The sequence below is a fragment of the Triticum urartu genome, chromosome 6 (genome assembly GCF_003073215.2).
Source record: "Triticum urartu cultivar G1812 chromosome 6, Tu2.1, whole genome shotgun sequence".
NCBI classification, from domain to species: domain Eukaryota; kingdom Viridiplantae; phylum Streptophyta; class Magnoliopsida; order Poales; family Poaceae; genus Triticum; species Triticum urartu.
The window spans coordinates 74463099-74534138 of record NC_053027.1 but is presented as its reverse complement, the minus strand read 5'-3'; the positions used below and the strand labels follow the sequence as shown (position 1 = coordinate 74534138).

Below are 71040 nucleotides of genomic sequence, written 5' to 3'. Positions count from 1 at the left end.
GCTTTGATAAGTTGATCAAAGCATATAGTTTTATACAGACTTGCGGTGAAGCCTGTATTTACAAGAAAGTGAGTGGGAGCACTACAGCATTTCTGATAAGTATATGTATGACATATTGTTGATCGGAGATGATGTAGAATTGTTCTGCAAAGCATAAAGGAATGTTTGAAAGGATTTTTTTCAAAGAAATACCTCGGTGAAGCTGCTTACATATTGAGCATCAAGATCTATAGAGATAGATCAAGACGCTTGATAAGTTTCTCAATGAGTACATACCTTGACAAGATTTTGAAGTAGTTCAAACTGGAACAGTCAAACAAGGAGTTCTTTCCTGTATTACAAGGTGTGAAGTTGAGTAAGACTCAAAACCCGACCACGGCAGAAGATAGAGAGAGAATGAAAGTCATTCCCTATGCCTCGGCCATAGGTTCTATAAAGTATGCCATGCTGTGTACCAGACCTATTGTATACCCTGCCCTGAGTTTGGCAAAGGAGTACAATAGTGATCTAGGAGTAGATCACTAGACATTGGTCAAAATTATCCTTAGTGGAATAAGGATATGTTTCTCGATTATGGAAGTGATAAAAGGTTCGTCGTAAAGGGTTACGTCGATGCAAATTTTGACACTGATCCAGATGACTCTAAATCTCAATCTGGATACATATTGAAAGTGGGAGCAATTAGCTAGAGTAGCTCTGTGCAGAGCATTGTTGACATAGAAATTTGCAAAATACTTACGGATCTGAATGTGGCAGACCCGTTGACTAAAATTCTCTCCCAAGCAAAACATGATCACACCTCAGTACTCTTTGGGTGTTAATCACATAGCGATGTGAACTAGATTATTGACTCTAGTAAACCCTTTGGGTGTCGGTCACATGTCGATGTGAACTATGGGTGTTAATCACATGGTGATGTGAACTATTGATGTTAAATCACATGGCGATGTGAACTAGATTATTGACTCTAGTGCAAGTGGGAGACTGAAGGAAATATGCGCTAGAGGCAATAATAAAGTTATTATTTATTTCCTTATATCATGATAAATGTTTATTATTTATGCTAGAATTGTATTAACCGGAAACATAATACATGTTTGAATACATAGACAAACAGTATGTCACTAGTATGCCTCTACTTGACTAGCTCGTTGAATCAAAGATGGTTAAGTTTCCTAGCCATAGACATGAGTTGTCATTTGATTAACGGGATCACATCATTAGGAGAATGATGTGATTGACTTGACCCATTCCGTTAGCATAGCACTTGATCGTTTAGTTTGTTCCTATTGCTTTCTTCATGACTTATACATGTTCCTATGACTATGAGATTATGCAACTCCCGTTTACCAGAGAAACACTTTGTGTGCTACCAAACGTCACGACGTAACTGGGTGATTATAAAGGTTCTCTACAGGTGTCTCCGAAGGTACTTGTTGGGTTGGCGTATTTCGAGATTAGGATTTGTCACTCCAATTGTCGGAGAGGTATCTCTGGGCCCTCTCGGTAATGCACATCACCTAAAGCCTTGCAAGCATTGCAACTAATGAGTTAGTTGCGAGATGATGTATTACGGAATGAGTAAAGAGACTTGCCGGTAATGAGATTGAACTAGGTATTGAGATACCGAAGAACGAATCTCGGGCAAGTGACATACCGATGACAAAGGGAACAACGTATGTTGTTAAGCGGTTTGACCGATAAAGATCTTCATAGAATATGTAGGAGCCAATATGAGCATCTAGGTTCCGCTATTGGTTATTGACCGGAGACGTGTCTCGGTCATGTCTACATAGTTCTCGAACCCGTAGGGTCCGCACGCTTAAAGTTCAATGATGGTTATATTATGAGTTTATGTGTTTTGATGTACCAAAGGAGTTCGGAGTCCCGGATGAGATCGGGGACATGACAAGGAGTCTTGAAATGGTCGAGACGTAAACATCGACATATTGGACGACTATATTCGGACATCGGAAAGGTTCTGAGTGATTCGAGTATTTTTGGGGGAACCGGGGAGTTACAGGAATTCGTATTGGGCCTTAATGGGCCATACGGGAAAGGAGAGAAAGGCCTCAAAGGGTGGCCGCACCCCTCCCCATGGGCTGGTCCGAATTGGACTAGGGAGGGGGGCGCCCCCTTCCTTCCTTCTCCTTTTTCCTTCCCTTTCCTTCCCTCCTACTCCTACTACTTGGAAGGGCTCCTAGTCTACTAGGAAATGGGGAATCCTACTCCCGATGGGAGTAGGACTCCCCTAGGGCGCGCCATAGAGAGGGCCGGCCCTCCCCCTCCTCCACTCCTTTATATACAGGGGCAGGGGCACCCCAAAGACACAACAATTGATCTCTTGATCTCTTAGCCGTGTGCGGTGCCCCCCTCCACCATAGTCCACCTCGATAATATTGTAGCGGTGGTTAGGTGAAGCCCGCGTCGGTAGAACATCAACATCGTCACCACGCCGTCGTGCTGACGAAACTCTCCCTCAATACTCGGCTGGATCGGAGTTCGAGGGACGTCATCGGGCTGAACGTGTGCTGAACTCGGAGGTGCCGTACGTTCGGTACTTGATCGGTCGGATCTTGAAGACGTACGACTACATCAACCGCGTTGTGCTAACGCTTCCGCTTTTGGTCTACGAGGGTACATGGACAACACTCTCCCCTCTCGTTGCTATGCATCACCGTGATCTTGCGTGTGCGTAGGAAATTTTTTGAAATTACTACGTTCCCCAACAGGATGGGCATTCCGATGTCCAAGCTCGGTGAGAGTAACATGCGGTTTCGCGGAGTTATACCAGGGAAGAAGGCAGATTCACTCGGCCAGATCACCCTTGACGTGGCTTTTGGTGATTCAAAGAATTACCGGAAGGAAAAGTTGACGTTTGAAGTCGTGGATTTCCACAGTGCCTATCATGCTATCTTGGGCAGGGCTGCGTATGCCCGTTTCATGGCTCCACCATGTTATGTGTATCTCAAGCTCAAGATGCCTGGCCCTAGAGGCGTGATTACAGTCACTGGTAATCGGCAACGAGCATAAGAGTGCTTCCATAAGGGCTCAAAAATCGCCGATGAACAGATGGCAGCAATTGAAATGGAGGAATACAAGAAGACAACATATCCGAGTGATTTGTTGAGAGCTAAGAAGCCTGCTTCAAAGTCTACATTTAAGTAAACTGGTGAAACAAAGTTAGTGCATATTCACCCGACTGAACCCAATGCTACTCCGACTCATATATCAACAACACTCGGTAGCAAATAGGAAGAAGCGCTCATCCAGTTCCTCTGTGAGAACTGGGACATCTTTGCACGGAAACCTTCTGACATGGCAGGTGTACCCAGGGATCTGGCTGGGCACCGTTTGTGAGTCGACCCAAAAGTTAAACATGTGAAAGAGTATCTCCGACGGTCCGCCATGGAAAAGTGAAAGGCCATTGGTGAAGAAGTGGCTCGGCTTTTGGCAGCCGAGTTCATCCGAGAAATTTACCACTTCGAGTGGCTCGCAAATGTCGTCATGGTTCCCAAGAAATATGATTCACTCCATATGTGCATTGACTTCAAGCACATCAATCGGGCCTGCCCGAAGGATCATTTTCCTCTACCCCGCATCGATCAAATAGTCGACTCGACTATGGGATGTGAGCGACTGTCCTTTCTGGACGCATATTCCGGGTATCATCAGATCGGACTGTATGGGCCCGATGAAATAAAGACAGCCTTCATCACCCCATTCAGGTGCTTTTGCTATGTTACCATGCCCTTTGGTCTCAAGAATGCTGGCACCACATTCATGCGCATGATACAGAAGTGCCTGCTCACTCAAATCAGTCGGAATGTGGAGGCATACATGGATGACATCGTGGTTAAGTCACGTAAAGGTTCCAACCTACTGACTGAGCTCGCTGAAACCTTTGCCAATCTGAGAAGATATGATATCAAGCTTAACCCGTCAAAGTGTACATTTGGAGTTCCAGGTGGCAAGTTACTCGGTTTCCATGTTTCCGAACGAGGAATCGACGGGAACCCAGAGAAAGTCGGCGCAATACTCCGAATGAAGCGCCCCGTGCGCATACACGACATTCAGAAGCTTACTAGTTGTTTGGTCGCCTTGAGTCGGTTCATCTCTCGTCTCGGTGAAAAAGCATTACCTATTTACCGATTGATGAAGAAATCTGATAAGTTTGAGTGGACTCCTAAAGCTGACGCAACGTTTGCAGAGCTCAAAACCCTGCTTTCCACCCAGCCGGTGCTCGCTGCTCCAGTTAGCAAAGAGCCTTTGTTGTTTTATATTGCAGCCATTGGACAAGTTGTCAGTACAGTACTCACGGTCGAGCGGGAAGAAGAAGGTAAAACCCATAAAGTTCAGCGCCCAGTGAAATATATTTCTGAAGTCTTAACTCCATCCAAGAAGAGGTATCCGCATTACCAAAAGTTGGTCTATGGAATTTACTTGACTGTGAAGAAGGTGGCACATTATTTCTCGGATCACTCCATCACAGTCGTGAGCGACGCTCCATTGTCAGAAATTCTGAACAACAGAGATGCAACTGGTCGAGTGGCAAAGTGGGCGATTGAACTCCTTCCGTTGGATATCAAGTTTGAGGCAAAGAAAGCAATCAAATCCCAGGCAATAGCAGATTTCCTCGTTGAGTGGATTCAACAGCAACAACTGACTCAAGTCCAGTCGGAACATTGGACTATGTTCTTTGATGGGTCCAAAATGTTGAGCGGTTGTGGTGCTGGAGTTGTTCTGGTATCCCCGGGAGGCGACAAACTTAGCTATGTCCTTCAGATTCACTTTGATTCCTCCAACAATGAGGCTGAGTACGAAGCTCTTTTGTATGGGTTGCGAATGGCCATTTCACTCAGCATCCGTCGCCTAATGGTCTTTTGTGACTCGGATTTGATGGTTAATCAAGTGATGAAAGAGTGGGATGTTAGAAGCCCGGCTATGACTGGCTATTGCAATGCAGTTAGAAAGTTGGAAAAGAAGTTTGAAGGTTTAGAGCTCCACCATATTCCCCAATTAAAGAAGTAGGCAGCAGATGACCTGGCTAAGATAGGTTCTAAGCGAGGGTCCATTCCAAGCGAAGTGTTCTTGGAGCATCTTCACACACCATCAGTTCAGGAAGATCCCTTCACAGAAGAGCACCCGCAACCTAAGAGTTCCACTGATCCGACTGAAGTTGAAGTCCCAGCTGTGGTCGACCTAGTCATGGAAGTTTTGGTCGTCATTCCTGATTGGACTGTAACGTACATCGCATATATTCTCAGGAAAGAGCTGCCAGAAGACAAGGATGAAGCACGACAGATCGTCCGTCGATCCAAAGCCTTCACCGTGATAAGCAGTCGACTGTACAAAGAAAGTTTGACTGGAGTTGCTCAATGATGCATTACCCCAGAAGAAGGTCGAATGATCCTCAATGATATCCACTCGCGGACCTCTGGTCACCATGTGTCCTCACGGACAATCGTGGTCAAAGCATACCGAGCAGGTTTTTACTGGTTGCGAGCAAATGAAATGGCAAAGGAAATAGTCGACAAATGTGAAGGTTGCCAGTTCTACTCCAACATGTCTCACAAACCCGCCTCAGCCTTGAAGACCATTCCACTCGTCTGACCATTTGCCGTTTGGGGGTTGGATATGGTTCGACCCTTGAGGACTGACAAAAGTGGTTTCACTCACCTACTTGTTGCAGTCGACAAGTTCACTAAATGGATTGAAGCCAAGCCCATCAAAAGCCTCGATTCGAGCACTGCCGTCAGCTTCGTCAGAGGGCTAACATTTAGGTTTGGAGTCCCGCACAGCATCATCAAACTTTGATTCAAATGAATTAAGAGCTTTCTGTGCTTCCCAAGGCACTCAGGTCGATTATGCTTCAGTCGCTCACCCGCAGTCGAACGGACAAGCAGAAAGAGCAAATGGTTTGATCCTCCGAGGATTGAAGCCCAGGCTAATGCGAGATCTCAAGCATGCGGCTGGCGCTTGGGTAGATGAGTTACCATCAGTACTGTGGGCCTGAGGACAACGCCGAATCGGTCGACTGGTCGGACTCCCTTCTTCCTGGTCTATGGAGCTGAAGCCGTACTACTGACTGATTTGCTTCATAATGCCTAGCGAGTAGAACTCTTCTCAGAATCCGAAGCAAAACAAGCCCATCAATATGATGTTGACCTTCTGGAAGAAGAAAGAGAGATGGCGCTGATCCAGTCGACCATCTATCAACAAGATCTGCGGCGTTTTCACGCCAGAAACGTCAGGGGTCGAGCATTTCAGGAAGGAGACCTAGTTCTCCGAGTGGACTAGCAACGTCCACACAAGCTCGGCCCTGCCTAGGAAGGCCCCTTCATCATCACCAAAGTGCTCCACAACGGTGCATATCACCTGTACGATGTGGAGCACAAGAAAGACGAGCCACGCGCCTGGAATGCGGAGCTTCTCCGCCACCTTAACACTTAGTCATTCGGACTGTCGAGCTGTAATAAGAAGTACCTTTCAGTTTGTTTATTAAAGACAAGGTTTTGTAGTCTCCTAAATGATTGTTGTTTCTTATGCATGTGTCCAAAATCCCCCAGTGGGTGGCTTAGCTGCGAACGTGATTCACCTAAGTTCCAAAAATTAAAATCCCACCGAGTGGAGAGCATGTCTCCCATTCGGGGGTTTAGCTGCGAACCTGATTCGCCTAAGTTTAAAAAATCCTACCGAGTGGTGAGCAACCCTCCCACTCGGGGGCTTAGCTGCAGTACAGTACTCGCCTAAGTTTTAAAAAATCCTACCGAGTGGTAAGCCAGCCTCCCACTCGGGGGCTTAGCTGCAGTCCAGTAATCGCCTAAGTTTAAAAAATCCTACTGAGTGGTGAGCAACCCTCCCACTCGGGGGCTTAGCTGCAGTCCAGTACTCGCCTAAGTTACAAAAACCACTCGTCATACCGAGTCAAATTTAATCGGATCATAAAAAGTTTGTTCACTCCGCAGGAGGACTGGCAGGCTCAACGAATTCATCCAAGTCGATTCCATCTGCAATCCGAGTGGCGGCGGCAATAAAGGTTTCCATGAAGGACTGGAAGTCGTGTTTCCTAGTATTGGCAATCTTGATCGTTGCTAGCTTCTCCTCCTTGGCTTCCTTGCGGTGGACTCGAACTAGCGACAGAGCTACGTCAGCACCGCAGGGAGCAGATGACTTCTTCCACTCCTGCACTCGGCCAGGGATCTCGTTGAGTCGAGTCATCAAAGATTCGAGGTCATTCTGGGGCGCCTCCTGTGGCGAAAGCATTGAGTCAATCCGCGACACCGCAACCTTCAGGCGAGCAAGGTAGGCCGTAACACTGGCAACACGGGATTCAAGTCGGAGCATGTTCATGGCAGCTTCATCACCAACAGGGGAAAGGACGGGGTCCAGGCCTGTCTCGATCCGTCTAGTTTCTTCTTCAAAGTTTTGGCAGAATTCTACAAACGCAAAGAAATAATGAGTCGACGGTTGCATGGTGAATCGACGATAGCTAAACAGTTAGACAAGGAAGAATACCTTTGAGCACAAGGAATAGCTTCTTGGCAAGTGCCCCTAGATAAAATTCCAGATCATTTCTCTTATGGGAAATGCCTTCAATCTTCTCGCTCAAAGCCACTTTGTCTTTCTTCAGACGAGTCACTTCTCAGTTGGACTCGTTAAGGGATGTCTTCAACTTGGTGTTTTCTTCCTCTAGCGCGCCCACTAAGGCCAGTTTCTTGTTAGCAAGTGTAGTATTCTCCTGAGCCTCCTTTTGAGCAGCGGCAAGATCGAGGTCCTTTTTCACAAGAGCCTGCTTCATTTTCTCTGAAAGATATGTACTCGAGTTAGACAGAAGAACGAGGAGATGACTTGTGAGTCGGCCAAGATAAACAATCGACCAGTTGTTACCTTCCATACCGGTTGTCTCATCTTCGGCCTTCTGCAAGTTCTGCTTAGCCAGCTCCAAGTCAAGATTGAGTTGTCTCTCCTTCTCCTCGAATTCAGAAAATTTGGAGATGAGCTCACAGGTTTTCTGAAGTCAATAAATGTTACATGAGTGAACAGAATTAAAGGTTATTCACTCCTGAGTGAAAATAATTCTCAGTGTACTGCCGAATCAAACATTCAACAATAGTCTCGGGGACTACACCCAGTGGGTGCACTTAACGTGCCCCCACTGGTTCAAGTTACACTCGACATGACCTGTTCAGACTGAGTGAGAAAGTTATGATTCCCAGACCATAGTCAACTGCCCGCAGTCAACTATGGTCTCGCGGACTACACCCGCACCCATTGGGTGCACTTAGCGTACCCCCACTGGTTCAAGTTACACTCGACATGATCCGTTCAGACCGAGTGGGAAAGTTATGATTCTCAGACCATAGTCAATTGCCTGCAGTCAATTATGGTCTCGGGGACTACACCCAGTGGGTGCACTCAGCGTGCCCCCACTGGTTCAAAGACTCAATCGACACAATCTAGTCAACTCAAGAAGTAAAAACTATTCAGCAGTACTCTTCAGCAATAAATTACACACCGAGTGGGTGTACAAATGCAAAAGGTGGACAGACAAAAAGATGCACAAAGAAAATTTTCAGGTAGCATATCCTAACAGAACAAGCGACAAGTCAAGAGTTCAGTCGGTAGTCAACCAACCTGGACGTTGCTCTGGAGAGCTGAGCGGGCATCATAAGCAGCTTGACTGGCCCCTCGAACCACCTTCATCTGCTCCATCATGATGCCTGCCTGACGTATGGCCTCCTTGGGAGCACCCACTTGGTCCTCTGGAACGTGATACATAGTGAAGATTGGATACAGTGTATCAGTTGGGATCTGAGCAGTCAACGCCGAAGGCTGAGCACTCGACAATGGTACAGCAAAAGTCACAGAAGTTCGGCTGGCATCGCCGGTCTCCTGGATCACCAGCTCCGTCACTAGTGTCGACTGGGGCACCTTGCCAGTTGATGCCTTCTTACTCCTCCTGGGCCTCAGCGGCACATCCTCGTCGTCATCTAGAAGATCAATGACATTGGGAGGAGCTGCAAGAAAGAATTAACCATCAGAATTCAGTCGATCAACAAAATGGCTGAGAAAGCAAAGACAAGTTTGCAAAAGCCATACCCTGGTTAGAAGTGACTGTGTCTTCCACATCCTCACCATCATCCCTATAAGCAGAAGTCCTAGAAGTAGCAGCTCTGCAAGTTTCAAGATTCACTCGAACAAATGAGAAAGAGAGTCGACAGCACAAGTCCCCGATCGAAAAGTGGTTGGGTAGGGTCTTCTGAGGCTTTCGTTCTGCAACTTTTGGCTGCTTTGGAGCCTTCTCAGTCAGAATAGGGGAAGAGGTTCGAGTGCGCTTGGAAGTCTGTCCGGTCGGCCAAGCTACTTTGCCGCGGACACTCGCTAGGTTGTGCTTATGTTTGGAATGCTTTTCATTGCAAGGCGGTGACTCAACTTCTTAACCACTGCTTGAGTCCTCGCTTTCCTCCTCCTCTTCTCCTCCATCAGATTGCCAATCCATGCTTTCGCCTCCGCTTTCTTCTCCTTCCTGGTACTGCTCTTGCTCCCCGTTCGGCATTGAGTATGTCTCCATATAAACCTGCGAAGCAAAAGAAGTGACCAAAGGATGATCGACTCAGTAAACAGCTGCAAGTCAAAATGAAAAACACTCGGAGATAAGGACAGACCTTGTCTGGTTGGTTGTTAGTATCGAATGGCAAAACTCTTCGGGGGCCCCTGGGGTTATACCTTGTTCCCAGTCATGCTTTGCACCCACTGTGCCACCGTCTTATCATCAACATCCTCCGGGTGGATCCGAGTGGAATCTTCAATCCCCGAGTACATCCACATGGAGTGACCACGAGCCTGGAGGGGTTGAATACGTCGACTGAGGAATACCTCGAGCAGATCCATACAAATCACACCCTCATGGATCAACTGAACTACTTGCTCCATCAACATGGACACCTCTACCTGCTCTACTGGAGTCACTCTCAAGGAAGTAGGCTTCTGTACTCGCGCTAAGGAAAAGGGGGGAGACCAGTCGAATGACCAGGGGTCGACTTGTCTTTGCAATAAAACCAAGTCGACTGCCACCCTCTAACCGAGTCAGGGAGAGTCATCGCAGGAAAAGCACTCTTCCCCCTCATCTGGATACCTAAGCCCCCGCACATCTGGATCACCTGTGTTTTCTCGTCACTCGAGTTAGCCTTTTTCATAGTCTGCGAGCGGCATGTGAAGATGTGCTTAAACAGACCCAGTGCGGTCGGCAGCCCAGGAAATTCTCACACGAGGAGACATACGCCACAAGGTACATGATTGTGTTGGGAGAGAAATGGTGGAGTTGAGCTCCGAAGAAGTTCAGGAATGCACGGAAAAGGGGATGTGGGGGCAAAGAAAAACCGCGGTCGACGTGAGTGGCGAGCAAGACACACTCACCCTCTTGAGGCTGCGGCTCAGTTTCATCCCCCGGGAGCCTCCAGGAATTATGCTCAATCAGCCCGCTCTCGGCCAGGTGCAAGTCTTCCAGCGTGATTGTGGATCGGATCCAGTCGCCCTAGACCCAACCGCGTGGCAAGCCAGATCTTGACGACGACCCACTCCTATCGGTCTTCTTGCCCTTCCCCTTCGCCGCTCCCTTCTTTGCACGCTCCAGCGCCGCCGTCTTGTCCTTCGCCATCACAGCAAGGGGCGCACGGGCAGGAGGCAGTATCGAGGGCAGAAGCGGTAATGGTGGAGAAGCAAAGGAGGAAGAAGGAGAAATTGAGGCGCACTATGCAAAGTTCCCCAACCCAACGTCTTATATGGAGTCATTTCTGAGTGATTGACGACTGGGCCCGAGCAATCACGTCAAATCCCGTAACTGACGCTCGCTCGGTACGTGGCAAAAAAGGTGGCGCGGTGATCGAGGTGCCCCTGCCTAATCCATCCTGATTACTGTGGCCTCCTCCGTCCCGCGCACTTCCCAAAATTTCGAATCCCGCAAGATCCGGGAATTGCAGAGCAACCTGTCAGGCTGAAGATTGCTTTCATACCAACACTCGAAGCTTATCAGCAAAAGTTCACTCGACTACTTAGAATGGATCAAGGCGACTGAAAATGAAGTCAAAGTTGTCACATAACTCATCGGTCTAAGGAAAATACTTCCGCAGTATGTAACAGAGTCGGGGCCAATTTCCACTCCACTTTCCACTCGAACCCTGAACCATTAGGGGCTAATGATGACGACATGTACCTAGGGTAGGGTCATAGGCCTGACCTAGACACCCTCCCCAAGGACATTGGCCTAAAGTCATAAGCATTCGAGGGATACCATCATTCATTTGACCATAAACACTCCACTCGGAAGATTCAAGTTCACTCGGACAAGGAGTACTCACTCGACTGCGACAAGAATCACTCGACATCTAGAAGATCTAAGGCCACTCTGTACGGCAACGGTCCGGCGTTACCTCATAGACTTAATAGTCATTCATGTATCTTTATTGTTGGCGTTATCAGTAACGCCCATCTTTATGTACCTTAAACGATGTGTAATTGAGGACGGGAGGGGTCCGACGCACTCTATATAAGCCACCTCCCTCCTCTAGCACAAGGGTTCGCACCACCTGTAACTTCACGCATATTACAATCGACCAAGCCTCCGGGCACCGAGACGTAGGGCTGTTATTTCCTCCGCGAAGGGCCTGAACTCGTACATCCTGCGTGCACAATCTCACAGTAGCTAGGATCTTGCCTCTACATTCTTACCTCCCTACTTTACTGTCAGACTTAGAACCATGACAACTTTCTCGATGATCGGCAAGCCATTGAGAATAATTGGATCTTCAAGAGGAAGATAGATGTTGATGATAGTGTTACTATCTACAAAGCTCGACTTGTCACAAAAAATGTTTTTGACAAGTTCATGGTGTTGACTACAATGAGACTTTCTCACTCATAGTGATGCTTAAGTCTGTCTGAATCATGTTAGCAATTGCCGCATTTTATGAACTCTGGCAAATGGATGTCAAAACTGCATTCCTTAATGGATATCTTAAAGAAGAGTTATATATGATGCAACCAGAAGGTTTTGTCGATCCTAAAGGTGCTAACAAAGTGTGCAAGCTCCAGCGATCCATTTATGGACTGGTGCAAGCATCTCGGAGTTGGAATATATGCTTTGATGAGGTGATCAAAGCATATGGTTTTATACAGACTTTCAAGGAAGCCTGTATTTACAAGAAAGTAAGTGGGAGCTTTGTAGCATTTCTAATATTATATGTGGATGACATATTGTTGATCAGCAATGATATATAATTTCTAGGTAGCATAAAAGGATACTTGAATAAGATTTTTTCAATAAAAACCTCAGTGAAGCTCCTTATATATTGAGCATCAAGATCTATAGAGATAGATCAATACGCTTGATAAGACATTCATAAACCACATACCTTGACAAGATTTTGAAGGAGTTCAAAATGGATCAGTCAAAGAAAGGGTTCTTACCTGTGTTACAAGGTGTGAAGTTGAGTAAGACTCAAAACCCGACCATGACAAAATATATAGAGAGAATGAAAGTTATTACCTATGCCTCAGCCATAGGTTCTATAAATTATGCTATGCTATGTACCAGACCTATTGTGTACCTTACAATGAGTTTGGCAAGGGGGTACAATAGTGATCCAGGAGTAGATCACTAGACAGCGGTCAAAATTATCTTTAGGTACCTAAATAGGACTAAGGAAATGTTTCTCGGTTATGGAGGTGACAAAGAGTTCATCGTAAAGGGTTACATCGATGCAAGCTTTGACACTGATTCGGATGACTCTGAGTCTCAATATGGATACATATTGAAAGTGAGAGCAATTAGCTAGAGTAGCTCCATGCAGAGCATTGTAGACATAGAAATTTGCAAAATACATATGGATCTAAATGTGGCAGACCCATATTGACTAAACTTCTCTCACAAGCAAAACATGATCACACTTTAGTACTCTTTGGGTGTTAATCACATAGCGATGTGAACTAGATTATTGACTCTAGTAAACCTTTTTGGGTGTTGGTCACATGGTGATGTGAACTATGGGTGTTAATCACATAAATATGTGAACTATTGGTGTTAAATCACATGGCGATGTGAACTAGATTATTGACTCTAGTGCAAGTGGGAGACTGAAGGAAATATGCCCTAGAGGCAATAATAAAGTTGTTATTTTATATCTATGCCTTATATCATGATAAATGTTTATTATTCATGCTAGAATTGTATTCACTGGAAACCTGATACATGTGTGGATACATAGACAAAACACTGTGTCCCTAGTAAGCCTCTACTAGACTAGATCTTTAATCAAAGATGGTTAAGTTTGCTAACCATATACATGTGTTGTCATTGGATGAACCGGGTCACGTCATTAGGAGAATGATGTGATGGACAAGACCCATCCGTTAGCTTATCATAATGATCGTTAAGTTTTATTGCTATTGCTTTCTTCATCTGATATACATATTCCTTTGACTATGAGATTATGCAACTCCCGGATACCGGAGGAATACCATGTGTGCTATCAAATGTCACAAACATAACTGGATGATTGTAAAGATGCTCTACGGGTATCTCCGAAGGTCTTTGTTGGGTTGGCATAGATCGAGATTAGGATTTGTCACTCCGAGTATCGGAGGGGTATCTCTGGGCCCTCTCGGTAATGCACATCAAAATAAGCCTTGCAAGAAATGTGACTAATGAGTTAGTTGTGGGATGATGCATTATGGAACGAGTAAAGAGACTTGCAAGTAACGAGATTGAACTAGGTATGGAGATACCGACGATCGAATCTCGAGCAAGTAACATACCGATGACAAAGGGAATAACGTATGTTGTCATTACAGTATGACCGATAAAAATCGTCGTAGAATATATGGGAACCAATATGAGCATCCAGGTTCCACTGTTGGTTATTGACTGGAGAGGTGTCTTGGTCATGTCTACATAGTTCTCGAACACGTAGGGTCTGTACGCTTAACGTTCGATGACGATTTTGTATTATATGAGTTATGTGATTTGGTGATCGAATGTTGTTTGGAGTCCCGGATGAGATCACGGACATGAAGAGGAGTCTCGAAATGGTCGAGAGGTAAATATTCATACATTGGACGATGATATTCGGACACCGGAAGTGTTCCGGGGGTACCGGGTGCATATCGAGTCACCGGAAGGGGTTCCGGGCATCCTCCCGGCAACTACATGGGCCTTAATGGGCTAAGAGAGGGACAGACCAGCCCCTAAGGGGCTCGTGCGCCCCTCCCTTATGGTCTAGCCAAATTGGAGTAGAAAAGGGGAAGGAGGAAAGGAAAAAGGGAATAGGATCCCCCTTCCCCCTCTTCCCTTCCTACTCCGAATAGGAATAGGAAAGGGGGGCGAATTGGGAGGACCCCAAGTAGGATTCCTCCTACTTGGGGAGCCCCCTTGGCTGCCTCCCCTCCCCTCCAACCTATATATATGAAGGGGGCACACCGCTAGAACACACACCAACAATTATTTGCCGTGTGGGGCGCCCCCCCTCCACAGTTTACACCTCCAGTCATATCTTCGTAGTGCTTAGGCGAAGTCCTGGGCGGATCACTTTACCATCACCATCACCATGCCATCATGCTGACGGAACTCTCCCTCGACACTTTGCTGGATCAAGAGTTCGATGGACGTCATCGAGTTGAACGTGTGCAGACCTCGGAGGTGCCGTATGTTCGGTGCTTGATCGGTCAGAACGAGAAGAAGTTCGACTACATCAACCGCGTTGTCAAACGCTTCCGCTTTTGGTCTATGAGGGTACGTGGACACACTCTCCCCCTCTCGTTGCTATGCATCTCCAAGATAGATCTTGCGTGAGCGTAGGATTTTTTTTTGAAATTGCACGCTATGTTCCCCAACATGATCATGTCCACGTCTTCGTCCGAATTCGACGAATCGAAGAACTCATCTAGAATCATTTGGTCAAGCTCCGTCGGTCCATATTCCTATTGGGGAACACAGTAATTTCAAAAAAAATCCTACGCACACACAAGATCTATCATGGTGATGCATAGCAACGAGAGGGGAAGAGTGTTGTCCACGTACCCTCGTAGACTGTAAGCGGAAGCGTTATGACAACGCGGTTGATGTAGTCGAACGTATTCACGATCCGACCGATCCTAGCACCAAAGGTACGGCACCTCCGCGATCTGCACACGTTCAGCTCGGAGACGTCCCGCGAACTCTAGATCCAGCTGAGTGTCGAGGGAGAGTTTCGTCAGCACGGCGGCGTGATGACGGTGATGATGAAGCTACCGGAACAGGGCTTCACCTAGGCACTGCAACGATATGACCGAGGTGGATTATGGTGGAGGGGTGCACCGCACACTGCTAAGACAATTGTCAACTTGTGTGTCTATGGGGTGCCCCCTTCCCCCATATATAAAGGAGTGGAGAAGGGGGAGGGGGCGGCCCTCTATGGCGGGCCTAAGGGAGTCCTACTCCCACTGGGAGTAGGATCCCCCCCCCCTAGTTAGAATAGGAGAGGAACGAAGGGAGAGAGGGGGGAAGAAAGGGGGGCCGGCCCCCCACCCAATTCGGATTGGGCTTGGGGGGGCACGCCCCCTCCTAGGCTCCCTTCTCCTCTCTCCCACTAAGGCCCAATAAGGCCCATATACTTCCCAGGGGGTTCCGGTAACCTCCCGGTACTCTGGTATATTGTCGAACTCACCCGGAACCATTCCGGTGTCCAAACATAGGCTTCCAATATATCGATCTTTATGTCTCGACCATTTCGAGACTCCTCATCATGCCCGTGATCACATTCGGGACTCTGAACAACCTTTCGGTACATCTAAACACATAAACTCATAATATTGATCGTCACCGAACGTTAAGCGCGCGGACCCTACGGGTTCGATAACTATGTAGACATGCCCGAGACTCATCTCCGGTCAATAACCAATAGCGGAACCTGGATGCTCATATTGGTTCCTACATATTCTACGAAGATCTTTATCGGTCAAACCGCATAACAACATATGTTGTTCCCTTTGTCATCACTATGTTACTTGCCCGAGATTCGATCGTCGGTATCTCAATACCTAGTTCAATCTCATTACCGGCAAGTCTCTTTACTCCTTCGTAATGCAACATCCCATAACTAACCCATTAGTCACATTGCTTGCAAGGCTTATAGTGATGTGCGTTACCGAGAGGGCCCAAAGATACCTCTCTGATACACGGAGTGGCAAATCCTAATCTCGATCTATGCCAACTCAACAAACACCATCGGAGACACCTGTAGAGCATCTTTATAGTCACCCAGTTACGTTGTGACGTTTGATAGCACACTAAGTGTTCCTCCGGTATTCGGGAGTTGCATAATCTCATAGTCATAGGAACATGTATAAGTTATGGAGAAAGCAATAGCAGTAAACTAAACGATCATCGTGCTAAGCTAACGGATGGGTCAAGTCAATCACATCATTCTCTAATGATGTGACCCCGTTTATCAAATGAAAACTTTTTGTCCATGGCTAGGAAACTTAACCATCTTTGATTAATGAGCTAGTCAAGTAGAGGCATACTAGTGACACTCTGTTTGTCTATGTATTCACACATGTACTAAGTTTCCGGTTAGTACAATTCTAGCATGAATAATAAACATTTATCATGATATAAGGAAATATAAATAACAACTTTATTATGGCCTCTAGGGCATATTTCCTTCAGTCTCCCACTTGCACTAGAGTCAATAATCTAGATTACATTGTGATGATTCTAATACCCATGGAGTCTTGGTGCTGATCATGTTTTGCTCATGAGAGAGGCTTAGTCAATGGGTCCGCAACATTCAGATCCGTATGTATCTTGCAAATCTCTATGTCTCCCTCCTTGACTTGATCGCGGATGGAATTGAAGTGTCTCTCGATGTTCTTGGTTCTCTTGTGAAATCTGGATTCCTTTGCCAAGGCAATTGCACCAGTATTATCAGAAAATATTTTCATTGGACCCAATGCACTAGGTATGACACCTAGATCGGATATGAACTCCTTCATCTAGACTCCTTCATTTTCTGTTTCAGAAACAGTTATGTACTCCGCTTCACATGTAGATCCCGCCACAACGCTCTGCTTCGAACTGCACCAACTAACAACTCCGCCATTTAATAAAAATACGTATCTGGTTTGTGACTTAGAGTCATCCGGATCAGTGTCAAAGCTTGCATCGACGTAACCGTTTACGACGAGCTCTTTGTCACCTCCATAAATGAGAAACATATCCTTAGTCCTTTTCAGGTATTTCAGGATGTTCCTTAACACTGTCCAGTGATTCATTCCTCGATTACTTTGGTACCTCCCTGCCAAACTAACAGCGAGGCACACATCAAGTCTGGTACACAGCATTGCATACATGATAGAACCTATGGTTGAAGCATAGGGAATGACTTTCATTTTCTCTCTATCTTCTGTAGTGGTCGGGCATTGAGTCTGACTCAACTTCACACCTTGTAACACAGGCAAGAACCCTTTCTTTGCTAGATCCATTTTGAACTTCTTCAAAACTTTATCAAGGTATGTGCTTTGTGAAAGTCCAATTAAGCATCTTGATCTATCTCTATAGATCTTGATGCCCAATATATAAGCAGCTTCATCGAGGTCTTTCATTGATAAATTCTTATTCAAGTATCCTTTTATGCTATTTAGAAATTCAGTGTCATTTCCGATTAGCAATATGTCATCCACATATAATATCATAAATGCTACAGAGCTCCCACGTTCTTGTAAATATAGGCTTCTCCAAAAGTCTGTCTAAAACCATATGCTTTGATCACACTATCAAAGCATATATTCCAACTCCGAGAGGCTTGCACCAGTCCATAAATGGATCGCTGGAGCTTGCACACTTTGTTAGCACCTTTTGGATCGACAAAATCTTCTGGTTGCATCATATACAACTCTTCTTTAAGATATCCATTAAGGAATATAGTTTTGACATCCATTTGCCAAATTTCATAATCATAAAATGCGGCAATTGCTAACATGATTCGGACGGACTTAAGCATCGCTACGGGTGAGAAAGTCTCATCATAGTCAACTCCTTGAACTTGTCGAAAACCTTTTGCAACAAGTCGAGCTTTGTAGACAGTAACATTACCGTCAGCGTCAGTCTTCTTCTTGAAGATCCATTTATTCTCTTATCGCTTGCCGATCATCGGTCAAGTCAACCAAAGTCCATACTTTGTTCTCATACATAGATCCCATCTCAGATTTCATGGACTCAAGCCATTTTGCAGAATCTGGGCTCATCATCGCTTCCTCATAGTTTGTAGGTTCGTCATGGTAAAGTAATATGACTTCCAGAATAGGATAACCATGCATACCACTCTGGTGCGGATCTTACTCTGGTTGACCTACGAGGTTCGGTGGTAACTTGATCAGAAGTTTCATGAACATCATCATTAGCTTCCTCACTTACTGGTGTAGGAATCACTAGAACTGATTTTAGTGATGAATTACTTTCCAATAAGGGAGCAGGTACTATTACCTCATCAAGTTCTACTTTCCTCCCACTCACTTCTTTCGAGAGAAACTCCTTCTCTAGAAAGGATCCATTCTTAGCAACGAATATCTTTCCTTCGGATCTGTGATAGAAGGTGTACCCAACAGTTTCCTTTGGGTATCCTATGAAGACACATTTCTCCGATTTGGGTTCGAGCTTATCAGGTTGAAACTTTTTCACATAAGCATCGCATCTCCAAATTTTAAGAAACGACAACTTTGGGTTTCTTGCTAAACCACAGTTCATAAGGTGTCGTCTCAACGGATTTTGATGGTGCCCTATTTAACGTGAATGCAGCTGTCTCTAAAGCATAACCCCAAAATGATAGAGGTAAATTAGTGAGAGACATCATAGGTCGCACCATATCTAGTAAAGTACGATTACGATGTTCGGACACACCATTACGCTGTGGTGTTCCAGGTGGCGTGAGTTGCGAAACTATTCTGCATTGTTTAAAATGAAAACCAAACTCGTAACTCAAATATTCTCCGACACGATCAGATCATAGAAATTTTATTTTCTTGTTACGCTGATTTTCCACTTCACTCTGAAATTCCTTAAACTTTTCAAATGTTTTAGACTTATGTTTCATCAAGTAGATATACCCATATCTGCTCAAATCATCTGTGAAGGTAAGAAAATAATGATACCCGCCGCGAGCATCAATACTCGTTGGACCGCATACATCAGTATGTATTATTTCCAACAAGTCTGTTGCTTGCTCCATTGTTCCAGAGAATGGAGTCTTAGTCATCTTGCCCATGAGGCATGGTTCGCAAGCATCAAGTGATTCCAAAAGCCCATCAGCATGGAGTTTCTTCATGCGCTTTACACCAATATGACCTAAACGGCAGTGTCACAAATAAGTTGCACTATCATTATTAAACTTATATCTTTTGGCTTCAATACTATGAATATGTGTATCACTACTATCAAGATTTAGTAAAAACAGACCACTCGTCAAGGGTGCATGACCATAAAAGATATTATTCATATAAATAGAACAACCATTATTCTCTGATTTAAATGAATAACCGTCTTGCATCAAACAAGATCCAGATATAATGTTCATGCTCAACGCTGGCACCAAATAACAATTCTTTAGGTCTAAAACTAATCCCGAATGTAGATGTAGAGGTAGCGTGCCGGCGGCGATCACATCGACTTTGGAACCATTTCCCACACGCATCGTCACCTCGTCCTTAGCCAATCTTCGCTTAATCTATAGCCCCTGTTTCAAGTTGCAAATATTAGCAATAGAACCAGTATCAAATACCCAGGCGCTACTGCGAGCATTAGTAAGGTACACATCAATAACATGTATATCAAATATACCTTTCACTTTGCCATCCTTCTTCTCCGCCAAATACTTGGGGAAGTTCCGCTTCCAGTGACCAGTCCCTTTGCAGTAGAACACTCAGTCTCAGGCTTAGGTCCAGACTTGGGCTTCTTCACTTGAGTAGCAACTTGCTTGCTATTCTTCTTGAAGTTCCCCTTCTTCCCTTTACCCTTTTTCTTGAAACTGACGGTCTTGTTGACCATCAACACTTGATGCTCCTTCTTGATTTCTACCTCCGCGACCTTTAGCATTGCGAAGAGCTCGGGAATCGTCTTATCCATCCCTTGCATATTATAGTTCATCACGAACCTCTTGTAGCTTGGTGGAAGTGATTGAAGAACTCTGTCAATGACACTATCAGGAAGATTAACTCCCAGTTGAGTCAAGTGGTTGTGGTACCCAGACATTCTGAGTATATGTTCACTGACAGAACTATTCTCCTCCATTTTGTAGTTGTAGAAATTATTGGAGACTTCATATCTCTCAATCTGGGCATTTGCCTGAAATATTAACTTCAACTCCTGGAACATCTCATATGCTCCATGACGTTCAAAACGTCATTGAAGTCCCGGTTCTAAGTCGTAAAGCATGGCACACTGAACTATCGAGTAGTCATCATCTTTGCTCTGCCAGGTGTTCACGAAATCTGGCATTGCTCCTGCAGCGGGTTTGTCACCTAGCGGTACTTCCAGGACGTAATTCTTCTATGTAGCAATGAGGATAATCCTAAAGTTATGGACCCAGTCCGTGTAATTGCAACCATCATCTTTCAACTTAGCTTTCTCCAGGAACGCATTAAAAATTCAACGGAACAACAGCACGGGCCATCTATCTACAATGACATAGACATGCAAAATACTATCAGGTACTAAGTTCATGATAACACTACTAGGAAAAGGGCTACTAATGGCGCACCAGTTTTTCCTACTAATGGCACATCACTGGTGCGCCATTAGTATCACGCCATTAGTATCTGGTATACTAATGGCGCACCACTAGTGCGCCATTAGTATAGGCCACGGTGCGCCATTAGTATAGGCCACGGTGCGCCATTAGTATAGGCCACTGGTGCGCCATTAGTATTTTTGAATTTTGAAGGCGGGAAAATAGTAGTGGCGCACCGTCTAACCCCCACCGTGCGCTATTGCTATTTTTGAATTTTGAATTTGGATCTGGATCGTGATTTTTTTGCCCATTTTTTGCTCGTTTTTTGGCACGATATTATTTCAAATTTTGTTCCTGTTTTTGGATCTTGTATGTTCTTTTGCCGTGTTCTTTTGCCGGAGAGGAGTTCGCCGGAGAGGAGGAGGAGGAGGTCACCAGAGAGGCGCTCGCCTACATCGCCAGAGAGGAGGGGGAGGAGTTCGCCGGAGAGGAGGAGGAGGAGGTCGCCGAAGAGGAGGAGGAGGAGGAGGAGGAGGTCGCCGGAGAGGAGTTCACCGGAGCATCGGAGAGGAGGAAGGAGAAACCATGAGGGGATGGGAGGAGAGGAGGGAGGAGGAGCTCACCGGAGAGGAGGGAGGAGGAGCTCACCGGAGAGGAGGGAGGAGAAACCGTGAGGGGAGGGGAGGGGAGGAGAGGAGGGAGGAGGAGGTGACCGGAGAGGAGGAGGAGGAAGTCGCCGGAGAGGAGGAGGAGGAGGTCGCCGGAGAGGAGGAGGGTAGTATGGTGGAGGAGAGAAGGGAAGATGGAGTCGAGGAGAGGAGGAGATGGAGTGGAGGAGAGGTGGAGTGAAGGAGAAAAATGAAGGAGGAGAGGACCACGCACAGCCATATATATGGCATAGTAATGGCGCACCGCGGGCAGGTGCGCCATTACTAACTTTTTTTTATTTTTTTGATTTATTTTGAATTTTGAAGGCGGGAAGATACTAATGGCGCACCATGGGCAGGTGCGCCATTAGTAACTTTTTTTATTTTTTTGACTTATTTTGTATTTTGAAGGCGGGAAGATAGTAATGGCGCATCATGGGTAGGTGCACCATTAGTAAGTTTGATTTTTTTTTTGAATTTTTTTGCCTCTCCAGATCTTAAAAGCCCTGTATCTTTTTTTCTTTTAGGTTTTTGAGGATTTTGAAAATGTTTAACGGGGTTGCCCCATTAAATTCGGATGTAACTTTTCGAGTAGATGATTTTTCATATAAAAAACTTTTTCATCCGAGTTTGTACGCAAAAGTTATGCCCATTTTACAAATTCTCGAGAGATTTCGCAAATAAAGTCAAAATTCATATTTGTAAATTTTCACAACAACTAGACCACATATCACATGGGAAACTTATTTTCTTTTATTTTTTTGACATTTTCATCATTTTTGTTTATTTTTTTAAAACTGAAAAGGCGGTCCAGGTGGAATGCATTCGGTGGAAGTGGTGGCCAAGTTACTAATGGCGCACCGTGGGGGTGGTGCGCCATTACTAGTTCAACTAGTAATGGCACACCACTCCCGCGGTGCGCCATTAGTAGTTTTGAAAAAAAAATTAAAAAACCTTTTTTACTAATGGCGCACCGTGGGAGTTGTGCGCCATTACTAGCTCAACTAGTAATGGCGTACCACTCCCACGGTGCACCATTAGTAGTTTTGATGAAATTTTTTTAAAAAAAATTACTAATGGCGCACCGTGAATGTGGTGCGCCATTAGTATTTACACACTAATGGCGCACCAACACATGGTGCGCCATTAGTATATAGTAATGGCGCAGACATGTCTGGTACGCCATTAGTGTCAATTCCATCTATAGCCCTTTTCCTAGTAGTGTAAATTAAAGTTTAATTAATCAAATTAATTAAGAACTCCCACTTAGATGGACATCTCTCTAATCATCTAAGTAATCACTTGATCTATATCTATTAAACAATGTCCGATCATCACGTGAGATGGAGTAGTTTTCAATGGTGAACATCACTATGTTGATCATATCTACTATATGATTCATGCACGATCTTTCGGTCTAAGTGTTCCCAGGCCATATCTGCATATACTAGGCTTGTCAAGTTTAACCCGAGTACTCCGCGTGTGCCAAACTGGCTTCCACCCGTTGTATGTGAACATAGAACTTATCACACCCGATCATCACGTGGTGTCTCGGCACGACGAACTGTAGCAACGGCGCATACTCAGGGAGAACACTTATACCTTGAAATTTAGTGAGAGATCATCTTATAATGCTACCGCCGAACTAAGCAAAATAAGATGCATAAAGGATAAACATCACATGCAATCAATATAAGTGATATGATATGGCCATCATCATCTTGTGCCTTTGATCTCCATCTCCAAAGCACCGTCATGATCACCATCGTCACCGGCTTGACACCCTGATATCCATCGAAGCATCGTTGTCGTCTCGCCAACTATTGTTTTTACGACTATCGCTACCGCTTAGTGATAAAGTAAAGCAATTACACGGTGATTGCATTTCATACAATAAAGCGACAACCATATGGCTCCTGCCAGTTGCCGACAACTCTATTACAAAACATGATCATCTCATACAATAAAATTTAGCATCATGTCTTTACCATATCACATAAAATATGCCCTGCAAAAACAAGTTAGACGTCCTCTACTTTGTTGTTGTAAGTTTTACGTGGCTGCTACGGGCAGAGCAAGAACCGTTCTTACCTACGCATCAAAAACCACAATGCGGTATAGTGATTGCTTTTTGATCTTCAGAAAGAACCCTGTTCATTGAATCCGATTCAACTAAAGTTGGAGAAACTGACACCCACCAGCCACCTGTGTGTGAAGCACGTCGGTAGAACCAGTCTCGCGTAAGCGTACGCGTAATATTGGTCTGAGCCGCTTCATCCAACAATATCGCTGAATCAAGAATCAACTAGTGACAGCAAGCAATATGTATATACCCACGCCCACAACTCCTTTGTGTTCTACTCATGCATATAACATCTATGCATAGACCTGGCTCGGATGCCACTGTTGGGGAACGCAGTAATTTCAAAAAAATCTTACGCAAACACAAGATCTATCATGGTGATGTATAGCAACGAGAGGGGAAGAGTGTTGTCCACGTACCCTCATAGAACGTAAGTGGAAGCGTTATGACAACACGGTACACTACTAGGAAAAGGCCTGCTAGTGGCGCACCTGTTTTGGCTACTAATGGCGCACTACAGGTGCGCCACTAGCATCATGCCATTAGAATTTTTTACTAATGGCGCACCGCAGGTGCGCCATTAGTATCTGGTATACTAATGGCGCACTACACAGGGCGCCATTAGTATATCCCACGATGTGCCATTAGTATGCCTCCCAGGGGCCATATTTACCCATGTGCTCTGACTTACTAATGGTGCACTAGTTGATGATGCGCCACTAGTGTGCTTTTTGCAGTGCGCCACTAAAGTGCTGAGTGGTGCGCCACTAGTATGAATATTAGGGATTATTTTTTTCTTTTCTAATATTTGCACAGGTTACAAAATATATTACTGGACATAATATAGACAGCACCACACAGCAACAGTAGATTCATCGAATACAATAGAAGATTAGTCTCCGAATACAATTCATCATATTAGTCTCCGAATTTAAAAGACCGAATAAAGATAGAATATTACAAGTCTCGAGACCGCGAGTAGCAAGTTTGTCTTCACATTACAAGTTGATATCGATCATCTGAACTACCATCACATAGAGAGAGCTGCGGTCATCACGATGAGCATCATCGCGATGAAATTGGTCTTCATCTAGTTCCTCCTCCGCTCCCTCCTCTCTCCCGCTAGATAGCGCGCGTATCTAGATTCCGCCTCCGCCCTAGTGGTGTACCCTTTGTAACTATTACCGCTGAAACGAGGAACCTGTCTCCGACACTCCTCCCAGTCGTCGTAGACTCCAAGAACCTTACCCTTGTACACGACATATGACGGCATCTCTATGCACTAGCCAAACAAAACGTTAGTAGCAATTCACGGACAATACATAAGCAATATATAAGTATGCAACAAAAGGATCGGAAGAGAAAAGCAAGAAATTAGAAGCACGATTCATGGTCCTACTAATAAATAGCATCGATTACATCTAAGTTGAACGGCTGTCCAAACCAAAGAGACATACATGTTCATTAAAATTTACTTACAACATTGTGACGCCTCGTTACGTCCAGAGTCAGGCGTAACGGAAGCCGTCACTTCAGAGTTGCGCCAGGATCAGTTAAGAAGAACAGTGTCATGTACGAGACAGAGCAGCTGCCATGAGTAGGCAAGCTTTTATTACATAGACACCTCAAGTGTCGACTAAGCCTATGCAGCCATGATGATAGATCATCACCCGCTTCTAGTACGAGCCTTTTAGACCAACTATGGAGGGCATCTACTCTTCATAGCCTTGATTGTCGACTTCCTCATAGTCATACTCCACTTCAGAATAACCAAAGTCGTTAAGATGACCAGACTCATCATAAGTACCATTCTCTATCGCCTCGGAGTTCTCATAACTCTCTTGCTCTGAAAAACAACATAAGTGCAGCTGAGTACGTATAAAATACATACTCCGCAAGTCACCGGGAAAAGTGGATGTATGAGTTTTTAAAGAGGAAAAATTTCATCGGCCACGGCTACCACCACCGAGCCATTATCTCAAAATACTATGTAGGTAAAAATATTTTCCCTTACTCCATTTTGTTGAAAACCAAATTTTTTTATTCATAAAAACTACTGGCAACAGAGCAACGTGGGATCTTACATCCTGTGTTAGAGGAAAACCCACACGACGCACTTCCAATCCCGGAAGCTGGGAGTGATATGACATTTACTCTGATCAGAGGTGTACTGCTTTGCCCATAGCATCACTTGGTACAAGTCGTCCATGCGCTACCCGTGCGCACGACTAGACCAAGGAACCAGAACCTTTAACCAGCCCGTACACTACCTCTGCTTTTCCACCTTGCCTTACTAAAGGCCCGCGGGTCGAGACCCCTGACCGGCGGTCCCGCCCTAGGGTGACTGTACCTACCCGGCTACAGCCACCTTCTCACCCATGCAGAGGCAGTTACTTGGCAAGGGTAGTCGGTTCAGCCCGTCCCATTCCAGGTCTATGGTCAGTACGGTTTGCGCCACTTTTGAAGTAAGCGCGAGTTGGTTATGTCCTAATGTGATACCCTATGTTGAGGAGCCCGCCATCCAAGCCGACCCTACCTGGGTAGCTTTCACCAACATGAGCTCCCCTACCCAATAAATATTTATTTATCTAATAACCCTGCCTGGGTCACAACTACTTAATACAAATATTTCACCTGATCTGGTCCAATTGCAAAATCAGTGGATCCACCTGATCCAAATCTCATTTCATTTATGAAAAATATTTATTTTTAATTCTTATGCAAAATTTTAGAAATGACCCATAGCTCGGAAAACATTTATCAAGACATGGTCAAGGAGATGACGACTTGCCGGATAGTGCTTCGATCAACTCGGAACCACCAGACGTGGCTCCTACGGGTCCGAGATCGACTCCTGATAATTATTTCAGGAACATGTTTATATTATTATTTATTTTCCTAATTAAAAATCTAACATCCAGCAACACAGCCATGTTGAGCAGGCCACATGTAATTAACTAAGTGGTGATACGTCCTAGTGTTCTATTGGGAGATAAAATGCATTAAGCCATCCAAAACAGAGTAGCATGCACGTATGTCATCCAGTCCAGAGAGTGGTAAATGAAATGATAAGTAAAAAAGAACAGTAGCCCAGTACTGTACTATTAGTACTTCGCTGGTTAAGGCCCGTGTCTATCCAGAGAGACTACTTAACTTCTCGTTGTCCCACGAACAGAACCAGCCCACTCACCTCTCTCTCCCCCCCAAGAACAGAGCACGGCCGTCGTCGCCTCGATCTGCCCCGTCCGAGCATCTCCGGCGACACGGCAGATACCTACAGATTTTCCTCGTCTCCCTCTACCATATCCCCCTATTTATTTGATCCGCCGCCGCCAAAAGCGTCGCCACCACTCAATCCTAGCGCCGCCTGATCCAGGTCCGGTGGGCTTGCCACCGGCTGCAGCGGCAACGACGTCTCCATGCCTACATCCTCCCCCAGCGCAGCCACACGCACGAGGCGTGCAGCCACGGGTGTCGGGCGCGTGCGGCTTCACCGGCGCAGCTCGGTCGCCATGGCTCTGCTGCTAACGGTGTGGACTAGCCACATCCTACTGCTACTACTGGTAAGTACTAATCCTGATTCCTTCTCCATGAAGTGCTCCAAATTTCACAACAAGTGCCTGCTATCAGTGAACGTGGGTGTGCATATATTGTTCATTTTATCCCAGGCCCTACTATTCCCCACTCAGCCATATTGCCTTCTTTCTCTTTGTTTATCTCAAGGCCAAGAAATTAATCAAGATTTAATCTATGGTGTGGTCATGGTATTGCTACTGATTAGATCTAAATGTTGTTCCTAACTAGTGCTACTCATCCTTGAACACCATATAGAAGTAAACAGTGGCAGTGAAACTCCAAAAATAATTACTTGTGAGTAGATTATAAACATCAATCTCTCAGTGTTTGCTACAGATTGGCAGGGATTAATAATTGGGACAGGTAGTATACACAGGAAGGTTGATCTTTTGGATACATACATGCATGTCTTAGCAAGTTACTAGTACCTAGGATTTGATTCTTGGCATGTTATATCTAGCACAAGCCACAGATGTCATTCACATAAACTTTTACAAGCTTTTGCAATTGATCTAATTAGTTTTGACTAACTTGGGTGTTTACGCAAACATTTTGTTCTTTTTACAGTAAGGTAAAGAGATCAAGGTGAATAGATGCTCATGGACTGATTCAAACCGAGGTGGAGATAGATAAGAAATCAAGCAAGAAGGGCTAACACAACAAGGTACTTGATTAGTACCTGGTGGCGCATGTAACCCAAAGATCTTCACCGCAGTGAAGGACAGCAGTGTGGCAGAAGGTGAAAAGGCAAATGGTGGGGGTACTCCAGCGTATGTGTGTGTGAGGTAGAATGGTCCAGTGAAAGGGATGGCTCCTATTTATAGTGGGGTGAATAGCTATGTCGGTTTGAAGACACGTTACATCTGGCATAATGCTTGGTTAGTCTTGCATGCATGCCTCCACTTGTGTCTCTTGTGGGCTGTACTATGGACAGGTGTAATTTGCTTGGTTGGTCATTAGTTGGCATTTACTTTATATGAAAGAAATGAGACAAGGGTCTATAAAATATATGGAGGTTTGGAGAAGAATTAGTTTTGCATGACTAAATGCTATTTGTTGTAATAATAAATGTAGTTGTTTCTATTATTTTAATTAACGTTTTGGCAACGCCGTTGAAATTATCGTTATCTAATATATATATATATATATATATATATATATATATATATATATTTACGGTTTTTACAAACATGAGCAAATCGATATTTCAGAACTACACATAGTATCACTACTTTTGACTCGACTCAGGGACCGGGGCATGGATGAAGCCGCCGTCTCTCGTCATGGTCATGAAATCGCGGGCGTTGTCAGCCTGCATTTGTAGCGTTGTGTCTATATCACTGTTGGACGGTTGATATCTGAGGTAGAACTGCCCTGAGGTACGAAGGACATTTTGATGGATGATTTCCGCAAACTCCGACTGGATGCGAAAGAATTCTTGTCTAATGTCCACGTCATGGATTACCGACAAGCTTGAGGCCTAATCTTTGAGATTATTTGGTAGCAGAAGGTGATTATGGTCCCGTACGATCGCCCGCGTGTGATGGAGGGCGTAGTACGCATCCTTCTGACCGCCAGGCGGCTGCTTGACGCAGGGGAACGTCGTATTGTGGGCGAACACGTGCTTGTCGTACCTACGAACTGGCCTGGTGAAGGTGCCTCCAGATCTGGCGTAGCCGGGGAGAACATCATCAAGAACTTTCTTAATATTTGTGTAGTGTTTCTTCGACTGACGGTCCGAGTCGAAATACGTGGCCATGGAATATTTTAGGCTCAAGAGGATGAGTGTGCAATGTGTGTCACTGCACAAAACACGGAATGTTAGAAAAAAAAGAATGATCGGAATCTAAGAAATCATATGTTACGGGGCGGTGAGGGGATGACTTACTCGGGAAAGTAAGGCACGAGGAAGTTATCCTTATCTGGGTTTGCCAGAATGACGCCTTCGAGGTATGAACTCGCGACTTGCCGGTCCCCAGCGCTGCCCAAGATCTTGGCACGCATGTAGAAGGGGTCAACTATCATGATGTCCGGGGTCTTGTCTCTAATGATCCGCATCTCCATACTCAGCGAAAATAGCCGAACAAAGGTGTAGTGCAGCGGATGAAGGTTAAACATAGCGAAGATGTCATCAAACCACAGGACGATCGTACCCCCGATGGCGTTATCCACAAAGCCCTTGACCTCTGGCACCTTGGCCACGAAAATCGGGTATGCCACATCATTCTCGGAGAGACGCCTCTTCTCCAAAGAAAGAACACTGTCATGCAGACTCCGCATAGCACCGGTTGCAGCATCGAGCAGATTAGTCGGTAGCATCGGCCTACCCGCCACATGCACCCTCCTCGAGATATCCTTAGGTGAAGGTGGACCGTCCTGAGCACAGATCGTACTCGGTGCCGGCTAGCTCGCACCCTTGTTACTCTTTCTTTTCCGTCCCTTCTTCTTCTGCTGTAATGGGATCGAGTTCTGCTCATAGACCGCCTTCTTGCATGTGTTGGGGCTGATAATATTTCGCACCTCGGCTATCTGAGGCTCGGTGAAGGCGGCAGCTAGATTGCAACTGGAAGTATCTATGTCATCAGCATGCGACAGTCGTGAGACTTCATCCCGCTGAACTTCTGCTTCGCTGAGTCTAGGTATCTGCTTATTTTCCCCGCGTAACCGTAAGGAAGTTTTACTCCTATGAGGCAGGTGAAAAACTGATCGGTCTCCTCCTGACTTAGAGTGAAGCACGCGGGAGGGAAGTCATTTCCGGTCATCTTGGCCTTTTTGCCTTTCCGACGACTTTCTGTGTCCTGCTTCGCCTCATCATCATCATCATTAGCGTGAAGCTCCTCCCTGATGCCCATTGATTTCAAGTATGCCCTTGCTTTCGTCCCATCTTTGGTCCTCTCTGGCATGTTGAGCAGGGTACCAAGCAAACTCTCGGACACATTCTTCGTGATATGCATGACATCAAGGCTGTGAGGCACACGGTGGATCTTCCAGTACGGCAAGTCCCAGAAAGCAGACCTCGTTTTCCATACCTTTAGCAGCGGCTCTGGCGCCCTTCGCTTCTTTCCCGGCTCTGGCGCCTTTTGCTTCTTTCCCGGCAGTGGGCAATCTTTCCAATTTTTCAACAACTCATATATTTCCTCGCCGCTCCTCGTACGCGGGCGTCTTCGGGGTTCGGTTTCACCATCGAACAGATCCTTGCATTTTCTCCACAGGTCATCGTCGCGAAGCCACCTTCGATGTCCCATGAACACGGTTTTCGAAGACTCGGGATCTCTATCTAGCTGGCGATACGTTGTGTCATTCATGCACCTGACGCATCCAGAAAATCCGAGGACCACCTGCCCCGCAACATATCCATAACCGAGATAGTCCTGCACCGTCGTGAGCAGTGCGGCTCTCACAGGGAAATATTATTTCTCTGCGGCGTCCCACGTATTGGCTGGCGTTTTCCACAGCGTGTCTAGCTCCTCTTTCAGCAGCCCCAGATACAAATTGATGTCGTTCCCTGGTTGTTTCGGCCCTTCAATTAGCATACTCATGTGAATGTACTTCCTCTTCATGCACAACCAGGGGGAAGGTTGTACATCCACACAAACACATCCCAGGTGCTATGTGTGCTTCTCTGGCTGCCAAACGGATTGACTCCATCGGTGCTCGCGCCCAGCACGATGTTCCTTGGATCGTTCCCAAATTCTGGATGTTCGAAGTTCAATGCTTGCCACTGGCTCCCATCCTTAGGGTGACTCAGCATCTTGTCTTTTTTATTTATCTCTGGATCATTTGCGTCATCTTCTCACTTCTTCTCCTCCCTATCCGCGTGCCAACGCAGGAGCTTTCCTACCTTAGGGTCCGCGAAATACTGCTGCAGACGAGGAGTGATCGGAAAGTACCACACCACTTTTCGAGGAGTTGTCTTCCTCTTCTTGTATCGGGTGACGCCGCACACTGGACATATGGTAGACTTCGCGTGCTCGTCCCGAAAAATGATGCAATTGTTCATGCACACATGGTATTTCACGTGCGGTAAATCTAGAGGACACACGATTTTCTTCGCCTCCTCGAAACTGGTCGGGCACTTGTTCCCCTTGGGAAGACGTTCGTGCCAGAATGACATGTTCTCATCAAAGCATGCGTCGGTCATTTTGTGTTTCACCTTCATCTCTAGAGCCATGAGCGTTACTTTCAGGCGAGTATCCTCGGGCCTGCATCCTTCATACAATGTAGTAACCGTGTCTATCTCCAGTTGATCCAGCTTGGCTTTCTCTCGGGCGACAGCTCTTGCGTTATCCGTCTGCTTGAGAAGCAACTCTTGAATATGAGGGTCCTGCACCCAGCCCATCGATGTTCCATCGTCGTATGCTCCGGCATCTTCATCTTCATGACCATTCCCTTCATCTTGATCTTCTTCATCATCGTGTCCAGCATCTTCTACATGATGACTGTGTACAGCATCACCATTGTGATCATGTCCTGGAGATTCTTCGTCTTCTCGCCCGCCCTCGCCGCGGTGATTGTCTTGCTGCCCTTCCTCATTTCTTGCCCGGCCCCCATGGATGACTTCATAGTCATCTTCATCACCTTGCCATCGATAGCCATCCATGAAACCACGCAAGAGCAGGTGGTCCCGCACCTGCCCGGAATCCGAGTCCGCAATAAGGCTCTTCAGCTTGCATCTTCGACATGCACATCTTATCTCCGTCTCGTTCTTTTGAAGCACCTCGGCCTTCGCGGAGCTCAAAAACCTATTCACGATGCCTTCGGTCATCGTGCGGACCATGGTCGCCTGCGGGGTAGAGCAAAACGATATTTTAGAACCAAGAAAAAATTTGGCATGACTTTCCCTAAAAATAGGACCAAAAAGAATGCATAGTACCAAAATTCTCGCCGAAACGGAAATGAATCAACATTCCGGCAAAATATTGGCAACTATCGCATTTCAAATACCGGTACCTGCAAACACAAACATATATGCAACACCACAAACATACATAGATCTAGCTAGGCCATAAAAAGTGCATGTGCACGTTGTTGGAGGTGAGGAGGAGGAGGCAGCCGAGACAAGTTTGGAGGAGGAGGTGGAGAAAATGAAGTGAGGAAAGTGAGTGTGTAGGTGGCTGTCCAAAATATCTAGCTGATCCCAGGTTACTAATGGCGCACCACCTACAAATGCGCCATTAGTAACCCTGGTTACTAATGGCGCACCAGCTGGTGGTGCGCCATTAGTATTTTTGGAAAAAAATTGATACTAGTGGCGCATGGATGAGTGGTGCGCCATTACTAGTTAAAACTAGTAATGGCGCATTGTGCCCTGGTGCGCCATTAGTATTTTTGGAAAAAAAAATTATGTTAGTAGTGGTGCACCATGGGTGTGGTGCACCACTGCTATATAGTAGTGGCGGACCACATGTCTGGTGCGCCATTAGTGTCCATATTATCTATAGCCCTTTTCCTAGTAGTGGTTGATGTAGTCAAACATCTTCACGATCCGACCGATCCTAGCACCGAAGGTACGGCACCTCCGTGATCTGCACACGTTCAGCTCGGAGACGTCCCGCGAACTCTAGATCCAGCTGAGTGTCGAGGGAGAGTTTCATCAGCACGACGGCGTGATGATGATGATGATGATGAAGCTACCGAAACAGGGCTTCGCCTAAGCATTGCAACGATATGACCAAGGTGGATTATGGTGGAGGGGGGCACCGCACACGGCTAAGACAATTGTCAACTTGCATGTCTATGGGGTGCCCCCTTCCCCTGTATATAAAGGAGTGGAGGAAGGGGAGGGGCCGGCCCTCTATGGTGCGCCCAAGGGAGTCCTACTCCCACTGGGAGTAGGATTCGCCCCCCCCCCTTCCCTAGTTGGATTAGGGGAGGAAGGAAGTGGGGAGAGGAGGAAAGGAAAGGGGGGGCCGGCCCCCACCCAATTCGGATTGGGCTTGGGGGCGCACCCCCTCCTAGGATCCCTTCTTCTCTCTCCCACTATGGCCCAATAAGGCCCATATACTTCCCAGGGGTAGCGATAACCTCTCGGTACTCCGGTATATTCTCGAACTACTCCGGAACCATTCTAATGTCCAAACATAGGCTTCCAATATATCGATCTTTATGTCTCGACCATTTTGAGACTCCTCGTCATGCCCGTGATCACATCCGGGACTCCGAACAACCTTTGGTACATCAAAACACATAAACTCATACTGCCGATCGTCACCGAACGTTAAGCGTGCGGACCATACGGGTTCGAGAACTATGTAGACATGACCGAGACTCATCTCCGGTCAATAACCAATAGCGGAACCTGGATGCTCATATTGGTTCCTACATATTCTACGAAGATCTTTATCGGTCAAACCGCATAATAACATACGTTGTTCCCTTTGTCATCGGTATGTTACTTGCCCGATATTTGATCGTCGGTATCTCAATACCTAGTTCGATCTCGTTACCGACAAGTCTCTTTACTCGTTCCGTAATGCAACATCCCATAACTAACCCATCAGTCACATTGCTTGCAAGGCTTATAGTGATGTGCATTACCAAGAGGGCCCAGAGGTACCTCTCCGATACACGGAGTGACAAATCCTAATCTCAATCTATGCCAACTCAACAAACACCATCAGAGACACCTGTAGAGCATCTTTATAGTCATCCAGTTACGTTGTGACATTTGATAGCACACTAAGTGTTCCTCCGGTATTCGGGAGTTGCATAATCTCATAGTCATAGGAACATGCATAAGTTGTGGAGAAAGCAATAGCAGTAAACTAAACGATCATCGTGCTAAGCTAACGGATGGGTCAAGTCAATCACATCATTCTCTAATGATGTGATCCCGTTTATCAAATGACAACTTTTTTTCCATGGCTAGGAAACTTAACCATCTTTGATTAACGAGCTAGTCAAGTAGAGGCATAGTAGTGACACTCTGTTTGTCTATGTATTCACACATGTACTAAGTTTCCGCTTAGTACAATTCTAGCATGAATAATAAACATTTATCATGATATAAGGAAATATAAATAAAAACTTTATTATTGCCTCTAGGTCATATTTCCTTCAATTCCTCGTCCGATGAAGGATATGAATCCACCATTTACCTAAGAAAATCATAAAAGTCCCGGTCGGACAATGTGTCGAACACATCAAGCGGAAGGCGGGGCCGGAGAGTTGCCGGACGCGTACCACGGTAGCGTCCGGGCCGGCGATGACATCCTCCACGGCGAGGACGGGGGCGCTCTTCGGAGTTGGCGGTGAAGAGCCTAGGAAAGGCTGCGGAGCGGGCGCGGCGAAGGAGCGCGAGACGGACGGCGCGGAGATGGAAGAAGAGAGGAGATAGCAAATGGACCCAGCTGGTCTTCAGGCTGGATTTGGTGCAATTTAGGGTGGGGTCGGGCTGTTGGGTCCGACATGGCAGGCATGCCCGGGCGCCCCCATATCTGGCCCAAAATATGGGGGGTGCCGGTCAGCTGGGCATTTGAGGGTCATTCGAGGGGCCCGTCTGGGTCAAAAAATTGTGACCAGAGAGTGACCGGGTGGCCCGTCCGGGCGTATAAGGCGGGTTTGAGAGGTCTGGCTGTAGATGCTTTTACTGGAGGAAGTAGAGGAACCGTTAAAAGCTTTTTAGAGTGATGCTCCACTATTTATTTCATATTTTTGATACATTTTGAAGCGTTAAAAAGTTTTTTAGGGTAAAGCATTAAAAGCTTAGGGCATCTCCAACAACGACCCACAAATTTCCTCCTGCATTCGTCTACGGACAGGGGGTATCAGTCCGCGCACACGGATGCGGGAGGAGGCCATCCACCGCTGCTCTCATACATTCCAATAACGTTTTGAATCAAGAGGACAAAATTCGTGCAAACACGGCGGATTTCATACAAACTGGATGAAAATGTTTACATTTTAGACATTTTAACTAAAAAGGCAATACTATGTGCATGTACTGTCACACGGAGCTCCACTCCCGCGACATGGTTACACTACACTAGTCTACGCCCGGCCATGACGAATCCCTTTGTCATCCCCATGTTCGGCAGCCCGCTCATCGGATTGTTGGGAGCCCTGTAGTTATATTCTTCCCGTGTATCTTCCCTATGTCCGGCTGCGCCCCTATCGGAGTGGCAGAGGGGGTGCTTCAGCCGAAGGGGATGGGTGCCTACTCCGCTTCTGTGAATTCGAGGCGAGGATCGATGATGGTCTGCGCTGAACCGGGCAGGTCATGTGCACGCTGGCAACGCGCCGACAGTGGCCTTCCCGGGACCCAAGTGACGGCAACCTCCCATTTTCTACTTCTCAATGATGGCGGTGGCGGCGGCGTGGACGCGTTGGCCACTGACTCGTTGATCACCGCATTTTTCTCCATCGACCAACGCATTCCGACAATGTTGACGGCGGATGGCACTACGTCTGGCCTCATCCATGGTAACCATGATGCCCGTTCCGTCGTGCTCCCCCGCATGCCTGCTTGGAGCTACTCGCCACTCCTCCGCAAGTTGGCTTGGAGTGGTGAGTTGCTGAACCACGCGCCGGCTTGGAGCGGCAGCTTGCTCCGTCGGGCTAGGGAGGGAGGTGGAGCAGCGAGTTGCCTGGCTCGTATCCAACAGGGCTTGGCGGGTCTCCCAATCAGCTTTTATGCCGGAGAACTGCTCTCCCTGCTCGTCGAATGCCATCGAAAGGATGGAGATAATGGTGAAAGGTGGAGATGAGGAGCGGCCGAATGGTGCGATTCTTACCAGGCATCTGGCCTCCTTTAAATAGTCAGTTGATGGAGGAGCTTGCCGAGTTGTGGTTAATGTCAACCCGCTTGTGAACGTTCGTATGGCTGGAGTAGTTTTCTGGGCACACGCACGGGTTTAATAGAGACATTTGAATGCGGCGAGGAGGCATATCCAGCAGGGCGTGCAGGGGGCGGCGCCCTCGGTCGGCACGTCGCTTCAGTAGCGGAGGTAGTGAGAGGCCGCGTCCACTCTAAGCCGGCTTCAATGTGGAGCAGTCATTCTACTACGGCATAAATGTGGGCAGTTGGCGCGGGGCAAAAACGCACATGGGCGAGGGAGGATGTTTGGGGTGGGTCAGGATGGTCAGAGGCAGGCGTGGCTGTTGTCTGGACACCTGTAAAGCCATCATATTTGTCTTCGGTTTGCGGGAAAAGTGTGTTCGAATCGTCCTGCGGACCGATGCATGACCGCGTTGGATAGCACAATAGTCCGGACCGTGCGGTCTAGATGTATGCGCATGGTTTGAGGGTTAGCGTTGAAAATGCCCTTAGCTAGCCTAACAAAAGTTCACCAGTAAGCCATTGAAAGACATTAACATTTTTTTATAAAGCTCGTCAAACTTAAAGAGGTTTGACCCACGTTTAATCTGGATAAACTCATGCTATCATGAAAGCTGGTCCGTCCGATCACCGTTTGAACGGGTGCCAAGCCAAGGGTTCGACGCCACTCTCGGACCTCGGATCACGGACACCAGATCATCCCATGACCTCATCCACGGCCGCCTCTCCCGGTCAGCCGTGTCCCCCCTGCATTTATCCGTCACCTCACGAGCTCATCCACGGCGCCTCTCCCCGTCACCCGCGTCGCCGCAGTCCCCCGCCTCTTCTTTCTTTCTCTCGGTGTCCAGCGCTCCGGCACGTTTCCTTGATAGATTGGAGGACGGGGAGGAGAAGGAAGGAGCCGCGGTAATCGGCGCTATGGTGGATGAGGCAGGCAACAGAGGCGGATGAGTATGAATCAACGTAATGTTCAGCAACTTGTCGAGACATACACCGATGCGCATGGCCCGCATGGTGCAGGTCTAGTCGTTCCTCCTCTACCTCCTTATTTCCTTCTGAAAGGCAATGCACTGTTTGGTGAATTGTTTGCTTGCCAAGAAAGTGGTGTTGGATAGATGAACTGCAAAACAAGAACGTTATTGGCAGGGGAAAAACACGGTTACTGTTTCCCTAACGGACCTAGCAGTAAGTGTGTTACCATGAATTTTGTATCTCTTCCATGAGTATGGTGGGGTGGACCAAGTTTGATACCTCAAAATTTCAGAATTTTTTTATTTTTCTAGTATTTCTTTATTTACTACTCCCTCCGTTCCAAATTACTTGTCGCAGAAATGGATGTATCTAGAACTAAAATACATCTATATACATCAATATCTGCCACAAGTAATTCGGAACGGAGGGAGTACTTACGTGGGTGCGCGGGGAACCACGTTCATCTTAGTATTTTCGTTGTGTATTTTTCATAATTTATTATAGACAGGGTCTGCAAGAGTTGTCTGCCTTTTCTACGAATGCAAACTCCGAGTAACTGAGCCATGCGTTTTTTTCTCACTTTGATATAAAAAGTAAGCCCGTGTTAATTTGCACTAAACAGAATATGTAGGAACCTTGACTCGGTTTCTAGAGGTATTTTCCGTGCTAAAATGACAATAGGTTCTTCTATCACCTATTTTCATAAACCAATATAATGCATGGCATATTTCTTCTCGCTGATGTCCATTTCAGATTCCTTCTATAGTACTGGACATGTTGTCAAACTCATATACGATGCGGCAGCGACGGAACGAGATGATATATTAGTAGCCTTAGCTCTGCACAAAAGGTGATCTATGTGTCAGATGAGAATATGCACATTATGCATTATGAATCTATGCCTGAGCATAAGAAGATTCTCAAATGATTTTGTGGAAAATACTACAACCTGCACATTTATCTACTAGGAATTGGAAATTCTCCATTGTACTAGCTGAAATATTTTGGTGTACGGTTTCAAATTGAAAATGCTTACAAGTCATTGTAGTGGTGATCGGATTCGGATCTGCCAAAAGTTGGAGGTTAGCAATGGACACTCTGTGCTTCTATAATAGTGTCTTCCATTTTCCTTTTCCAAGTTTTGCACATCCCTCTAAATGTAAATATGGGCTGCGGTTACCAAACCTTACATTACATCTTCAAAACTTCTTTGTTATTTTTACAGACTCAACACATGTACTATTATTAGCTAAGATGCACCAAATGCCATTTTATATGGATACCATGGTTTCAAAGAATTGGTGCCATAGTAGTGTGGTATTTTCAATTAACCACTTTCATATTTATTTAGTTCACGACCATCTTGGTGCTAGCAAATGCAATTCGGGCAAAGAGCCTCTATCAAATTACACTAGTCTATCTCTGTAGAGTTTCAACACAATAAGCTCTACATTCATGTAGAGACTCGAGTACTGAGGTACATATGACAGATTGTATGTCTACTACAGTTTAAACCATTGTTTTGGCAGGTGGAAGTCAACATTTGTTAGACATGGCGTTTAATTGTGCACAAGAATGAAGTTCAATAGATCTTCCAGATTTAACAAATCAACAGGTGTTATATCCATGCAAGACGTACATGCCAATGCATTGGAAGTCTTATGTTTGTGGAAGGAGAAAGCAAGGAGGTATTGTGGAATTCTTCAATTCAAATTGTTTTTATTCTAGCATGTTGCAAAATCAGTTGGATGCTTATCTGCATTCGAAAACACATATAGTTTCTCGGCGCTGTCTCACAAATATTGTCAATCCATGGTTTTTGTGGATCATGGAGTTTTAGTATACTTAGGCTTTGATGCTACTTTCTAATTTATAATATGTATAGTGAGCATGGAGGCCGTCTCATCTATCCCAATTCGATTTCATGGATTTCACGTAACCTTGATACCAAATAATATTGGTAAAAAAATATACCAATAGGTGATGTACTTTTGCATTTTTATAGGAAGATAACTCTTAAAAGAGAAGCCCCTCTTAAAAGAGCAGCCCATGTGGATGCACAGCTTGAATGGTAAATTTAATGGAGATTTTTCATCCAATTTGTAGCTTCCTCTTTGTAGCCATCTTCTTTGCTAGAGCTGCAGCTAGTATCCTCTCTGGAGTAGTTGTGCTGGTTTGTGAATAAATACCCCCTGTTAGCAATAAAGCAAGGTAGTCGCACATATATGTTATGGCATTTATATATAAGAAAATTGTTTTTTTACATTGCTAAACGTAGAACTATTCGTTGATTGCCTTCTAGTGCATGGCTTAACTATCCCATAGTATTTGTTCTCTAGTTGGCCTTTGTGGGGTGTTCGGTTCACCTTGCATACCTTATGTATTGTTCCTTTTAGGCATCCTCTTTCTTGAATTAAACAATAAACTTTTGTCATGAGGTGATAATTCAAGCTTTGAATGAAAGAACGCCAATTTTCCTTTTTGGGTTCAATTAAGTGGACACTTGTAACTAGCTTGCCTATGATACTTTTAACCAAATTTCTTGCAAATCACTAGGCATCTAATCATTTTATTCCCCTTGGCATTTGTGGGACCAGTGTTATCATCATTGACACCTTGTGACCTCCTTAACACATCCTTTGAATCCTCCATTTTTTGTCTTCCTTTATTTCTGTTTTGAAGTGGTGGCACCACATCAAATGACAGCTCCACTCATGGACACTGTGATTTGTCTGTCATTGGCGCAATCTCTCTCCCATATAACATCCCTTGGATCTGCCCGCATAGTACACATATGCATAAACTATTCAAGATCTACTCCCTTTTATGATGACACAAAGGCAAGACATGTTGGCATTGCTTGTATGTGTGCTTCCCTTCAAGGCAAAACTACACGTCTTCTAATTGAGCTTCACAATATGCCTTTCAATAAGTTTTGCTATTGTATCAAATCTCTGCACTCCAGTTAACAGATTTCACAACTTTCAAGTGCCCCAAACCTCTAGTATTTTCCCTCTTCCCCCATAAGTAGGATCGGTCCAAATGGCAGTCTTCCTCCAAGCCTTCTCCTTGTCCAGACCCTTGATCATCCCTCTAATCTTGTCGGCTAGTTCAGTAATAAGTCCATTATATCTCCGAACCAGTTGTTGAAAATCCCTCCTATGTTACTAGAGATGAGCTCACACTTAATGTCTGGATTGAAGACACACCTCGCCCACTTGAGAGTATGCACTAACTTAACAAAATCCATACCCCATTTTATTATCAAATAATTGCTTCCATATGTTCTGTGAACACCTCTCCTATATAAGCCCTTGCCACAAGATATACCCTTCCAAACACATGGAACCATTTCACAAAATTCTCCATAATATGGGAAAACATTCCCTTTATTCAGCATCGGGAAATACATTCTTCACCATATTCTCTAAGCCTTTGCAAGTAGAGTTGGATTTTTGTAGCTGAGGCTAATTGATGGCTACAATTGGATGTATCCACTTGCCTATGGTTCATAGCTTCTGATACCGAAGACAATCGAACTTGGTTTATGAATCAACTTTAAAATGCTTGCAAAGTCTTATAGAATGCAATGAAGAATATATTTTATAATGTTGAACAAGGGGAATGTTTTTTCACCTTATGAATAATTTTGCAAAGAGGTCTTGGGGTTTCAGAAGGACGTTTCTACCACAATGGCTTATATGAAAGACCTGTTCACGTAACTTATGGACACAACTATTGGAGAATCAAATGAGGTATGACTCTAATTAAGTCAATATCACTCTCAAATCGATAAGGTATGTCTTCATTCCGGGCATCAAGTGTGACTACATCACTAATAATATAGGAGAGTATTCTACAACTTGAGAAGAGACTTTGAGGACTTACATGTTGCTGAACTAGCTCACAATCTTAGAGAGATGATCAAGGGTTTGTGGAGGAAGAGGAGAAGGATTTGAGAAAGACTACCATCTAGACGGATACTACCAAGTATTATGGTTCAGTTGAGGGCAAATACTAGAGGTTTTACGCACTTGAAAGTTGTGCAATCTATTGATTGGAGTGTAGAGGTTTCAAACAATATAAAGAATTTTAAAATGCATATTGCAAAGATAATCAGAAGACTTGTAATTGTCTTGAATAAAAGCGCGGTGGTAAACAACGTCAATATGCCTTGGCAATTGTGACATTACAAAAATGCCTTGAACGGTTTTGTGCATTAGTACTACTCTGTGGATAATTTCTAGGCTCTTATGGCAGATAGATTGAGCCAGCGATAGAAAAATCATAGTGGTCGCGGGTGGAGCTTCCATTTGTTGTGGTGACAATACTTAAGACAAGAAATGAAAGAAGTTAAAGAAAATTGAGGATTAAAGGATTTCCTTGAAGGTGGCCACATGAAGAAAGGTTCCAAGAATGGTAGCACTACTCCCACAAATGCAAGGTGAAGAAAATGATTAGAGGCCTAGTGACTTGCAAGAAATGTGGCACAAAGGGTCATAAGCAAGCTAGTTACAAGTGCTCACTTAGAACCAAGAGAAGGCAATTGTCATTTTTCGTTCAAAGCTTAAATTATGACCTCATGCCAAAAAATAAACCTTGTTTTCTTTAATTTCAACAATAGGAAGCCTATAAAGAGCAATACAAAAGCTATGATAGGTGAATCTAGCAACCCACAAAAGCTAGATAGAGAACAAATACTACACAACATTTCGGGCGTATTCTCTAGAAGGTAAACAACAAATAGTTACATGTTCGACAGTGTAAAAAAAGAGAAACAAAATACTTATATAAATTTGATAGCATGTATATGTGCATCCTCCTTGATTTCTTTCTCGAAGAAGTATTTCATCACAAACCAGAACTAGTCTAGAGAGGATACCCACTGCAACTTTAGCAAAGAAGACGACTCCAAAGAGGAAGCTACAAATATCACTTATGTGAGATGTGAACTCACATGTACTTTTATCTCGTGAGTTCTGAACTCATTGCAATATTATGATGAATCATGCATCAAGTGTCAACATGTCTCTACCTTGCCATTATACTAATATTTTTGAGGTATACATGCTTGAAGTGTTTCAGTTAATCACAAACCTCACATGAGCTATGCCAAGATTTGACATTATTCTATAATTTATTTGCTATCTCTTGCCACTCACTTCAAGTCTCCAATCATATTACTGCAAGTTTTCAAGGCTTAATCAAGCAAAAGAAGAAGCTACTCAAGCATGTGATGGCAAAATTTATTATCTATTTATTTGGGCAGGGTGACCATAAATGACCTTTGCTACTTGTAGGCGTAATTCCATTTCCTCTATATTGAATAAGCTGCTGAAAGTTCAACAAAACAGATTTCATCAAGCAACAAAAAGATGACCAACTGATCCCTAGAGATCCTCCTCGTCTGCCATGGTTCAAGCGAACTAGGTTCTCGCTCTTATCCACGGTTGTCTCATGCATGATTCCACTGGGTCAATCTCACGGTGTCGGAAACATGATTGATGGTGAGCAAAGAGAAGGGGGGGGGGAGGGGGAGCATCACTGACTAGGCAAACAAGAGAATTGAGAGAAAGGTAGAGACCATGATAGATCGATGTTTATGCTACATATTGTGCTTCCTCCAGCGGCGAAGTGTGGAGCAACAGAATACGAAGCGGGAAGAAGCACCGGCAGCCAACCACCAGAGCAAGAGGATGGACAATGTACTACCACTAAAATATCTATACCCCATATATCTCACTTGCTTTAATCTTTTACCAGAAAGTAGGTGCACCGTTTCAAGAAATTAGATTATACCTCGCACATTGACACATGAATTGTTTGCAATATTCAAGGAAATTTTATTGTATGAAACATGAATATTTTGATTAATAACATGAGAAATGATATTGAAAATACATACGGTTTGTTGCATTTAGTTATTGTATACTTGAAAATATTTACTGAATAAAAATAGCATATATAATACAACGCAAAGTCTTTTTCCATGAATGAATATTGAGGTGATACTTTCTTGTGGTTGCATGCATGTTGAGCTAGTATGTTTGCATGCTGAAAGAATTAAGTTAGTATGGCTGACATATTTAGTTATGGACGCTGCTACGTAGCGCCCGCGCGCTATGCGGAAGGGTCTGGTGGCTGGCATTTTAGGAAAGTTTCCTACTCATAGTGCAGACAGTTGTTATCTCGGGGGCGCACCCATTCTGAAAACCGAACCTGTTGTTTATGAAAGATATTGCTTCTGCATCCCACCCGTAGAACACTTCCTCCCCTGAATTGCGAAGACCCAAGGTGTGGTGGATGCTTTTGGCTGTTACGGGGATCTCGCCCCTGCCTGGGACAACGATGAACTCGCTATCTGGGTCGTAGATCTGCCATTACCCACCTGCTGAGGTCTGCGGGCATTGTTGTTGCTTCGATCTTTAATATGCCTCCCAGATGGTAAGTTTCTATCAGATCCTTCTGCCATTGGTCCAAGCTCTTGTTTAACTTTACTAGCCTTGCTGGCGATGCTCTGTTTCGACCTTCCTGAACTGGCTTCTGCCTAGGACGCCTATGGCCTTGTATTACTCTTGCTGCACCCTGTTAGAAGCGGACATGAAAACACAAAGAAAAAGGGTGATTCTCTCCGATCCTCTGCCGAAAGTCATTTTGAAAAAAAAATGTTCGGTGGGTACCTCGCCAGTCTGTTCATCTGTGGAGCCCTCCATTTTTAATAAAACTTCCACACGGGTGTTCGTGAAAAAAGAAAAAAAAAAGAGGTGGCCTTGCCTTGCCTGCATTTGAAAAAATAAAAAATGAGTTAGAAGAAACTATTGTTTAAAAACCATTGCCGACTACTGGAGGCAAAACCTTGCCTACACAAAAAACACTAAAAAGAATATTTGGGATGCATTTGGGATCTGCTTCAGTTTTGGGATCGCGCCCTACGACCGCACAGAATTTTTGTGCAAACAAGTAGTGATTGGTTACTTACAAAATATCTACCTGAGATTTATAAATATTAAAGAAGGGCTACCTGCAGCTTCATCCGTTCATGTTTTCCTCTAGGAGTACAACTTATTAGTTTTCCTTGGAGAAGTTCACTGTATATAATCAATCACATTGTTGCTTATGGATGTACAGTCACACTGATGTGTACAATCAAATTACTGATATACTTTCATGATTTCGTTTCAGTATAAACGACGAAGTGCTTGCTTGAGAAAAATGTAGGCATCATTTTGGCTTACAGAAAAGATAAGATGTGTTGCAGCTATCTGGTAAACCTAACAGTTCATCTGTTCTTGCTAATTGCAGTAATCAGTATCAGTACAAAGATAACCACATAACAGACCAATCTGAGAACACTCCTATCAACTCTCACATGCACAAGTTTCTTCAATTTCAAAAACGTAATGCAGTTGCCGACGAAAATCATGCAAGGCGATAAGCAAATCAAAAAGAATTGTGAACGTTTGCTGGCTGCAATGGAGATGAACATTACTGGCGAAACAACCACATTAATTCCCATCCATGTTCCTGAAAGTGTGTTCTAGGCGATCAAACGAGACCTACAGCGAGCCCGGCGTGAATGGCTAGTTGTTCAAATCAATGTCGAAAAGAAAACCTGGGCGCATCTGAGCCTTTCCTCGCCTGATTCTCCGCCTCGCTTGAGCGGGCAGGCGGCGGCACGAAACCCAAATATTGTCAAAACTAGCTTAATTCTGAAGGAAATAAAATGCTAAAAGTGCCCTCTCTGCATGTGAAAGCAAACTTGCATACTCAAAAATGCCTTCCTATATACTCCCTCCGTCCGGGAAAAGTTGTCCACAGCGTAGTGTAATGTCAATTTTTCAAAAACACCCTTATAACTTCAAATTTGTTACAAACAGGTCACCATACAGGTCGCGTCTTCTTCCTTCTTCCTCCGCCCGTCGCCGGCGCGCGTCGCCAGGGCCAGTCGTCAGCCCAAGATCTCCGGACGTGCTCCTCCGCGACCCAGGACCCGCGCCGCCCTGCTTGCTCCGTTGCCGCACAGGACGTGCTCCTCCGCGGCCCAGGACCCGCGCCGCCCTGCTTGCTCCTCCGCCGCCAAGGACCTGCGCCGCCCTACTTGCTCCGTCACCGCACAAGACGTGCTCCTCCGCCGCCCAGGACCTGCGACGACGATATCCCCTCCTTCCTCGCAGGACCCGCGCCGCCCTGCTTGCTCCGTTGCCGCACAGGACGTGCTCCTCCGCGGCCCAGGACCCGCGCCGCCCTGCTTGCTCCTCCGCCGCCAAGGACCTGCGCCGCCCTACTTGCTCCGTCACCGCACAAGACGTGCTCCTCCGCCGCCCAGGACCTGCGACGACGATATCCCCTCCTTCCTCGCAGGGCCTGCGCCGCCCTACTTGCTCCGTCACCGCACAAGACGTGCTCCTCCGCCGCCCAGGACCTGCGACGACGATATCCCCTCCTTCCTCGCAGGGCCTGCGCCGCCGCCGGCCAGGACCCGCGCGCGCCTGGGTCTCGAGCGCCTGGACCACGAGCTCCCGCCGCGCCTGGACCACGAGCTCCCTCAAGCTCATCCTCAAGCTCTTTTGCAATCCTGGACCTCAAGCTGGAGCCCCTTCTGCTGCTTCTCCGCAACTTGCTGCTCCTCCCCTGCTCGTGCTGCTGCCCGGAGATCCCCTTCTCATGTGCTGCCGCTTGAGGTCCCCTACTCGTGCTGCTGCTGGTGAGAACAAGTACAGGGTTCTGTAATTTGTTCATCTCCAGTGCCTTGCTTGCTTGCTCTGTACTCCCTCCCTCTGTAAAAAAAGGAGTAATTTAAAACATAACTGATCTGTGTACATTGCTTGCTTGCTTGCTCTGTAATTTGAAAAAATTCAGTTAACATTGATGTTGATTTCTGATGGACCAATCTTTAGTACTGCCAAAAAAATGTTACAGAGGGGCAGAATCATTCATGGCAGTAAAAAATAAGTCATGGGCAGAATCATGAGATGATGAGAAAGGTTATAGAGGTCAGAATCATTGACAAAAGAAGGAAAAAATCATGTACTAAATTACAGCAAATTCAGGCCAGATTTAGCCAAATTGGAAACATTATTTGGAATTCTTCTTCTTCTACTCTTGCTAGCAGTGAGCAGTGAGATGGGAAGACAGATTATCTTCTTAGTTGAAAGCATTTTATTCACATAGTCCTAAAATTTATAAGCTGAAAATACAAGCTTCTTCTACTAATTCTTTGAACTTTGATTAGTCCTAGTCTGAACATGTCACAACATTTCTGTCAAAATCTCAGACTTGACAATAAATCTCAGATTATTTAGGAACACACTATTAACTGAATTTACACTAAGATTTCTTGTTAACCTAATTTACACTAAGATTTCTCACTCCATTACATAATTCTGATTGTTAACTGAATTTACAGAATAATAATTTCATTTGCATAATTACAGTGAAGTTTCAGTAACTATAGTAACTGAATTTATAGTAAGATTTCTCACTCCATTACTCTGCTATTAACTGTATTATTCTGCTGTTAACAATCAGAATTGACACTATATTATTCAGTCAAGTTGATGTTCAGATCCTGTCATTTTGTTCCAAAACCTGTCAATTTCTGTCAGGTTTTGATCTGTCAAGTTGATGTTCAGTCAAGTTGATGTCAAACTTGACACATAAATAAAATTTGACATCAATGAAATTTAGACAGTGAATACAGTTTGGACAGTACTCCACTGTCATATTTTCAGTGAGTAAAATTCAGTTTTGACAAATTGAAGCCTACTCTATTCTACACAAAATGTTGTAGAGGATGTTATTAACTTTTCTGATGTTGTAGAGGGAGTAATAGATATTCATAGTTCTATAACTACTGCCATGGTCTACTAACAGAAGATAATTTCAATATTCAAAATGTGTACCTGCACTAGTTGTCAACAAGAAATACAGTAAAAGTTGAGATGTACTCATGGCCCCTGCTTTTGTTTGCTTTTTAATTCCCGCCCTGGTCCCTGCAAAAAAGAGAGATGTAGTAGGACCTGTAGTTGCTTATGAACAAGGAGTACTTTTAATATCTACTTTTCTCTTTCTTGGTTTCTTTGCTTTTTGTCTAGGATTCTTCATGGTTTTCTTGTTATGATTATATGCTCACCATTCATCTTTTGTATACTCTTGTTATGAGATCAGATAGGAGCACACAACTATGGATTTGAATTTGATGCCGGAAGAGGAGGACGAAGCTCAAGAAGAAGAACAAGCTCAGCAGGGTGATGCTATTGATTTGAACTTGATGCCGGAAGATGAGGATGAAGCTCAACAAGAAGAACAAGCTCAACAGGGTGATGCTATTGATTTGAACTTGATGCCGGAAGATGAGGATGAAGACATTGAATTGAATTGGTTTCCTGAAGAGGAAGAAGCTGAAGAGGCACAAGGAGATGCAGAATTGGAAGAAGCTCAAGAGGCACAAGGAGATGCAGAATTGGAAGAAGCTCAAGAGGCACAAGGAGATGCAGAATTGGAAGAAGCTCAAGAGGCACAAGAAGATGTAGAATTGGAAGAAGCTGATGCACATGGCAATCCAAGAGGCAAGGACTTGACAGACAAGGAGAGACATGGTGTTTACTTTGCTCTGCAAGTAATCGAGCTTAGAGATGGACAAGTTCACGTGTATGACAAGGTGCTCATTGCGACAATGCTGAATGTTCACCTGCGAACAGTTACAAGAATATGGAATCTAGCCAAACGACAACTTGCAGCAGGACAAGAAGTTGATGTTTCAAGCAAGAAGAACAAAAGTGGTAGGAAGAGAAAAGAACTAGATCTGTCGAGAACAGCCACAATCCCCTTGAACAAAAGAAGAACAATCCGGTCTCTAGCAAGGTGTTTAGGTGTGCCCCGATCAACCCTACATGACAGATTTCAATTGCAAGAGCTGAAACGCATCACAAGCACCATCAAACCCACCCTCAAGCCACAGAACAAGATAGCGAGACTAAAGTTCTGCCTATCCATGATGGATGAAAGATGGATATCAAGTCCTTGGCCCAGTTTCAAGCCAATGACAAATATGGTCCACATCGACGAGAAATGGTATGACATGACCCGAGTGAAGAGTAGCTACTACGTACTGCCTGGAGAAGAAGAACCAAACCGAACTGTGCACAATGCTCATAGCATTGGGAAGGTAATGTTTCTAACAGCTGTAGCCAAACCTCGCTACAATGAAGATGGGGAGATGATATTTGATGGGAAACTTGGCATTTGGCCGTTTGTGGTACAGACCGAGGCACAACGAACAAGCCAGAACAGAGATAGGGGGACAATAGAGTTGAAGCCGGTCAAAGTTACTAGACCTGTGTGCAGAGATTACTTGATCAATAAAGTAATCCCTGCCATTCAAGACAAATGGCCGGACGTTGCCGAGGACACAACGATCTTTATTCAACAAGATAATGCAACACCGCATGTCCTCCCTAATGATGCTGGTTTTCTAGAAGCCGTGGCACAGACAGATCTGGATATTCGATTATTGCAACAACCACCAAACAGCCCTGAGCTCAATGTTCTGGATCTTTGTTTCCACTGCTCCCTCCAATCCCTAACCGACTACAGAGCGCCTATGAATATACAGGAACTGGTACAGGGTGTAGAGGAGGAGTTTGAGAACTACGATCCCCATAAGCTGTTCAAAAGCTTTATGACGTTGCAAGCAGTCATGGTGGAAGTGATGAAAGATCAAGGAGGAAACAACTATAAGCTGCCGCATCTACACAAGGACCGTCTACAAAATGGGGGAGAAGAAATAACCGGTGTATACTGCAGTCCTGAGCTAATTACTGATACGATGGCCATTATAGAACAAGGAAATGAGTAGATAGAGAAAGCTCAAAAAGAAAGGGAAAGGGAAAAAGAAAAGAAAGGATAGGAGTATTTGATGTGTCATGTGTATGGCTTGTGTCATGTGTATGTATTGTGTCATGTGTTCAATGAGAAAGGATAGGGAAAGAAAGGATAGACGTATTTGGATTTATTTGGATTTATTTGAATTATTTGAATTTATTTGATTTATTTGGATTTATACACCATTTGTCCAATTGCAAACATACCTAAAGTTTCCAAGAGGATTTATACACCATTTATACACCATTTGATTTATTTAATTTACAAGAGTGTCTTGAACTTTAAAAGTGTAGATCGAAGAAAAACCAAGCTTCATCTTGTGAGAAGTGTTCAGAACAGTTTTACTGTAAGATCAAGAGCTTCATCTTGTGAAAAGTGTTCAGAACAGTTTTACTGTAAGATCAAGAGCTTCATCTTGTGAAAAGTGTTCAGAACTGTAAAAGTGTTTGTATAGTCCTAATTTACTGTGATCTTGCTAAAGAAGCTCACAAGCTCAAGCTCCAGATAGACTAAGTTTTACAGCTACTGTACTCAAAAGAAGCATTTTGGATTACCACAGCAAAAGAAGCATATTCATTTTAAACTTGTGTTTAACAATGACAAACTACTCCTAAGTGGGTCTTTGATCAAGAATCCTGACATGATGGGTTTATTTGGATTTATTTGAATTTATTCTCATTAAATTTAATCTCCACAGTAGTTGTTCTCATTGAACATGTCTGAACCTCAGCAACCACATCACTCACTCAATCACCTGATCTTGGACTCATCCTTATTCTTCTTACAAGTTGATGTCACACTTGACACATAAATAAAATTTGACATCAATGAAATATATGCAGTCAATATACAGTCATTGGAGTAATTTTTGGTGTTGTACATTCAGTGAATATACAGTCAATTGGAGTACATTCAGAGTAATTTTCAGTGTTGTACAATCCGTTCTCTAGGGAGTAATAATGCCAAATTAGTTAATTGATCGTGTACTAACAGCAATTCATTTTGAAGATTTACACTGAATCTTGTGTACTGTAGAATTATACTGTCAAATTCAATTGACAGTAACTGAATTTTCAATAGTGTCAAATCACTCAAGCAGTAACTGAATTTTCACTAGTGTCAAATCACTAGTTTCAGAAATATTGGTGCTCACCTTCCATCTTGGCAGTACAAGAAAAACTGAGCAGCCAACTGTTGACGCTTTGCATGCATTGCTGGCAACTCGAGTAGCTTTACCAAAAAATTGAGCATGACATCTACAGGTTACAAACAAATGAGCAAGATTCAGTTAGATAACCACTGATAGAAGCACGTGAGTGCAAAAAAATTGACAACTGAAATTCAGTTAGATAACAACAATCTGAATGGAGTACAACATTGATGTTATTTCAGGATTAATAAAGATGGAGCAGCAGCAATGTGAATGGAGTACTTGATGGACAACTGAAATTGACACAAAGCAAGACTCTCATATTTCATCTCACACAATCTATCCATCCATCCATCTCAGCCTTGTTTTGTTCAGTACAGGTTCAACCTCGAACGCCACCATGCAACTCTGTTATGTTTTCAGTAAAGATTGCTTTGTTTACCTCTGTTCTGTTTCCAGTAGACCAATCGAAGAAGATGAAGAAGCACTAGCTAAGATCTAATCCTTATGTCCAGTTAACCACTAATTTAGGAGCACATCATAGACAAATGTTCAGAGACAAACTTAATGTTAATTTAGCCAATGTTCAGAGACAAATTAGACTTGACAGTAAAGATCAAAATTTCAGACTTGACACATAAATCAGACTTAGCCAATGTTCAGTCTTAAGCAAATCTCAGAAGCAGCAAATTTCAGTAAAAAAATCAGGTTTTACACATAAATAATGGACGGGAATTGAAGGAGGGAGGCTTAACCTGCCAACAAGACGCCACCGCCGTCGTCGAGCTCGCAGTACAGTATGTGCAGGGATGGTGGAGCTCGCAGTACAGAAGACGTCTCCGCCGCCGTCGAGCTCGCCATCGAGCTTGCTGTCGTCGGGCTCATCGGCTACGTCTCCCGCCGTCTGGCCTCGCAGCCACCATATCAGCCTCGCCGACGCCGGATCTGAAGCAGCCGGAGCAGAGTGCGGAGGTCACTAGGAAGGGGGGAAGCTAGGGGAGGAAGGCAAGCTAGAGCTGCGCGAGCAGGAGAGAGCGGCGGAGGAGGCGGCGAGCTTTGGCGGTGGTGGAGCTGCGTCGCAGCGCCGAGGAGGACCTGGAAATGGCCGCCGCCGAGCAGATCGAAAGAAAAAATCAGTCTTCTCCTCGTCGGGGATCACCATGGGGAACGAGGAGGGGAACAAGGAGAGGGAAGCTGCGTCGGAGGCGTGGGGTGGGGGAGGCGTGGTGCGGGAGAGCTCCGGCGATGCGGGGAGCCGCTGCGGGCAAGCTGCGGAGGAGCTGAGCTGCGGGGGAGCGGACCTCCGGCGCGACAGAGGAGCGGGGGAGACGGCGGGAGCTGTGGGTTTGTCGGGAATCTGCTGGGGGGGTTTCAGAAAAACACCTTGGGGACAACTATTCCCGGACGGAGGGAGTACAAACTTGCCTACTGCTTGTACCCCAGGACTAAAAATGTATACCGACAGAACTTGCTTACTGGGCGACTAAAGCAATATTACAGTATTGCCTACTGAAACACAGATGTATTGCCTACTGAACCACGCACGCGCTGCCAAAAATTGCCTACTGGAAAGATTGTTCAGGTTGAGCGCCTTTCCTTCCTCATCTCACCCGCGCCGCCCCCTACCTCTCCTCGCTTGTGCCTCGTCGCCTGGCCCTCGCACGCACTCCGGCGAGCCCCCGCTGCTCCCACCTCCAGCAGGATCCCTCGCCCGGCCCTCGCCTCCTCAAAATCCCTCCCCTCTCTCCCTCCTCCCCGGGAGCCTCTCCGTTTTGATCTACCCTTGATTCCCCTTGCGGTCGTTGATAACGACGAGGCCATCAGCGACGAACCCCCAGCAGCCATGAGATGTGTGAGCGAGGGGGAAACGTGGGATGAACTCACCTAGGTCGTTCGAAGCAAGCGGGATCTCGCTCTCCGGGTGCTCGTCGCCGCCTCCCGCTGAACCACCAGCTCCACCCCCTCCCCCGTCGCCGCTGCCTTCTCCTCCTTGTACGACACACGCCCCGCCCTCGCCTCGTCGAACTGCTATGGGATCCTTCGCCAGGGGGGCGTCGCCGCGCTCGTTGAATTAGACTCGCCGCCGGCTCTCTCATCGCCCGCGCTCGCGGCGAAGCTAGGGATTTCGTGCGGGATTTGGCTCGTCGTCGGGAGAGGGTGTGAGGTGGAGAACGGGGAAACGACAGGATAGATGAAGCAGGGCGTCTCCCAAAAATTTGAAGCGACCCGACAAAAAACAACCGTCCACCAGCCACGTGTCCATGCGGGGGAGCGCGAGATGGACGGTCGTGGTGCGGCCGCTGCATCGCGTCTGATAGCGCGTGCCGGACAGCGATTGGGTTTAGTTATATCATCGAATAAGCTACAACATTATAAGGCATTCAGCAAACAATCACTGCGATACGCAACGACTAACAAACCCCTAAAAAAAGATTAACAAATCCGTAAACTGGCTAAAACATGGATCATTTCATTTCCTCGAGGATGCCCAAATAAGACCACCTCATACGTACTAGCTTGGTGTTATCATCCTCAATCAAAATACCATCCTCAGCCAAATCCGTAAACTGGCTACTAAATATTACGACAACAGCATCTGAGCGTCGATATAATCTCAGGATATATATCGACTCCCTAATTAGTGCACCCGGAACAAGACGTGCCCCACTGCGAGCCACACCCGTAGCAGAACTGGTAGCCACACCTGCCAATTTCACGCCAATACATCGGTCAGTTTTTGATGCAACAACAGTACCGATCTTAATAGAATTTCACAGGAAGATACGTTTCCTAAAGAGAAAATTACCGGCATCTGATGTGCGAGCAGCCTTCGGTCTTCTCCACGAAGAACTGGCACTTTGAGCACCGCCTCCACCTCCTCCCCGCGGCCATCTCCAGCAGCATCGCGTCCCCCCTGACCGTGTCCCGGTGCCTGTAGGCGGCGCAGTCGGCGCCGGCGTGCCACGGCACGCGGCACTGGGCGCAGAACAGCCGCCTGCACACCTGGCACTCGGACTGCGTCACGGTGTCGCCGCCGTCGTCGGACACCATCATCTCGGAGCAGTCCGGGAACGGGCAGTAGGTCCGCCGCGCGCCGGCGAACATGGACTCGCACAGCGCGGCGCACCACCGCTCGAACACGTCGCCCGGGAGCGCGGCGTGGCAGAGCTCCGGGTCGAGCGTGCCGGCGCATGCCGCGTCGAGGCACCCCACGGCGCCGGCGCGGCCCAACTCGAGCTTCACTCGGACGTGGCCCGTCAGGCACGCCCCGCAGAAGGCGTGCGTGCAGGTGATGCTGCCGCGGTGGGCCCCCGAGGGCGCCATGGGCTCCATGCAGATGCTGCATGGCCGCTGCACGGCGTCCGCCATTGCCGCGAGCTGTTGAGGGAAGGAAGGCAGGAAGTTTTCGAATGGTAGGATCTGCTGGTTTGGGGGGTTTAGAGTGGGATTTTAAGGGCCTTTCCGTTGTTTCCCAAGAAGTGTCAATTAACGCTACGGACGGGTGACGATGCCTCGGTACTGTATATCGTGGTGATGATTCAAGAAGATCTTGATACTGATTTTGACGATGCCTCGGTGCTGATTTTGACCAGATTTAGAAGGCTTCGTTTTCCCGTGGCGGGGCGTCCTATGCCCCCCTTCCGTCCACCGCAATTCCCGTGGCTCTGTTTGCCGCCGTTCGTGCTACTCCGATTTCCCCGGCAGGTCCAACAAACTCGACTGCATGCGCCTTTGCATCCCCGCAGACGGGATACTACTAGCCGCCTCTCCATCCTTGGTGATCGACTGCTCTGTCCGCGACGCCGTCGTCTTTGCGCGCGGTAACTCTGGACCCGGCTGGGGCACGATCAGAGCACCCCTTCAGCGGCGCGCGTTTCGGCGACACCGCGACCAAGAAGCTGGCCGATCAGATGGAGGCCAAGCGCAGGCGTTTCGATGACATGGCCAACAAGATGCGGATGGAGGCCACGCGCAGGGAAGAAGAGGCAGAGGACAGGGAGTACTTCACCGGTCTCATCCAAGACATGGAGAGGTCCGGCACAGTCACAAAGGAGATGCCGAACGCACATATCGGCAAGTACCATGGTACGTACAACTCTATCTATCTAGGACCAAACTCCATCATGCTTCTTCCTTTGTTCGTCATTGCTGGAATCTTACTTAATTATGTTGTTTCACTTGTTGGATCGACGGAAGATCTCTTGGAGAAACTATGGGGATGGGACAGACTGCTATCCATGGGGGATTCCGCCTTGTCGTGGTCCGACTACAGCGCCTACCTCGAGGAGTGTCACCGTCGGAATGTCGATGCTGTTAGCAGCATAGCTGCTCTGGCTCAGACCGTAAGCATAATAAACCTCCTGCCACCAATTATACATATCCTGCTCCTTCATTTTTATGGTTTTTCAAGTAGTGTCTCATCAGTGAGGAGCAGTTTGTGTCCGAGTGGAAGACCCAGATGAAATCTCAAAAGGATGTTATCCTGCTGACGAGGAAATCGACCCTTCTGAGTTGCCTGATCCACGAGTGTGCACGTTCAGTCGTCCACGCAGCAGGTCGTGGCTTTTCCGATCTGCACGGTTCGGCTTTGTTGGTACGTTCCCTAAGAAGTAAGAAGACACCAAACGTTTTTCTTGTATCTGATCATTTGGTCATGAAATGTTGTTGTGTAATCCTTTCTCTGCGTCCTAATTATCTAATGTTACAATTAGCTGAAATGGAAAGGGGGAAAACTAGTTAATACTTATAGGAGGAACTTGGCGGCTTTGTTCCTATATAAAGGATAAATTGGCACCCAAATTCGCCTTGGCGAGTTGGATTGGATATGGATTATTTTGATTGACTTTATTTTCATTGTACTATGCAAAACGATGGTTTCAAGTGTATTGCAAAGGAGGCTGACCTGACGCGTGCCTTGTTGAGGTGTGGCAATGATCCAGTTGATGATTACTTAATCGACCAGAGCAGAGAGATACGCACTTGTGCCTTGAGCCTTATGAACTGCACCTCGGACAATTCGGTTGCCGCCTCCGCTGCCATGCTGGTACGTGCCTGCCTGCCGGACTTCAAAAACCGCCTAATATTACCATCCATCCATCTGTCAAATTGATGATCACCTATGTATGAGCCTTACGGGCCATCTGTCGAACATAACATTATCATCCATCCATTCTTGAGCGTTATGAGCTGCACTTTGCACAATTTTGTTTTTACTAGTAGCTTAATTATGGGCACTAACTGCAAACTGATGGGCGGCTTCAATTTAAGGGTATTGCGAAGGAGACCGGAATTATATGTGCGTGGATAAGTGAAAATAACAAGCCTGTTGATTTATGTCATTATTCCGTACCTGATGAGATTGAGGACAGCCGCAGGATCCGGTACCAAACTTTTAATGTCATGATTGACATACTAGAAGAGTCTTCTGCTGCTGCTCGGCACAAGATTGATAAAGAAGAACCTGCTAGTAGAAATGGTCCTGGTGGTGACGGGGACGGCATTGCTGCTGCTGGAACAGCAAACACCACAGGGTATGGGTTTTCTTCTTCTTGATGCAGCTATATGTGGTTTAAGAGAATTTTGTTAAACAAGTCATCCTACCGCACCTGTCACGTTTATTCCAGGAGATAAGTAGCCGGCTTAGGAGATAGACTAGGTAGTTAGCTTTTATCTCTATCCATTGTAACTATCTCTATCTTTTCCTCTCCAAGATTGTAATCTCCTGAAAGATCTCAACTCATTGTATGCGCACCAGGCTTATTGCGCCATGCCTATAAACATGCAGCTGTCTCCTCCAATGAGGGTAAGACGTTTCCGCATCTCGCACATGGTAATCAGAGCCTTCCTACTTCCCATCTAGCTTCTCCCGATTTCCAATCATGCCCTACACCATGTCTTCCTCCGGCGCATCTCACCCTAGCCTCAGTGGGCAGCTCTCTGAGAAACTCTCCCGCACAAACTACGTGCTATGGCGCACATAGATCACGCCGCGCTTGCATGGCGCTAGTGTCTACAACTACGTTGACGGCACCTCGCCGGAGCCGGCCAAGCTTCTCGCCGCCAAGGACAAGGACGGCAAGGAGAATTTCGAGCCCAACCCTCTCCACCCCATCTGGGTCAAGGAGGACCAGCAGGTGCTCGGTTATCTGCTGAGCAACCTCTCCAAGGAGGTGCTCGTCACGGTGACCACGGTCACCACGGCGCAGGCGCTCTGGACGACGCTGGCGGGCATGTACTCGTCGTAGTCGCTAAGCTGCGTCAACAACATTCGCACCTCCCTCATCAATGCGCAAAAGTGCAACCAGACCGCCGCCGCCTACTTTGCCACCATGCGCGGCCTTGCGGACGAGCTCGCCGCCGCCGGCAAACCGATCCAGGATGTGTCGGAGTAAATAGCCATGGGTAGCCTAGCCGGCCTCCCCTGGCACTTCTGAAAAAGTTACGAGCCCGCCCGGCTCTCAAGAATCCAAGACATGGGGCCGCCTTCTCCTAGCTGGCTGCGATCAAGGCCGGCTTTCGGAAGGCGGTCCGGCTTTAGCCCTCATGAGAAGGCCGACTCCAAGAAGCCGGCTATGAGAAGGCCGACTCCAAGAAGCCGGCTATGAGAAGGCCGACTCCCAGAAGCCGGCTCCCCGCAAAGTAGTCAAGACCGTACCCACAAAGTTTGCACCCACCTAACGGCGGTGCGACGGGGCGTGGCTACAGAAGAGCCTGCCACCCCCGAATCCCGGGGCACGCCTGGCACAGTGCGCCATACGGGGTAGGCATGACCCGTCCGGCGCAGCACTGTTGCCATGTTGACCCTGGCCTCACCCACGACGGGCCGCCAGCGCGGCCCACAGGCGGTGGGCCCCTTTGAGAAGAGAGACGGCCGAAGGCGGCCACGCTTCCAACCAGTCGGCCCAAGACAGAGCCGGCTCCCCGCAGCCGGCTTGCCGCCTCCCTCGAAGAAGACGCCCCATTAAGGAGACAAGACGCGGTAAGGCTACAGCGATCGCCCGACAGGCGGCGGTACTGTAGCCGCGCTTACCACGATGAAGCTCTCGTCAACTAGATGGAGCCACAGTAACCAGCCGCCGACCAGGCCCTGGACAATGGGGCCTGCCTGTCGACCGAGGTGCCGGCAGCCGGCGGGACCCACTAGTCGGCGGGCCCCAGCAGCCGGCGCAGAAGCCGGCGAGCGCAGTCACCGACGGCTGGGCCCCGCGCCCAGTCGGATTACCATTGTACCCCCGGGGGGTGGGCCTATATAAACCCCCCGGGGCACCCATGCAAAGGGTTTGACCCCCTGCTAGTTCTAGACACCACACAAGGAGAAGAAGCAGGCTAGCCGTGCCCTTTCTTCCTCCTCCCCCCAAAAACAGCTCAAGGAGCGTTGTGTAGCAACTTGATTCATCGAGTGAGCATGCGGAGACCCCGCAGAGCAGCAGTAGGGGTGTTATCTCCTCGGAGAGCCCCGAAGCTGGGTAAGATCCGCCGGCGTGCATGTCTTCGCCTCATCCCGCTTCCAGGCACCGGCGATGTCTTACTGGCTCCCACAATGATAAGCCATCCGTTGGCATATGTCGCACCCACCACCCGACATTTGGCGCCCACCGTGGGGCCAGGCGCACCGTCGTCCGGAGACCTGTTCTGGACGGGAACCCTCTTCCTCCCCAGCGAGCGTAGCCAGCCCGGCACGCCCGATGGCGCTTGCCACGACGCGCTGCAAGGCGTCACCAGCATCTGCGCGGCAAGCGGCCTCGCCGATCTCCCTGACGAGACCTTCATCTCCGACGAGCTCGCCTCCGATGCGGGCACTGACCGCCTTGCCAACCTTCTCGGCCAGCTCCATGTCTCCAGCGAGCCCGCTGCGGACCTGGAGTCGGTTGGCTCCACCGACCCGATGCCTGTCGACTCCGACACGGCCTCCTACGACACCTTCCCCACCAACGTCGCGATCTACAACGACCCGCTTGCTCGAGCCGACGGCCGCGATGCTGTCACCGCCGAAGTGATGGTTGTCGGCCACGGCGGCCTGGCCGACGAGAGCGCCCACGACGCCTCGCGCGCGGCGGCCCACGACTTGTCCGCTCCTCTCCCGGCCGACGCCGACGACGAAGCACTGGAAGCACGCCGCCTCGCCCTCCTCGCAGAGGGCCGGAGGCTGGCCTCCGTAAGACGCCTCACTGAGGCCTACCAGCGCGAAGCTGACCGCGCCGCCTTCGGCACGCCGGCCCCGGGCGGGCCAAGCCGGGCCGGCCTTGTCAAGCAACGCGGCACCGTCATCGCCGACACGCTGGGATTCGACCGCCCGGTCTATGCCACTCCGCTCGAGAACTTGCGTGCCGCCCAGGCGGCCGTAGACGAGCTGGACGGCCTGGAGGCCGAAGACCTTCCCCACATGACCCGGCGCATCCAGCAATTGATTGACGCCGCCGCGCAGTGGCACGAAGCCGACGCTCGCGTGGAAAGCCTTCCCCCGCGCCGAGAACACGACGCGACGTCCCGGACGCCGACTACGAGCAATACCCGCGCGCGACGCGAGAAGGAGCCGGCTACCAGCCGCAGCCGGACCCGGATCTCCATCGAGCGGGACGCGGACGGTCATCCCCGAGCCATGGAATGGCGGGGCGACCCGCCTCCGCCTCCACCCCGTGGAGAGAGATATCCCGCCTCGCCGCCAGTGGCGCACCCGACTCTCAGCGGCCGGCTGGGCCGCCGCGAGGGAATCGGCGAGAACGACGCCCGTCATCGGATCGACCGCCTGGCGCGATACCTGGCATTGGAAGAAGAAGACGATGTCGGCCCGCCTTGTTTTGGCCCCCGCATCCGCGACGAGCCCTTTCCCAAAGGGTTCTCGCTCCCAAGAGACACGCCCAAGTACAACGGCTCCGCGAAGCCGGAAGATTGGTCGATCGACTACTCCACCGCGGTTAGCATAGCCAACGGCAACCGGCGCGTCGCCGTGAAGTACGTGCCCCTCATGCTGCAGGGCACGGCGCGGACCTGGCTCAACAACCTCAAGCCGCGTAGCATCAACAGTTGGCTAGATTTCACAGAAGCCTTCATCCGCAACTTCACCAGCACCTACAAGCGGGCTCCCAAGCCCAGACAGCTTTCCTTGTGCGTACAAGGCCCCGCCGAGTCCAATCGCGATTACCTCACGCGTTGGGCCGAGCTCCGCAACTCCTGTGAAGGGGTGCACGAGGTACAAGCCATAGAATACTTCACAGCCGGATGCCGAGAAGGCACCCTCCTCAAGCACAAGCTCCTCTACGACGAGCCGGCTACCCTCGACGAGCTTCTGGACATAGCAGACAAGTACGCCACCGCCGACTCCTCAATGAAGACCGAGCTTCGGGTAGACGCGTTCGGAAAGGTACTCAACCCGGCGCCCAAGATGTCGGCTGAGGATTCCGGCCGACACCCCAACTCGAACGACAACAAGCGCAAGGGCCCCGCGCCGCCTCCCGCTAGCCGACAGGTGGCCACGGTCGAAGATGCGCCGCCCGAAGAACGACCGGCGCCCAAGAAGCCCAAGGGCGGCAGGCCGGTTTGGCAGCCCACCTTCTCCTACGAGCACACCGTCGACGCCCCTTGCAAGTTCCACAGCGGCGCGAAGCCGTCCAACCACACGACCCGGAAGTGCAACTGGCTCACCCGAATCTCTAAGGGCGAGGGGCTCTTGCCACCTCCGCCTGCCGGCCCGCCGCCTCCGGCCCCGCCGCCTCCGGTCGCTCGGCCCGCAGTCGGAGCCGTGCATGACGAGTTCCCTGATGAGCAAGCAACCTACATCGTCTTTACAAGCCAGCCCGAAGACCGGCGCGGCAAACGCCGAGAGCGCCAGGAAGTTGGCGTGGTCGCTGCCAACCCCGCTGGACACATGCATTGGTCAGAAAAGCCCATCAGCTGGAGCCGGGCCGACCATCCGGACGTGATGCCGTCTCCCGGCTCTTATGCTCTGGTCCTGGAAGCCACCCTTGCGACGGACAGACGCGTCGCCCGCTTCTCCTGTGTGTTGATAGACGGCGGGAGCAGCATCAACATCCTGTATCGTGACACCCTGGAGAAGCTGAACGTCAGGACAAAACAGCTCACGCCCACTCGGACAGTTTTCCACGGCATCGTACCCGGCCTGTCCTGCGCCCCCATTGGCAAAATCAAGATTGATGTACTTTTTGGGGACAAGGAGCATTTCCGCCGGGAAGCGATCTGGTTTGAAGTGGTGGACCTGGAGAGCCTTTACCATGCATTGCTGGGCCGACCTGCTTTGGCCAAATTCATGGCAGTTCCCCACTATGCATACCTCAAGATGAAGATACCAAGCACCAAAGGCGTCATCACCGTAGCCGGTGATTACAAGAAGTCCTCCGAGTGCGCAGCGGCCAGCAGCCGGCTGGCCGAGTCCCTCGTGATCGCCAAAGAGAAGAAGATGCTGGACCGAGTCATGGCCATAGCCGGCAAGCAGTCGGCCGTGTCCCCCGACCCCAAGGAGCATGATACTCAAGGGTCTTTCCAGCCGGCCAAGGAGACGAAGAAGATACCTCTTGACCCCGAGCATCCAGAGAGGTTTGCCGTCATCGGGGCAAACCTGAACAGCAAATAGGAAGGCGAGCTCGCCGATTTCCTCCGTGAGAATCGGGACATCTTTGCGTGGTCCCCCAAGGACATGCCGGGTGTTCCGAGGAAATTCGCCGAGCACAAACTACATGTTTGAGAAGACGCAAAGCCAGTCAGACAACCCCTTCGCCGACTGTCGGAGGAGAAACGCAGGATTGTAGAGGAGGAGATAGCCCGGCTCTTGGCGGCCGGCTTTATCATGGAAGTTTTCTTTCCAGAGTGGCTCGCCAACCCGGTCCTTGTGCTAAAGAAGAATAACAAGTGGCGCATGTGTATAGACTACACAAGTCTCAACAAGGCTTGCCCCAAAGATCCTTTTTCCCTGCCAAGGATTGACCAAGTGATAGACTCCACGGCCGGATGCGAGCTATTGAGTTTTTTGGATGCTTACTCCGGATATCACCAGATAAAGCTAGACCCGGACGACCGCCTGAAGACCGCCTTCATCACGCCGTTCGGAGCCTTCTGCTACCTGACTGTGACATTAGGCTTGAGAAATGCCGGTGCCACCTTTCAGCATTGCATGCAGAAGTGCCTCCTCAAGCAGCTCAGCAGGAATGCTCACGTTTACGTGGACGACATCGTGGTGAAGACGGAGAAGCGTGGCACCTTGCTGGAAGACCTCAAGGAAACATTTGAGAACCTGCGCCGGTTCCAAATCAAGCTTAACCCCGAGAAATGCGTGTTCGGGGTGCCAGCCGGCCAGCTCCTAGGCTTCCTGGTCTCCGAACGCGGCATCGAATGCAACCTGGTGAAAATCAAGGCCATCGAGAGAATGGCGATCCCTACCAAGCTTCGAGACATTCAGAAGTTCACCGGGTGCTTGACCTCCTTCAACCGCTTCATGAGCCGGCTCGGAGAGAAAGCTCTCCCCCTCTACCGCCTCATGAAGAAGAGCACTCACTTCGAGTGGAACGACCAGGCCGACCAAGCTTTTCACGAGATGAAGAAGATGCTGGCCACGCCGCCTGTCCTCGCGGCGCCGACTGAGAAAGAGCCCATGCTCCTTTACATCGCTGCAACCAGCCGGGTGGTCAGCACCGTCATCGTAGTCCAGCGCCCGGAAGAAGGCCGAGCCCAGCCGGTCCAGAGGCGGGTGTATTATTTGAGCGAGGTGCTGTCCGCCTCAAAGCAGAACTACCCGCACTACCAAAAGATGTGTTACGGCGTGTACTTCACCGCCAAGAAGCTAAAGCCCTACTTTCAAGAGCATCCCGTCACGGTCGTATGCACTGCCCCGCTAGCCGAGATCATAGGCAGCCGGGATGCATCCGGCCGGGTGGCGAAATGGGCCATCGAGCTGGCCCCGTACACGATCTTCTACCAGCCTCGCACTGCCATCAAGTCCCAAGCACTGGCCGACTTCCTCGTCGACTGGGCCGAGACCCAGTACCTGCCGCCGGCTCCCGACTCCACCCATTGGCGCATGCACTTCGACGGGTCCAAGATGCGCACCGGCTTGGGAGCCAGCATCGTCCTTACCTTTCCCAAAGGCGACAAGCTCAGATACACGCTACAGATCCACTTTGCCGCCTCCAACAATGTGGCCGAGTACGAGGCGCTCATACATGGGCTCCGGCTTGCCAAAGAACTTGGCATTCACCGGATCCTATGTTATGGCGACTCGGACCTGGTAGTCCAGCAATCATCCGGCGACTGGGACGCCAAGGACGCGAATATGGCGAGCTACCGTTTCCTGGTCCAACAACTCAGCGGATACTTTGAAGGATGCGAGTTCCTCCACGTACCACGAGCCGACAACGAGCCAGCCGATGCCCTGGCTCGAATAGGCTCCACTCGGCAAGCAATTCCAACCGGCGTCGCTCTACAACGCCTCCTCAAGCCGTCTATCAAGCCGTCTCCGGAATCCGATTCCATCTTCGTGCCGCCTGACCCCGATGCGGCCAGGTCCGGCTCGAAGAATCAAGTAGCCGACCCCAAGACCCCCGTAGCCGACCCGGCGACTTCGGCAGCCGGCTCAGGGACTTCGGCAGCCGGCTCGGGGACTTCGGCAACCGGCTCGGGGACTGCGGTAGCCGGCCCGGGGACTGCACCAGCACTACAGCCGGCGGCTGACTCCAGCACCTCACCGCCCAGCCCGCCCACCCTGGTGGCAGTAGCCACTTTGGCAGTAGAAGAAGTCATGGCTCCATCATGGGCTCAGTCCATCCTCAACTTCCTAGTAAACCAAGACCTGCCGGCTGACGAAACAGAAGCAAGACAAGTCCAGCGTCGAGCCGGAGCGTACACAATCGTCAACAGAGAACTACTCAAGCGCAGCGTCACTGGAATCCTCCAACGGTGCGTCGAGCAAGAGAAGGGCATTGCAATCCTCACAGACATTCACCAAGGAGAATGCGGCCACCATGCGGCCTCAAGATCACTTGTCGCCAAAGCCTTCCGCCATGGTTTCTTCTGGCCGACTGCTTTGGATGACGCCAAAGAATTAGTCAAGCATTGCAAGGGATGCCAGCTCTTCAGCTCCAAGCAACACATGCCGGCTTCGGCACTCAAGACCATTCCCCTCACTTGGCCCATTGCCGTTTGGGGACTGGACATGGTGGGCCCATTCAAGACGGCGCGCGGCGGCATGACGCATTTGCTTGTCGCCGTGGACAAATTCACCAAGTGGGTTGAGGCAAAGCCGATCAAGAAGCTGAATGGGCCGACTGCCGTGACGTTCATCGCGGACATAACAACTCGGTACGGCGTGCCGCACAGCATCATCACCGACAATGGCACAAATTTCGTCAAAGGAGCCTTGGCACGTTTCTGCGCAGCCCAAGGTGTCTGGCTGGACTTAGCATCCGTCGCCCACCCGCAGTCAAACGGCCAGGTCGAGCGAGCCAACGGCCTCATCCTCTCCGGCATCAAGCCCCGACTGGTTGTACCTCTGGAGCGCTCAGCCGGCTGTTGGCTCGATGAGCTGCCGGCTGTCCTCTGGAGTCTGCACACTACACCAAACAAAGTCAACCGGCTTCACCCCTTTCTTCCTTGTGTATGGTGCCGAGGCGGTCATCCCAACTGACATCGAATTCGACTCGCCTCGAGTAACCATGTACACGGAAGCGGAGGCCAAGGAAGCACGAGAAGACGGCGTCGACCTGCTGGAAGGAAGCCGGCTGTTAGCCCTCAGCCGGTCTGCAATTTACCAGCAGGGTTTGCGCCGCTACCACAGCCGGAAGGTCAGGCCAAGATCTTTCCAAGAGGGCGACCTTGTGCTCCGGCTGATCCAGCGAACAGCCGGCCAGCACAAGCTCTCAGCCCCTTGGGAAGGCCCTTTCGTCATCAGCAGAGCTCTAGGCAACGACTCTTACTACCTGATCAACCCACAGAAGCCGAAGGCACGCAAGAGAGACGACTCCGGCAAGGAGTCGGAACGGCCATGGAACGCCAACCTCCTTCGAAGATTTTACAGTTGAAAGGCAGTATGTATCACGCTAACTTTTGTATTAAGTACAAGACAATAGGCTCCCCGAGGAGGGCTCGGGGACTGCCATCCCTTATTTATGAATGAAAAGTATCATGCTTATGACCTTGTCGTATCATTTACTTATTCCGTCCGGCACCGAGTTCGACTAGTCGGCTCGGGGACTGGCCGACTGAAGTTATGTTAGAAGTCCTACCCGCAGTCAGACAAGTAGTGTGCCGGCTCTCAAGCCATCTCTTGCCAAAAGTCGCAGTTCGAAGAACCGGCTGTCCGGCTGGCAAGAGTTAAAGGTAGGAACGACCGCCCACACGAAAAACGGCTAGGGACTAACGGACTAATATAACAAAAGGCCGGTTTTTCTCACACCGCCGACTGGCTACCAGAGTAGCCGGCCGGCCGGTTTCCATTCACCTTACTTTAAATCCAAGAAAGCTCAAGTACTTGCCTCCCCAAAGAGGGAAGGCGGCAAAGGAAAAAGCCTAAGGATAAACAAGCATACGCGAATGGAAACCAAACATGCACATGATAATATTTACATAAAAAGACCTCCAAGAGGCCAGCATTCAAAATAGTTTGGATACACCCCCAGTGGGTGGAACTGCGAAAACTTAACAAAAGATTGTTCAAAGACAACAAAGCAGGAAAGATAAAGACGGCAGGTCAAGCTGGCGGAGCGGCCGACAAGCCAGACTGGTTGGCGGAGACGGTCGTGCCGGCTGAAGGAGTGGCCGGCTGACGAACTTTGGCTTGGTCGCCGCCTCCCGCAGAGGGCGCGCTTCCACGCGCCTCGTTGCTGGAGGCACGGTCGGCCTGAGGTCGGCTGGTTGTTCCACCAGCCGGCTCGACGTCTCCGCCGTCCTCGTCTTCGTCTTCTTCGCCCTCGTCGCTGGAGGCAATCTCCTCCGCCGAGTCCTCGCCCACCGCCGGGTTCAGCCCGAACCACTCCTCCGGCTGAGCGACACCGTCATCATCGATTTCGGGTGTGAAAACGCTGATGTCGGTGCACTCGGCGATCGTCGAAGCCCGCTGGGCGATAGCCGGCCTCACCGCCTCCAGCTCCGCGTCGGCCTCCATCTGCCAAGTGCGCAGCTGGTCCAGGCTCAGCCCTGGGTACCAAGCCTGAACGAATTCCAACGCCCGCCCGGCTTCGAGGCGGGCCGCTGACGCTTTCCAAGCCTCGAAGCAACCAACTACGACTTCCAGCCAGTGGCAGTTCGGTTTGGAGTGCGGGGGATCGTCTCGCCGGGCCAGAGGGCGGCCAGCACTTGCGCCCCGGCACGTTGGAGTCGGCGAAGCATCCGATGAGCCGGCTACAACCGTGCCTGGACAGCCAGGAGCTGCTCCTCAAGGGTCCGGTTTGCATCTGGCGCGATGTCGGCCCCCGCTTGCCGGCGCGCCTCGCGATGGGCCTCAATGCTTTGGGCGGCGAAGGCGGAGTAGCCCGGGAAGTAATCTGCAAGAAACAACAAGCAACAGCTCAAGATAAGTCAAAAGACCCAGGCGGCAAGGGGCAGGAGAAGGGCCGAGGAAGGCAACTTACCGTCGATCAAGTCCTCGATCCAGCCGAAGCCTTCGCCCAGGGCTCGCCGGGTCTCAGACCAGCTCGCCGCCTCCATCTCATACTCCGCCAGCAAGGTGGCTTCACTTTCCCGCGCCGCCTGCAGGGCCGCTTTGTGGCTTTCCTCTTGGTCGACCAGCTTCTTGGCCAGGCGATCCCGTTCCTGGACCAAGGCAGCGCACTTGGCCTCTTTGGTGTAAAGGGCGGCCTTCGCTTCGCCAAGCTCCTTCCTCAAGTCGGCGTTGGCCCCTGAAGACAAAGAAAAAGAAAAATCAATAAGAAAAGAGTCATCAAGAAAGATCCGACCCGACTGCGCAGCAGTCGGCCCGAATCTCGGGGACTACACCCAGTGGGTGCGCTAACGCGCCCCCACAGGAGACAGACAAAACCAAGTACTTACTTCGGCTGTCGGCCAGGTCGTCGGTCCGCCGGCTCAACTCTCGAGCCTGGGAGTCGAAGGCGGCAGCACGAAGGTTGTGGTATTCCTGAAAATTCAGAAAAAAGCAAAGTAAGATAGCCGTCGAGAAAGATCCGACCCAACTGCGCAGCAGTCGGCCCGAATCTCGGGGACTACACCCAGTGGGTGCGCTGACGCGCCCCCACGGAAGAAATCAAGAAAGCAAAGCAGCCAAGAGCGACGGACTCACCCGGATAGTGGTTCACGTTGACAAGAACTCTTGGTTGAGCTGTTGCAGCAGGGCGGCTTGAGCTTGTAGCCGGCTCCGGACCCCTTGAGCCGCCGCATCCAGCTCGCCAGTCCCCCCGCTGGGAGTCCACTCGGACACGGCGGTGCTGGCCGCCTCCAGATCTCCCGCCGGCTGGCCTGCGCCCGCGGCTCGGCGCAACTCCGGCGGAGCGGCGCCTCCCCCAGCACGCCGGCCCGTCGCCAGCTGCACCTCGAGGCCGGCTCTGCTCTCCGGCTCACCTCCGGCCGGCTCCTTTGGCGCCGCTGACGATTGACCGCCTTGGCCCGCTCCGGTTGGCGCCGCAGGCGGCGCTCTCCCCGCCAAGGCCACGGGGTCCTCCTCCCTCTCCAACAGCGGCGGGTCTTGGATGATTTCCTCCGCCAAGGGTAACGGGGTGTCGGGGGCTACGGCTCGGAGAGGAACGGCGAGCAGCGGAGGCTGGCTGCACGAGCTTTCCGCCTCCGTCTCCGCGGTAGCCGCCTCCCTCTGGGCCTTGGCTACCGCTTCGGCCTGCTCCTTCGCCGCCTGGGCGGCCGCCTTCTCCGCCGCCTCGCGCTCCTCCCGCGCTTCGCGGGCGTTCCGCTCTGTGGCCTCCCTAAGATCGGCGCGGGGGTCCACGCGGCGGGAGCTCGAAGACCCTCCAGCCGGCCCCACGACGGAGCCGCCCGGGCCCCGCTCAAGGGAAAGCGGCGCCCTGTCCAGCAAGCGAGGAAAAGTTAAGAAGAAAATTCGAAGAAAAAGAGAACAATGACGAGAATGCGGCAAGGCAATTGAAGACTTACGCCGAGACCGCCTGGGGCTGTTTCACAGCCTTGCGGAAGCGGGCCGCCTTCGCGGCCGCCTCATCTCGCTTTGTCGCCGCGGCGGAAGGCTTGGACTTCTTCGGCCGACTGCCGAAGAGGCCTAGAGCGGCCCGGCACTTCTGCGCGCCACCGGCAGCCGGCGCGACAGACGAGCCCGCGCCCTGTTGGTCGGCCGCCGGCTGGCGACGCGGAGCGACTTCGGCTTCGAAGTCGTCCGGCCAGTCCTTGAAGCTCGCGGTGAACCTTGAGCCTCCGGGCTCGGCATTGTCCCCCACGATGGCGTCTTCCATGGCGGCCGCCCCCAAGTCCGGGTCGTCAACGTCATCCACCGTGCGGTCGGGGGCGTACTGGCGTTCAATCCCTGCCACCCCGGCCGGCGGCGCAAGAAGAGGGTTCTGCTCAAAGAACCGACTGGTCAGAAGCCGGCCGTCACGAAGCCGGCTGACGACAAAAAAGAAGATAAAGAGAGAAACTTACCACGGGTGGAGGATCGGCGCGAGAATACGGCGCCTTGCCGTATTGCCAGTCCCCGCCGAGCTTGCAGTTGGCAATGTAATTGACCATGAGCGCCACCTCCGCGTGGGGCATCTCCCATGTGCTCAGCCGGCTTGGGTCGAAGCGGCCGCTCATCTGACACATCATATGGGGCCGGCTTTAGAGAGGAAGGATCCGGCGCTCCACGAAGGCGGCCACCAAGTCGGCCCCGCGCAAGCCTTCCGACTGAATCAGCACCCGAAGCCGGGAGATGGCGGCGTTCCCGGCCGGAGACAACGACCGGGACCGGAAGCTCCACGAGGGCTGCCTCCTAGCCGGCGGGCCGGCTACGTAAGCCGGCAGGTTGATGTAGTCTTCTTGCTCGGCGATGTTCTTCACATAGAAATAAGATCTCTGCCAGACCTTTACCGACTGGATCAGGGGGATGGGCGGGAACGGATTGTTCTCGCTCTCCCTCCTCATGGCGATGAAGACTCCGCAGGGGGCGGGCACGCCAGCGATGACTGTGCCGAGCTTGCTCTGGAAGAACTCTCCCCAGAGCTCCAGCGTGGGGAGTAGCCCCAAGAAGCCTTCGCAGAGGGAGACGAAGGCCGACAGCAGCATCACCGCATTGGGCGTGAGGTGATGCGGCTGGAGGTTGTAGAAGTCGAGGAAGGAGCGCAGAAACCCGCTCGCCGGGAGGCCGAAGCCGCACAGGCAGTGCGAGCGGAAGACGACCCGCTCGCCCTCCTCCGGCGCCGGCGAGATCTCCCTCGCGAGCGCCAGGCGGACCTGTACACGGTCGGCGCCGGGTCTGGCGAAGGAACTCCACGTGGTCTTCATGGACGTTGGAGCCGTCCCAGGAGCTTGACAACGCCATGGGAGCGAGGTGGCGTGGAGACGCGACGGCGCTGAGACGGGAAGCTGCGGCGGCAGCGAAAGGAAGAAGACGAGGGTTAGGAGGGACGGAGCGGGAGGGAGCGCGCGAACCTCTGTCGCTCTCCCTCCTCCCCCTACTTATAGGCTCACGTGGAGGAGCCGAGAAGGCGCGGCGTGGGGAAGCGTGGGGATCGATCATGCCCACTCCCCACGTCCCGCGATTATCGAGCCTTAACGGCGAGACAAAACTACCTTGAGAAGGCGAGCGGCCCCTGTGGGCCACGGAAGATCCGCGCCCGGACCAAGGCTCGCGAGTGGCGGGCCCGGGCCTGCGGCGGCGTCCCGTCGCGCGCGTGCGCTCGCAGGATCCTGCCGCCACGTGGCCGCGAGAGGGCCCGTGGTCAGCACGTAGGTCCCCTCTCCTCCCGCCTACGCGGGGCTCTCTGAAGTCGGCGTACGCCCGCAAAGCCGGCTCTTTAGGATAGGAAGCTGACCAAGCTTCTCGTCCCCCTGCTCACCTCGGAGCTCGATCAGCTTCGGGGACTACTGTCAGAGTAAATAGCCATGGGTAGCCTAGCCGGCCTCCCCTGGCACTTCTGAAAAAGTTACGAGCCCGCCCGGCTCTCAAGAATCCAAGACATGGGGCCGCCTTCCCCTAGCTGGCTGCGATCAAGGCCGGCTTTCGGAAGGCGGTCCGGCTTTAGCCCTCATGAGAAGGCCGACTCCAAGAAGCCGGCTATGAGAAGGCCGACTCCCAGAAGCCGGCTCCCCGCAAAGCAGTCAAAACCGTACCCACAAAGTTTGCACCCACCTAACGGCGGTGCGACGGGGCGTGGCTACAGAAGAGCCTGCCACCCCCGAATCCCGGGGCACGCCTGGTACAGTGCGCCGTACGGGGTAGGCATGACCCGTCCGGCGCAGCACTATTGCCATGTTGACCCTGGCCTCACCCACGACGTGCCGCCAGCGCGGCCCACAAGCGGTGGGCCCCTTTGAGCAGAGAGACGGCCGAAGGCGGCCATGCTTCCAACCAGTCGGCCCAAGACAGAGCCGGCTCCCCGCAGCCGGCTTGCCGCCTCCCTCGAAGAAGACGCCCCATTAAGGAGACAAGACGCGGTAAGGCTACAGCGATCGCCCGACAGGCGGCGGTACTATAGCCGCGCTTACCACGATGAAGCTCTCGTCAACTAGATGGAGCCACAGTAACCAGCCGCCGACCAGGCCCTGGACAGTGGGGCCTGCCTGTCGACCGAGGTGCCGGCAGCCGGCGGGACCCACCAGTCGGCGGGCCCCAGCAGCTGGCGCAGAAGCCGGCGAGCGCAGTCACCGACGGCTGGGCCCCGCGCCTAGTCGGATTACCATTGTACCCCCGGGGGGTGGGCCTATATAAACCCCCCGGGGCACCCATGCAAAGGGTTCGACCCCCTGCTAGTTCTAGACACCACACAAGGAGAAGAAGCAGGCTAGCCGTGCCCTTTCTTCCTCCTCCCCCCAAAAACAGCTCAAGGAGCGTTGTGTAGCAACTTGATTCATCGAGTGAGCATGCGGAGACCCCGCAGAGCAGCAGTAGGGGTGTTATCTCCTCGGAGAGCCCCGAAGCTGGAAGATCCGTCGGCGTGCATGTCTTCGCCTCATCCCGCTTCCAGGCACCGGCGATGTCTTACTGGCTCCCACAATGATAAGCCACCCGTTGGCATATGTCGCACCCACCACCCGACAGGATGCCAAGCTCATCTCGTATATCCTTCATGGGTTGGATATGGAGTACCAGCCCCTCATCTCGGCCCTCGACGCCCGTGTCACCCCCGCCTCCCTCGACAAAATCTTCTCCATGCTAAGCAACTTCGAGCAGCGCATGGCGCAGTTCCATGGATCGGGTGGCGGTGGCTTCAAGTCCTCCGCGAACGTTGCCACCCGTGGGCGCGGTGGTGGCTCTCGCTACCGTGCTCCTTCCCGTGGCAAGGGGAGGTCAGGCGGTGGCGGTGCGCGCACCAGTGGTGGCGGCAGAGGCGGGCGATCTGGCAACAGGGGACGCCACGGTGGCGGCTCCGGTAGGGCTCGTCCTGATGCTCCGCGGTGTCAGATTTGCGGCAAACCTGGCCATACTGCCAGGGACTGCTGGTACCGCTACGACGAGGACGAAGAAGATTCTCAAGACAATGAAAAGGTTGCTGCTGCGCAGATGGCTCCTATGGCGTCGACACCAACTAGTACCTCGACAGCGGCGCCACCAACCATCTCACTGGAGAGCTCGAAAAGGTGACTCTTTGCGAGAAGTACCACGGCAAGGATCAGATTCACACTGCCGACGACGCAGGTATGAGGATCAGTCACGTTGGTCATTCAGTTATAAATACCCCTCATCGTAAAATCCATCTTAGGAAAATCTTGCATGTCCCTAGTGCTCATAAGAATCTTCTTTCCGTTCATAGAATTGCCATTGATAATCATGTCTTCCTTGAGTTTCATCCTTTCTTCTTTTTGATCAAGGATCAGGTCACGAAGAAAGTACTTTATCGAGGTAGATGCGTTCGAGGGCTTTACCCATTGCTTCCGGAGTTTACAAGATTCAATAACGAGCCTATGGTTCCATCGAATTATCTTCCACACGATGGCATGATCACTTAGGACATGCTTCTTTTTCCTTGGTTGAACGCTTGCTTAGAAAGAATAAGCCCCGTTTGTTGGAGAGCGTAATGCTGAAACTATTTGTGATTCTTGCCAAAGAGAAAAATGTCATCAGTTGGCGTACCCTATTTCTA

At 49.1% G+C, this 71040-nt stretch overlaps 3 protein-coding genes and 2 long non-coding RNA genes across 7 annotated transcripts; 2 read left to right on the top strand and 3 right to left on the bottom strand.

Annotated features, from left to right (window-relative positions):
• The first annotated feature begins 26540 nt into the window (after nucleotides 1-26540).
• LOC125513622 lies at nucleotides 26541-28161 on the top strand. Its single transcript, XR_007286056.1, has 2 exons — nucleotides 26541-27052; nucleotides 27633-28161. It is a non-coding gene; the product is annotated as an uncharacterized LOC125513622 (long non-coding RNA).
• A 16400-nt stretch (nucleotides 28162-44561) lies between these two features.
• On the bottom strand, nucleotides 44562-45176 carry LOC125515816. Its single transcript, XR_007287135.1, has 2 exons — nucleotides 44991-45176; nucleotides 44562-44955 (listed from the first exon to the last, which is right to left on the bottom strand). It is a non-coding gene; the product is annotated as an uncharacterized LOC125515816 (long non-coding RNA).
• A 9-nt stretch (nucleotides 45177-45185) lies between these two features.
• Nucleotides 45186-51724, bottom strand: LOC125515815. Of its 3 annotated transcripts, none has more exons than XM_048681320.1 (3): nucleotides 50602-51724; nucleotides 49850-49952; nucleotides 45186-45651 (listed from the first exon to the last, which is right to left on the bottom strand). In XM_048681320.1, the coding sequence occupies exons 1-3, from the start codon at nucleotides 50729-50731 to the stop codon at nucleotides 45549-45551; spliced, it is 336 nt and encodes a 111-aa protein (XP_048537277.1). In that variant the 5' UTR covers nucleotides 50732-51724; the 3' UTR covers nucleotides 45186-45548. The 3 variants fall into 3 exon arrangements, 2 of the variants coding, with proteins under 2 accessions (XP_048537277.1, XP_048537278.1); XM_048681321.1 differs by having other exon boundaries at nucleotides 45186-45590; XR_007287134.1 differs by lacking the exons at nucleotides 49850-49952; nucleotides 50602-51724 and adding an exon at nucleotides 46716-49843 and having other exon boundaries at nucleotides 45186-45590.
• A 694-nt stretch (nucleotides 51725-52418) lies between these two features.
• Nucleotides 52419-53228, bottom strand: LOC125515084 (E3 ubiquitin-protein ligase RSL1-like). The gene is made up of 2 exons (XM_048680505.1): nucleotides 52653-53228; nucleotides 52419-52550 (listed from the first exon to the last, which is right to left on the bottom strand). Exons 1-2 carry the CDS (start codon nucleotides 53213-53215, stop codon nucleotides 52481-52483), a joined length of 633 nt encoding a protein of 210 aa, XP_048536462.1. The 5' UTR covers nucleotides 53216-53228; the 3' UTR covers nucleotides 52419-52480.
• A 529-nt stretch (nucleotides 53229-53757) lies between these two features.
• Nucleotides 53758-55665, top strand: LOC125515083. Its single transcript, XM_048680504.1, has 5 exons — nucleotides 53758-53932; nucleotides 54044-54189; nucleotides 54261-54440; nucleotides 54729-54890; nucleotides 55115-55665. Exons 1-5 carry the CDS (start codon nucleotides 53758-53760, stop codon nucleotides 55397-55399), a joined length of 948 nt encoding a protein of 315 aa, XP_048536461.1. The 3' UTR covers nucleotides 55400-55665.
• The last annotated feature ends 15375 nt before the right edge of the window (nucleotides 55666-71040 follow it).

Bases quoted from the DNA above. Each gene is read 5' to 3' on its own strand.
- LOC125515815 (XM_048681320.1), bottom strand. From the start codon at position 50,731: ATGAGCCCGACGACAGCAAGCTCGATGGCGAGCTCGACGGCGGCGGAG. The intron at 49,953-50,601 runs GTTAAGCCTCCC...TGTAACCTGTAG, and splicing joins CGGTGGCGTCTTGTTGGCAG to ATGTCATGCTCAATTTTTTG. The intron at 45,652-49,849 runs GTGAGCACCAAT...TTCAAATTACAG, and splicing joins TTGTACTGCCAAGATGGAAG to AGCAAGCAAGCAAGCAATGT.
- LOC125515084 (XM_048680505.1), bottom strand. From the start codon at position 53,215: ATGGCGGACGCCGTGCAGCGGCCATGCAGCATCTGCATGGAGCCCATG. The intron at 52,551-52,652 runs GTAATTTTCTCT...TGAAATTGGCAG, and splicing joins TGCTCGCACATCAGATGCCG to GTGTGGCTACCAGTTCTGCT.
- LOC125515083 (XM_048680504.1), top strand. From the start codon at position 53,758: ATGGAGGCCAAGCGCAGGCGTTTCGATGACATGGCCAACAAGATGCGG. The intron at 53,933-54,043 runs GTACGTACAACT...GATCGACGGAAG, and splicing joins ACATATCGGCAAGTACCATG to ATCTCTTGGAGAAACTATGG. The intron at 54,891-55,114 runs GTACGTGCCTGC...CTTCAATTTAAG, and splicing joins CCGCCTCCGCTGCCATGCTG to GGTATTGCGAAGGAGACCGG.